The sequence below is a fragment of the Lampetra fluviatilis genome, chromosome 4 (assembly GCF_964198595.1).
Source record: "Lampetra fluviatilis chromosome 4, kcLamFluv1.1, whole genome shotgun sequence".
Classification (NCBI taxonomy): Eukaryota; Metazoa; Chordata; class Hyperoartia; order Petromyzontiformes; family Petromyzontidae; genus Lampetra; species Lampetra fluviatilis.
The window spans coordinates 78,289-139,236 of NC_136278.1; the positions used below are offsets into that span (position 1 = coordinate 78,289).

At 53.1% G+C, this 60,948-nt stretch overlaps 1 long non-coding RNA gene and 1 pseudogene across 2 annotated transcripts; both read right to left on the bottom strand.

The window, feature by feature from the left end:
• Nucleotides 1–44,798: 44,798 nt before the first annotated feature.
• LOC144931414 (uncharacterized) lies at nt 44,799–47,518 on the bottom strand. Its single transcript, XR_013636567.1, has 2 exons — nt 45,583–47,518; nt 44,799–45,539 (listed from the first exon to the last, which is right to left on the bottom strand). It is a non-coding gene; the product is annotated as an uncharacterized LOC144931414 (long non-coding RNA).
• A 771-nt stretch (nt 47,519–48,289) lies between these two features.
• Nucleotides 48,290–60,739, bottom strand: LOC144931415 (neuronal vesicle trafficking-associated protein 1-like; annotated as a pseudogene). The gene is made up of 5 exons (XR_013636568.1): nt 60,628–60,739; nt 53,311–53,500; nt 53,058–53,165; nt 52,117–52,227; nt 48,290–48,902 (listed from the first exon to the last, which is right to left on the bottom strand). The product of XR_013636568.1 is annotated as a neuronal vesicle trafficking-associated protein 1-like (transcript).
• Between the last annotated feature and the right edge of the window lie 209 nt (nt 60,740–60,948).

Consider the following 60,948-nt stretch of genomic DNA (forward strand, 5'->3'; position numbering starts at 1 on the left):
CTCTCGCTTTGCGCTGAAGTTCACTGACTTCAGTCACAGGGCAGGCGCTGCCAAGAGTTCATAGTGCACATTGCTGTGGCTCGCACTGTCACTCACGAGCTCCACCATCATCGGTTCACCAAGTGACTCGCCTGCCGTGGAGTGTGACGCTAAAGCGGGTGCAAAGCGGAAGACCCCGTGACTTATTACTGAAGTTAGAGCCTTGCTCAATGAAGGCATCCCGTTGCTATTCGATCAAATGTTTTTTGTTGACGATATTTCACCACAATGGTCGCTGCGGGTTGATTAAGGGGGAGGCATAGGACTGGTTCTGATATCGCTCGACGCTGATGTGAGCCGTGACAGGGACTCCATCTCAGACTCTCTGCTTCTTTCGGTGGAGTCACGTATAGGTAGAAACAATCATCGTAGATCACGACGTTTCGATCGCAACAGATACGGCAGGAGGACTGCAGACATACGTCAGCAGCAGCAGTCCTGCTGCTCTGTCTGTTCCACCTGATGACGGGCGCTTGTGCTGTGACCCACGTGACTTTACCGAAAGAAGCAGAGTGTGGATTCCTGCAGTCACGACAGCTTCAAATCAACACTGAGTCCATCTCAGGTGAAGGTTCATGACGCAGTGCGCTAACCACTGCGCCACCGCTCTTGGTGCCACGCTTCGGCATAACGCCCGTCTAAGCTCGGTGCCGATCACAAATGCGATATAAACGGTAGTGCAGCGGTTAGCGCGCTGCGCTATGAACCCGAGTTCGATGCCCGTTCACGGCCAACACCAGCGACGATTATCTGAACCGGCCTTCAGCCTCTCCTAGGTCGACTCAGCCTTAAAATAAATACCTGTTACGGAGCGTAAACATCAGCACTGTGAAGACAACGGCGACCGGGCGTGATGTTGGCCACCGCTCACCTCGCATGCCGTGGCAACCTTCATCGGTGGCAGCCTTCATCGGTGGCAGCCTTCATCGGTGGCAGCCTTCATCAGTGGCAGCCTTCATCAGTGGCAGCCTTCATCAGTGGCAGCCTTCATCATCAGTAACAGCCTTCATCGGTGGCAGCCTTCATCAGTGGCAGCCTTTATCAGTAACAGCCTTCATCGATGGCAGCCTTCATCATCAGTAACAGCCTTCATCAGTGGCAGCCTTCATCGGTGGCAGCCTTCATCGGTGGCAGCCTTCATCATCAGTAACAGCCTTTATCGGTGGCAGCCTTCATCGGTGGCAGCCTTCATCAGTGGCAGCCTTCATCATCAGTAACAGCCTTCATCGGTGGCAGCCTTCATCAGTGGCAGCCTTCATCAGTGGCAGCCTTCATCAGTGGCAGCCTTCATCATCAGTAACAGCCTTCATCGGTGGCAGCCTTCATCGGTGGCAGCCTTCATCGGTGGCAGCCTTCATCAGTGGCAGCCTTCATCATCAGTAACAGCCTTCATCAGTGGCAGCCTTCATCAGTGGCAGCCTTCATCAGTGGCAGCCTTCATCAGTAACAGCCTTCATCAGTGGCAGCCTTCATCAGTGGCAGCCTTCATCAGTGGCAGCCTTCATCAGTGGCAGCCTTCATCGGTGGCAGCCTTCATCATCAGTAACAGCCTTCATCGGTGGCAGCCTTCATCAGTGGCAGCCTTCATCAGTGGCAGCCTTCATCGGTGGCAGCCTTCATCATCAGTAACAACCTTCATCGGTGGCAGCCTTCATCAGTGGCAGCCTTCATCAGTGGCAGCCTTCATCATCAGTAACAGCCTTCATCGGTGGCAGCCTTCATCAGTGGCAGCCTTCATCAGTGGCAGCCTTCATCAGTGGCAGCCTTCATCATCAGTAACAGCCTTCATCGGTGGCAGCCTTCATCGGTGGCAGCCTTCATCGGTGGCAGCCTTCATCAGTGGCAGCCTTCATCATCAGTAACAGCCTTCATCAGTGGCAGCCTTCATCAGTGGCAGCCTTCATCAGTGGCAGCCTTCATCAGTAACAGCCTTCATCAGTGGCAGCCTTCATCAGTGGCAGCCTTCATCAGTGGCAGCCTTCATCAGTGGCAGCCTTCATCGGTGGCAGCCTTCATCATCAGTAACAGCCTTCATCGGTGGCAGCCTTCATCAGTGGCAGCCTTCATCAGTGGCAGCCTTCATCGGTGGCAGCCTTCATCATCAGTAACAACCTTCATCGGTGGCAGCCTTCATCAGTGGCAGCCTTCATCAGTGGCAGCCTTCATCATCAGTAACAGCCTTCATCGGTGGCAGCCTTCATCGGTGGCAGCCTTCATCAGTGGCAGCCTTCATCAGTGGCAGCCTTCATCAGTGGCAGCCTTCATCGGTGGCAGCCTTCATCATCAGTAACAGCCTTCATCGGTGGCAGCCTTCATCATCAGTAACAGCCTTCATCAGTGGCAGCCTTCATCAGTGGCAGCCTTCATCATCAGTAACAGCCTTCATCGGTGGCAGCCTTCATCATCAGTAACAGCCTTCATCGGTGGCAGCCTTCATCAGTGGCAGCCTTCATCATCAGTAACAGCCTTCATCAGTGGCAGCCTTCATCATCAGTAACAGCCTTCATCAGTGGCAGCCTTCATCGGTGGCAGCCTTCATCATCAGTAACAGCCTTCATCAGTGGCAGCCTTCATCATCAGTAACAGCCTTCATCAGTGGCAGCCTTCATCGGTGGCAGCCTTCATCATCAGTAACAGCCTTCATCAGTGGCAGCCTTCATCATCAGTAACAGCCTTCATCAGTGGCAGCCTTCATCATCAGTAACAACCTTCATCGGTGGCAGCCTTCATCAGTGGCAGCCTTCATCAGTGGCAGCCTTCATCATCAGTAACAGCCTTCATCGGTGGCAGCCTTCATCGGTGGCAGCCTTCATCAGTGGCAGCCTTCATCAGTGGCAGCCTTCATCAGTGGCAGCCTTCATCAGTGGCAGCCTTCATCAGTGGCAGCCTTCATCATCAGTAACAGCCTTCATCGGTGGCAGCCTTCATCGGTGGCAGCCTTCATCGGTGGCAGCCTTCATCATCAGTAACAGCCTTCATCAGTGGCAGCCTTCATCGGTGGCAGCCTTCATCATCAGTAACAGCCTTCATCAGTGGCAGCCTTCATCGGTGGCAGCCTTCATCATCAGTAACAGCCTTCATCAGTGGCAGCCTTCATCGGTGGCAGCCTTCATCATCAGTAACAGCCTTCATCAGTGGCAGCCTTCATCATCAGTAACAGCCTTCATCAGTGGCAGCCTTCATCGGTGGCAGCCTTCATCATCAGTAACAGCCTTCATCAGTGGCAGCCTTCATCATCAGTAACAGCCTTCATCAGTGGCAGCCTTCATCATCAGTAACAACCTTCATCGGTGGCAGCCTTCATCAGTGGCAGCCTTCATCAGTGGCAGCCTTCATCATCAGTAACAGCCTTCATCGGTGGCAGCCTTCATCGGTGGCAGCCTTCATCAGTGGCAGCCTTCATCAGTGGCAGCCTTCATCAGTGGCAGCCTTCATCAGTGGCAGCCTTCATCAGTGGCAGCCTTCATCATCAGTAACAGCCTTCATCGGTGGCAGCCTTCATCGGTGGCAGCCTTCATCGGTGGCAGCCTTCATCATCAGTAACAGCCTTCATCAGTGGCAGCCTTCATCGGTGGCAGCCTTCATCAGTAACAGCCTTCATCGGTGGCAGCCTTCATCAGTGGCAGCCTTCATCGGTGGCAGCCTTCATCATCAGTAACAGCCTTCATCGGTGGCAGCCTTCATCAGTGGCAGCCTTCATCGGTGGGAGCCTTCATCAGTGGCAGCCTTCATCAGTGGCAGCCTTCATCAGTAACAGCCTTCATCGGTGGGAGCCTTCATCAGTGGCAGCCTTCATCAGTAACAGCCTTCATCGGTGCCAGCCTTCATCGGTGGCAGCCTTCATCAGTGGCAGCCTTCATCGGTGGGAGCCTTCATCAGTGGCAGCCTTCATCAGTAACAGCCTTCATCAGTGCCAGCCTTCATCGGTGGCAGCCTTCATCAGTGGCAGCCTTCATCAGTAACAGCCTTCATCGGTGCCAGCCTTCATCGGTGGCAGCCTTCATCAGTGCCAGCCTTCATCAGTGCCGCCACTCGCTAACACTATTTGACCCGGCAGCTTGGAAGTGATGCACGGGGGGTCTTTGTTTTGGATCCTCGACGCAACTCGCACGGGAGTAATACAGGACGCATATGTGTGTGAACAGAAACATAGCATCCACCCAATCGGTTTATTGTGAATTCAGATATCATGAACAAATAACGGATAATTATCAATAGACGGTAAGATTGTTGTGGAATGGGGTACACGGCACCTGTAATGCAGATCACGATTATACAGCGACGAATACAACTTGAACTTACTCTGAAATGACCGTAATGTGTTCGTATTGTATAGAGGGAGGTGGAACGTTGTTTTGTATAGACTATGAGGAATGGAGGTTGTTGGTGGTGGTTGTGGTTGTTGTTGGTGGTGGTTATTGTTGTTGGTGATTGTGGTTGTTCTTGTTGTTCTTGTTACTGGTGGTGATTGTTGTTGTTGATGGCTGTGGTTGTTGTTGGTTGTGGTTGTTGTTGTTGGTGGTTGTTGTTGGTTGTTGGCTGTGCCTGTGCACCGCTGGCAAACACAGCAGCATCACAAAACATTCGCCTCCTCCTTATATACAGTAAAAAATACTCTCATCTGTGTGTGTGGAGGGAGCGATATGGGAATGTGTACATTAAACTACGACTGCTATTACTAAAGTATAAGCACGGTTTACGAATTATTCAAAGTAGTGTATTAATTGGTACTGTTAGTTTGTATATGGAATGTTTCACGCTGTGTGTTATTTATATATTTGATCATTCCTCAAGTCTATATATGCTTCCCTATTTCTGATAGGCGATGGCGAGGCGCCTCGTGCTCCAGTCAACGGGAGACGTCCCTCGTCTCGGCTGCCCACGGCAGACGAACACCGACTGCGATTCGAACAGTCGGGGCCAAGTGCTGTGAGCGAGCAGCTGTCACGCCCGACCGCCTTCGTCTCCCCGACGGCCGCACGCCGCACCAGGGACTCGTGAACGGTTCACCCAGTGACGGCTCAGGACCGGTTCAGATATTCGTCACCGATGTCGGTCGTGAGCTGTAATCGAACTGCACTTCCTACCACGTACACACACAGATACACATGAACACGTACACACACAGATACACATGAACACGTACACACACATACACATGAACACGTACACACACATACACATGAACACGTACACACACATACACATGAACACGTACACACAGATACACATGAACACGTACACACACATACACATGAACACGTACACACACACATACACATGAACACGTACACACACAGATACACATGAACACGTACACACAGATGCACATGAACACGTACACACACATACACATGAACACGTACACACAGATACACATGAACACGTACACACAGATACACATGAACACGTACACACAGATACACATGAGCACGTACACACAGATACACATGAGCACGTACACACACATACACATGAACACGTACACACAGATACACATGAACACGTACACACACATACACATGAACACGTACACACACACATACACATGAACACGTACACACACAGATACACATGAACACGTACACACAGATGCACATGAACACGTACACACAGATACACATGAGCACGTACACACAGATACACATGAGCACGTACACACACATACACATGAACACGTACACACAGATACACATGCACACGTACACACACATACACATGAACACGTACACACACACATACACATGAACACGTACACACACAGATACACATGAACACGTACACACAGATGCACATGAACACGTACACACAGATACACATGAACACGTACACACAGATGCACATGAACACGTACACACACATACACATGAACACGTACACACAGATACACATGAGCACGTACACACAGATACACATGAGCACGTACACACACATACACATGAACACGTACACACAGATACACATGAACACGTACACACAGATGCACATGAACACGTACACACACATACACATGAACACGTACACACACATACACATGAACACGTACACACACATACACATGAACACGTACACACACATACACATGAACACGTACACACAGATACACATGAACACGTACACACACATACACATGAACACGTACACACAGATACACATGAGCACGTACACACAGATACACATGAACACGTACACACAGATACACATGAACACGTACACACAGATGCACATGAACACGTACACACACATACACATGAACACGTACACACACATACACATGAACACGTACACACAGATACACATGAGCACGTACACACACATACACATGAACACGTACACACACATACACATGAACACGTACACACAGATACACATGAGCACGTACACACACATACACATGAACACGTACACACAGATGCACATGAACACGTACACACACATACACATGAACACGTACACACACATACACATGAACACGTACACACAGATGCACATGAACACGTACACACACATACACATGAACACGTACACACAGATACACATGAACACGTACACACACATACACATGAACACGTACACACAGATACACATGAGCACGTACACACAGATACACATGAACACGTACACACAGATACACATGAACACGTACACACACATACACATGAACACGTACACACAGATACACATGAGCACGTACACACAGATACACATGAACACGTACACACAGATACACATGAACACGTACACACAGATGCACATGAACACGTACACACACATACACATGAACACGTACACACACATACACATGAACACGTACACACAGATACACATGAACACGTACACACACATACACATGAACACGTACACACACATACACATGAACACGTACACACACATACACATGAACACGTACACACAGATACACATGAACACGTACACACACATACACATGAACACGTACACACAGATGCACATGAACACGTACACACACATACACATGAACACGTACACACAGATGCACATGAACACGTACACACACATACACATGAACACGTACACACACACATACACATGAACACGTACACACACATACACATGAACACGTACACACAGATACACATGAGCACGTACCACATGAACACGTACACACAGATACACATGAACACGTACACACACATACACATGAACACGTACACACAGATACACATGAGCACGTACACACAGATACACATGAACACGTACACACAGATACACATGAACACGTACACACAGATGCACATGAACACGTACACACACATACACATGAACACGTACACACACATACACATGAACACGTACACACAGATACACATGAACACGTACACACACATACACATGAACACGTACACACACATACACATGAACACGTACACACACATACACATGAACACGTACACACAGATACACATGAACACGTACACACACATACACATGAACACGTACACACAGATGCACATGAACACGTACACACACATACACATGAACACGTACACACACATACACATGAACACGTACACACAGATGCACATGAACACGTAGACTCGCACAGGATCGGAATCGCGTGTCTCGATGTCGCCGCCGCCGCCGCCTCTGTGATGCGGGTGCCGCAGTTCCGTGGCCCGTGGGGGGCCCCGTGCTGCTTTCTGTGGCCACGGCGCCTCCTGCTGCTGCTCCTGCTGCTCCTGTTGCTGCTGCTGTTGCTGCTGTTGCTGCTGCTGTTGCTGCTGTTGCTGCTGCTGCTGCTGTTGCTGCTGCTGTTGCTGCTCCTGTTGCTGCTGTTGCTCTTGCTGCTGCTCCTGCTGCTGCTGCTGTTGCTGCTGCTGTTGCTCCTTTTGCTCCTGTTGCTGCTGCTGCTGAATGCGAAGTCCCCGCGCGGGGAGGGATGCCGCCCCCGGCCCCTCACGCCACCGCTGCCTCTCCGCCAGGAAACATCGTCAACATCGTCATCGTCAACATCGTCAACATCATCGTCAACATCGACAACATCATCGTCAACATCGTCAACATCGTCGTCAACATCGACAACATCGTCAACATCGTCAACATCGACAACATCGTCAACATCATCGTCATCGTTAACATCGTCAACATCATCGTCAACATCGTCAACAACGACAACATCATCGTCATCGTCAACATCGTCAACATCGTCGTCAACATCGTCAACATCGACAACATCGTCAACATCGACAACATCATCGTCAACATCGTCAACATCGTCATCATCGTCATCATCGTCGTCGTCGTCATCGTCGTCATCGTCGACATTCGACAGTGACACTTTTAGTCGCACGACGCAACCACGAGCGTCATTCTGGAGATTATGAGGAACAAAATAGATAACGACTAGAACGCTTCTTTCCCATCGATGTCTCTCCAAATAAAAACACAAACGTCCCTTCTGAGCTCATCGATGTGGGCGACGCTTCTGCGCGGCGTGGAGGATCCCCGGCGCGTGTCTGTGTGTGTGTGTCACACACACACAGACACACGTGTGTCCACACACACACACAGACACGCGTGTGTCACACACAGACACAGCGCGCGAGGCACCAGTGGTGCCATCCAGTGTCCCGCCATCAACAGCGTGGGGCTTGCTGGGCACGCCGCTGAACATCCCCCACCATCTCCAGGTTCCCCTTCACGATGGCCACGGTCGTTGTGTGGTTCGGCGCGTGCAACTCGGACTCCGATCTCGCAGAGAAGATTCTCGCCTATACACTTGATCTTGTCAACTGTATATCGTGAGACCCTCCACCATCCGATGCTTATGATATGGTATCGATTAGCCCTAAAGTGTCACGTGTCCAAGCGCCATACAACGCCCGGGTGGTGCTTGTTCAGCTCGCTCAGCTCTGGGGAGAGAGACATTCCCTCACAGCTGAAATGAGTAAGCCGAACGTTAACTGTGCATAATGATGAAATTGGCTGCACCAAACTCAATATAAAGTTGATATATCGCGAGTAAATATAGCGCAAACAAGCGATTATATTGTGCATTATCATGGATGCATTTGCTGCATATGTGTGTGTGTTAGTATGTTCTAGATTTGAAGCTTTCGTGACTGCAATGATTCATATTCTCAGGTTTTTTCGGTAAAGTCACGTAGGTAAAAAACATTAAAATTAATGAAAGTAAAATAAAACAAAACAAAATAAAATTCACGACGTTTCGGAGGCAACACAAGTCTCCGTCATCAGGTGGGACCGTCACAGCCAAATTAGCTGCACCACTTGATGCAGCTAATTCGGCTGTGACGGTCCCACCTGATGACGGAGACTTGTGTTGCCTCCGAAACGTCGTGAATTTTATTTTGTTTTGTTTTATTTTACTTTCATTAATTTTAATGTTTTTTACCTACGTGACTTTACCGAAAAAACCTGAGAATATGTTAGTATGTTTTTGTCTTTGTGGAGATGTGTTGTATCAGGGAGCGCGGAAATCACGAGCTCTGATTTAACACCGGAGGTCTCACTCTGAATCAGTCGCGCAGCATCTTCTTCTCACCAGCTGCGTGCCGCTGTGTGGATGCTACCTGGCATGTCGCTCCACACGAAGCTCCAGGTCTTCTCGACCACAGTTATACATTCTCCTCTACGCTTGCGAAACGTGGAGCCCTTGAAAGGGACATCTGCGCCAGTTTTAAACACTGAGGCTATCCTGCCGACAATGCACGCTGAGTGTAACCAGACGATATTGTGAGGAGCTCACATATCCTTGAAAGATCTGGACACAGTCCCGTCAGTGATTTCCTGCGCCAAGCGAGACCGCGGTGACTGGGTCACGTAGCCCGCATGCCCAGCCACCGCATGCCCAATCCGCTTCTGTTTGGCCGCATAGAGAGGGGGCTAAACGAGCAAGAGAGGTGAGGATTAATGCAGGAGGGTCGTGAAGGACGCTCCTGGGCAGTTAGAGCCAGGAGTCCTCCAGCAACGCTCACAACAACGAGCAGAGCGCCGGGCGCATTAAACGCAGAAAATGTGCACAGTGGGGATCGCAGTTGGTTCCTCTACCAGTCATCTAATAAAGTCAACCCATAGCACCTGGATGTGTCCCGTGACCACCTGGGAGCGGCCGTAAAAAACTCCACGTGGCCTCAACGTGCACCTAGCCTGGCACAGTCGAACGGCGGTTGTTGTTGTATCCAGCGACCGGGCGTGGTGCTGGCCATAACACTGCCTCGTGCGTCGTGTTGACCTAAATAGGTGCTCGCTAACAGCCCTCGCATTTACAGTTCGCACGGCTATACCGGGCGGGCGTCTCTGTGTGTCAGTGGGGACGCAGTGGCGCAGTGATTCGCGCACTGCGCTACGAACTCGACAATCCGAGACCAACTTCTGCTCACGGCCGACCTCAGTGCCGAATATCTGAACACATCCTCGACACTGGAGATACAAAGGCGGCCGGGAGTGGCGCTGGTCACCCATGACATCGTACGCCTCACCAGTCAACGTAGACCGTAAGGCAGGCCTCCTAAAACTGTGCATATCTACAAACTATACAGACTAGCTTAGTTTGTAGACACCGCCAGGATTAGTTTGTAGAATAAATGTAGATCATCTATAGAGCCCCATTGTTGCATTGATTTACGCTCGCTAACGAAGCAACGACACCAGGAGGCGACGCTGCTTTGTCTGGAAGATGCCCTCAAGGGACAGATGCATCATAGAACTGCGGAACTCGTCGAGTTCCCACTTGAGTATCGAGAAGTCCGACTCGACCGCCGTCGTGTTGGCGAGCACCGATGCCAACCTGCCGCTGAAAGCGCGGAGGTTGTCGAAACCACTCGGCAGCACATCCCACGCGTCGTTGAATGTCGTCGTGTTGGTGTGCTTGTTGATGGCGTCGTGAATGATCGTGTCCTCCTTGTAGAGCTTGACCAGTTGGCGATGCTCCTCCTCGACCATGTCGACCTTCACAGCTGACCAGAATTTCGTAACATGCACGCGACGCACTGCCAGCACGTCCTTCACGAACACACCAGGACGCATCTTCACGAGCTGAGCGGGCATCACGGGCGCCGCATCCTGGTCGAGAGCTCGATTGGCGTCGTTACGCTCTGCTTTGACGTCGTTACGCTCTGCTTTGACGTCGTTACGCTCTGCTTTGACCTCGTTGAGACCCGCGATCAGCGTCATCGCATATATCGAGTTCTCCTTGACGTTCCTTGTCTTGTCGACCTCATTGAGACCCTCGTAGCTCTCCTGCGCAAACGATCCCTGCTCCTCAATGTGGGCAATGATCGCGGCAGACGCGATGCGCATCGACTGATCATGATACGACACGTACGCCTCATCATGATTGTTGACGCCATCAACAATCTCAACACTGAACAAAACGGTGAGCGACCCGATGAGCGACTGAATCTGCTCCTCCTGCTGCGCCATGAGCAGCGACTGGCTCTGGAGCTGGACGAGAGTGACGTTGATGGCGTCGATGGCGGGCGCGAGCGCGTAGGTAAGAACCCACCAATCGGCGGTGGGCAGCTTCGCGGGGTTGTTCTCAGTAGTGTACTCGATCAATGCTCGGCGGTACTGCTTGTAGAACTTGAGCACGTTCCCGAGATTGGCCCATCGGTTAGCCTTCCTGGGGCACTTGACCTTCATCTTGATGATCAGGTTGTTTTGGGCGCGGAGGTACACCGAAAAGTCGCACACGATCTTCACCCAGCTGCCATCGAAGACGCACTCGGCGGATTGCTTGACCACAATATCGATCTGATGAGGCGGACACCAGATTCGAATGACGTCGTTCTCGGCCTCCTTCACAATGAGCGTCACCAGCCCCCCATGACGCCCAGTCATCGTATTCTCGCCGTCCGATGAAAAGCCGATCAGCTTGGCGCGCCAGTTGGGGTACAGCGCGTCGAGGAACTTGACGAGCATGCGGAAGATGTTCTGAGCAGTGTGACGCTCGAACATAGGGATCGCGACCAGGTGCAGATTGACGAGGATGCCGTGGTAACAAAGGCGGGTGCGCAGGTCGAAGAACGACCGACCGCGGTGAGTACTGCCGTCGCCAGCCAGAGAGAAGGCCCACACCGATGGATCGTCGATTATCCTGGCGATCATCTGCAGCCCGACGGCCACCAGAACACGGACTGACTGTGCGACGATGAGGTCGTTCATGCCCTGCAGCTTCGGCGTGTTGGTGCGGATCCTGGCATGATCGATGGCAGCAGCCGTTTGACGGAACGACATGCCAACACCGACGTGGTCCATGGCGAGCTCGAAGCGCATCTCGTTCTTGATTGTTGCCGTGTACGTATACGTCCCCGTCTCGATGTTCACTTTCTTGACGAACAGCTTCATCGCGTTGACCTTCTCCTTGGCCTTCTTGGCGGCCTTCTTGGCCGCGTCCTCGTCGTCGTTGTCGTCGCCGCTGTCCTCGTCGTCATCGCGAAAGAACAAGTCCCCGATAATTGTCTCAATGATGCTGTTCTGGATCACGTAGTCGATCGACGCGGTCGACAGGTCCATGTAGTTGTGGAGCGTGTTGGTGCGCTTGGCCATGCCGTTCAAGTAGCTCTTCTTCTCATCGGGCGACAGCGTCTGGTAGAGCATCCACGATTCCTTGTGCTGCCCTTCAAGATGGTGGCGGTACTGATGCGGCAGGAACGGCTTCGTGAAGTACTTGATGTCGGTGCGGTTCTTGCGCTTGCGGCCCGAGTCGCCCGTCACCTCGACCACATCACGGCCTTGGTGAACACAGAACAAGCAACGACAGGACTGCGCGCCATTGGCCTCCGTCGTGATGAGCTCCATCCCATACTGAAGGGTGTGTGAGGATTGGAACGGCGTCGCCACTTTCTTCCCTCCCATGTTGCTGCAGCTGCAATGCTCGGTATAACGATGCGGTACGTCTTGCCGCGGATTACGCAACTGCGCACTCCGCGCACTCACTAGTTTGTAGACGTAGCCAGGCTTAGTTTGTAGATATGTGGCGCTATTTATAGCGAATCTACAGTTTTAGGAGGCCTGCCGTCAGGGGATGTTTGTCTTTAGGTATGTGCCTATGGCATGTATATACCGTCTCTATGTACGTGTGTTTGTCTGTATACAATATACTGTCGTGCGCTATGGGTGATGACTTCACCAAAATATTCATATTTACTGAATTATATGACTTTACCCAAAATATAAGCTTACAATACCTGTAATAGCAATGCACGTGTCTGTTTCGTGTAAAATAAAGCGGCAATGTTGTGATTCCTGCACTTATAAACAACGCTGCCCGCGCGCTGCACCAATTAGCGCACTACCGTGTGCACTGCATAAGTGTACAGGTGTCAATGTGTCTATACATTGGTCGACTCAGCCTTAAATGAGTACCTGGTGCGGTGTGTACCCATCGGTACTGGGAAGACAAAAGCGGCCGAGACTCGTGCTGGTCACGCGTCGTGCGCTGCTCCCACCTCGATCGGTGATCGCGAACAGAACCTGCCCCAGCAGCAGCCCACGTGTTGGCTCCATGGGCATCTAAGTTTCCTATGTGTGACTGAGTGTGCGTATATTGTGGTGTGTGTGTATATATTGTGTGTGTATATTGTGTGTGTATATAGTGTGTGTGTGTATTGTGTATGTGTGTATATTGTGTGTATATATTGTGTGTATATTGTGTGTGTATAGTGTGTGTATTGTGTATGTGTGTATATTGTGTGTGTGTATATTGTATGTGTGTATATTGTGTGTGTGTATATTGTGTGTGCATTGTGTATGTGTGTATATTCTGTGTGTATATATTGTGTGTGTATTTTGTGTGTGTGTATTGTGTGTATATTGTGTGTGTGTGTTGTGTATGTGTGTATATTATGTGTGTATTATGTGTGTGTATACTGTGTGTGTATTTATTGTGTGTGTATATTGTGTGTGTATATTGTGTGTGTATATTGTGTGTGTATATGTGTGTTTGTGTATATATTGTGTGTATATGTTGTGTGTTAGTGGGGAGCGGTAGTGTAGCGGTTAGCACGCTGCGCTATGACCCCGGCGACCCGGGTTCGATTCCCGCTCACGGCAAAATACCAGTGACGATTATCTGAACCGGTCCTGGGCCTCCCCTAGGTCGACTCAGCCTTAAATGAGTACCTGGTGCGGTGTGTAAACATCGCCACTGGGGAGACAAAGGCGATCGGGCGTGGTGCTGGCCACCCACCCCTCGTGTACCGTTCCGGCCTTCATAGGTGCTCGCTAACAGCACTTGCCCCTACAGTCTGTTAAGGCTATACGGGGGATATTTGTCTTATATTTGTGTATAGTGTGTGTGTGTCTATGTGTGTCTATGTGTGTCTATGTGTGTCTATGTGTGTCTATGTGTGTCTATGTGTGTCTATGTGTGTCTATGTGTGTCTATGTGTGTCTATGTGTGTCTATGTGTGTCTATGTGCAAGTGGCTGGATCGGTTGTGTTGTGGTTAGCGCCCCGCGCTCCAACCCCTGTGGTCGATTTCCAGCTGCGGCCAACAAGAGCGGCGAATGTGGACGGCTGCACGAGTCTAAGACGAGTACCGAGTGCGGTGTGTAAACATTGCCACTGGGGAGACAATGGCGGTCTGACGTAGTGCTGGTCACATCATCTCCTCGCGCGCCGTCCCGTACTAAATAGGTGCTCCCTAACAGCACTTGCCCCTTACAGTCTTGGAAGGCTATATGGGGTATCTTTGCCTTTGTTTGTTTTTCGATGTGTGGTGCATCGCCCAGTCACCTCGGTCAAACGGTACCAAAGAACCTTCACTTCACGCCCTCACGGTGCACCTAGCCTGGCACAAGCGCTGTCATGACATCACCGCCCCTCAGTGACGAATGGTGGCAATGGAGATATAATGAATATTCTTAGGTTGTTTCGGTAAAGTCACGTAGGTAAAACATAAAAATTATTTTGATTAATTTTGATGTTTTACCTACGTGACTACCGAAAAACCACGTAGGTAAAACATCAAAATTATTGATTAATTTTGATGTTTTACCTACGTGACTTTACCGAAAAACCACGTAGGTAAAACATCAAAATTATTTTTATTAATTTTGATGTTTTACCTACGTGACTTTACCGAAAACACCTAAGAATATGAATCCATGCAGTCACGAAAGCTTCAAATCTGGAATATAATGAATACACAAGGTTACCGACCATAATAGAGGTTTTCATGTCATCGAGTTAATATATTCATTGTATTAATTAGATCATCAAGGCTTTGGTTGAGTTTGATTTTACGTTTATTTTGATTTGGTACACGCAAGGCACCGTTTAGCCAGTTGCCTGGTAATTGTACACGGGAGATCCGTGAGCACAGCAACAACGAAGACAACACACGGATATCGCAGAGGACGTGTGCTGCGTCCTTGAGGGATATTGCACGACTAACAAACGAGCTATTTAATCAGGGTTATGCAATAATTGCATTAGGTAAACAACGTTCCATTAATACAATAAAAACATTAATTCCATTCATTTATTAACCAAGATGTAGCCCACAGTATAGGAAACAAAAACCAATGTCAGTGAGCGACGACAATGGGTGAGCCTCGGCTCAACGAGGCAGCCACGCGGGCAGCCGGGCTCGGATCTCGCGCGTGACCTGCTGCGCTGCTGCTGCTGCTGCTGCTGCTGCTGCTGCTGCTGCTGCTGCTGCTGCTGCTGCTGCTGCTACTGCTGCGGCTGCTGCTGCGGCTGCTGCTGCTGCGGCTGCTGCTGCTGCGGCTGCTGCTGCTGCGGCTGCTGCGGCTGCTGCTGCTGCTGCGGCTGCTGCTGCTGCTGCTGCTGCTGCTGCGGCTGCTGCGGCTGCTGCGGCTGCTGCTGCTGCTGCTGCTGCTGCTGCGGCTGCTGCTGCGGCTGCTGCGGCTGCTGCTGCGGCTGCTGCGGCTGCTGCTGCTGCGGCTGCTGCTGCTGCTGCTACTGCTGCTGCTGCTGCGGCTGCTGCTGCTGCTGCGGCTGCTGCTGCTGCGGCTGCTGCTGCGGCTGCTGCTGCGGCTGCTGCTACTGCTGCTGCTGCTGCGGCTGCTGCTGCTGCTGCGGCTGCTGCTGCTGCGGCTGCTGCGGCTGCTGCTGCGGCTGCTGCTGCGGCTGCTGCTACTGCTGCTGCTGCTGCGGCTGCTGCTGCTGCTGCGGCTGCTGCTGCTGCGGCTGCTGCTGCGGCTGCTGCTGCGGCTGCTGCTGCTGCGGCTGCTGCTGCGGCTGCTGCTGCTGCTGCGGCTGCTGCTGTTGCTGTTGCGGCTGCTGCTGCTGCGGCCTGCGTCCAGTGTCTCGTCAGCGCTGTGTCAAACAACACGGGCGTGTGCTGGTTTTAATCGCGGTTGCTGAGCACAGGCCCCACGAGACCAAAATGCCAAGCGGGCAGCAACAAACAGCAGTATTATGAACGTTGTAAATAGATAAGAAAAGAGAGAGCAGCACATCCCGTCGTGGTGCTCGGACACTCGCGAAATCGGCGCGGTATCGGGAATGGTGTCGGGTTCTCACCCCCGTGCCCAGACGCGAACCCTCTCCCCCGCACGTGAAGGGTCAGCACTATGAAGAAGGATAATTGCCCAAAACGTTGCCTGTTATTCAAATCAATCTCCAGTTTGGCACAATATATATCCCCGCACCTCCGATTAGCACGGTTGGCTACGTACAGTGCGAAAGAAGTTCAACATCCATATATCGTGGTAGTGATGACGTGCAGAGAGATATTGAGAGAGAGTTCGTGGAGTTTTGCCGATCCTCCTCCTCCTCTGTTGAACGCAGCTGCAGTGGTCGACTGTTCGTGGTTCACACTTTGCGTGGCATGGCCACAATCGGACTTGTTCACACGCCAATGCGGTGTGTTTACAGCTGTCGTGGCTGTGACGGTACCACCTGAAGACGGAAGCTTGTGTTGCCTCCGAAACGTCGTGATTTTTATTTTATTTTACTTTTTAATGTTTTTACCTACGTGACTTTATCGAACAAACCTAAGAATAAGGTGGAAGAGGGGTTGAGAGCGGGGCCATATCCCCCAACAGTAGCGTGGGCGAGAAATTGCAGGGCTGCACCTTTACTTGTTGTCAATCAGTGAAATGGACCTCCCGAGTTGCGCTCCTTCGCTTAAAGCGGCGCTCACCTCAGCAGAGAAAGCGAATTGCTGACTTGTGTAAGAAAGGGGGGTGAGTGGGGTGAGGGAGGTGAGGGAGGGGGGTGAGTGCGGGGCTGGGTGGAGATGCGCCCTCGTGTTTTCACGCCGTCCATCAACCAGCGGCTGTTGGCGGAGCCGAGGAGGTCCAGAGAGGCACCTCGCCTCGAGGCTGGGCGACCGTCTCGAGGCGCAGTCGGCGCCATGCGAGCAAAACTCCGCACCGGCTTCGATATTCAGTGCTTCATCGGCAGTGAGGCTGGCTTCAGCCAATGCTGGTGAACTGTCCGATGTCATCGGCAAGGACCGTCCCCGTGACAAATGTCCCCATGAGGATTGCGAGCTCCGCTTCACGCGGGCCCATGGAGGCGCGACGAGGTGCTTGGATTGGGAGGCGGCGTGGAGGGGAGGGCGCCGTCTTGGCACTCAGTGGGGCTCACTCAGACTGCGGTCGACGGGACCGCGTGCCAGGTTTGGACACGGACACGGGGACACGGAGACGGGGACACGGAGACGGGCATCCAGACAGAGGCGCGTGGCGAGAAGCCGTGAGAGTCGCGCAGAGAGGCGAACGCGAGGAGAGACACGCGCACAGAAGGGCAGAGAGACACGAGCAGAGGTGAACGCTGAGAGAAATAGACATGGACGTCGACACAGAGAGGCACAGCGAAGTGAGAGGGACACATGCACATGCACAAAGCACACGCGCGCACACAAACATTTAAATCTATAACATATGCGGTAGTATACGCATTTATACAATGAACATCACAGCCACTCGAATACAATTAAAGTAATTTAGAGAATTAGTTTTAATTGTGAGATTATTATGATCATTTAAAAAGCAGATTAAAAAACAATCATGAACTGTCGATGGCCCGTCAGAAATGTGAATCCCCGCCACGAGGTCAGGGCCCGAACCAAGAGACGAGCATCACCGTGACGCCGACAGATACAACATTTTATATCAAAGTGATGACTTCGCATTCTTTCGTTCAGACTCGCGGAGGGTGGAACATCAACGCGGCGGATGACGCCCTGCATTGTGAACATGAACCCAGCCACGGCGAACATCAGTGGCGAGCCGTACCCACGACGACGGCGACGATGATGATGAAGTTTGGGCTGCACAGCTCCGAACCTCTTCCCCCTTCGAGACGAATTTCAGACGCCGTGACGTCAGCACGAGACGCGCAGGAGGCCCACGAGATGGAGGTGTCGCGTTTCTCCAATCACTTCACCAGGCAGCTCGGGAACACGCGGCAAATTGAATCTCCCGCTAATTGTACAAGAGGGGGTCGTCTCACCTTTGCTCTTTCACCGCCCTCGCCCTCACCCCCAGCACCCCCATCCTCCCTCCATCTCTCCCCGTCGGCTCCCAGCAGGGGGTGAAGACCAAGCCAGACTGGATGTAAACGAACATCCCCTGCTGACGGCACGCTAATTGTATTGCTCGATAGTTGCTCACGAGCTGGGAGGAGGGCAGCATTGCTTCAACACTAACGCGCCATTCTGGACGGGGTTCAACGCCCGGTGTTGAGTCAGCAGCGTCCGGCTCGCTGGCGTTCTGGGGAGCTCCTGTCCGTCCGATTGGTGGCGCAAACGCGGCGAAGCGCTCATCAACAAAGCCAGCGATCTGCTCATCTCCCGTACACAGCCTCGCGGGGCCAGTGGTAGGAATTCCATATTCCTCTATCGGCGGCAACCGTTGGTGACTTCCCCACAACGTAGTACTTATTTTACCTTCACCGAGCGAGGCATGATGAGCTGAGTCGACCTCATCCACGCTCTGCTGTCGAACCCCCCGGTTCGACTCACACTGAGAAGTCATCACGGGCGCATATTGCAACTGTTACCATCATCACCATCATCACCATCGTTACCATCGTTACCATCATCACCATTGTTACCATCATCACCATCATCACCATCATTACCATTGTTACCATCATCACCATCATCACCATCATTACCATTGTTACCATTGTTACCATCATCACCATCATCACCATCATCACCATCATTACCATTGTTACCATCATCACCATCATTACCATTGTTGCCATCATCACCATCATCACCATCATCACCATCATTACCATGATCACCATTGTTACCATCATCACCATCATCACCAGTGTTACCATCATCACCATCATCACCATCATCACCATCATCACCATTGTTACCATCATCACCATCATCACCATTATCACCATTGTTACCATCATCACCATTGTTACCATCATCACCATTGTTACCATCATCACCATCATTACCATCATCACCATCATTACCATCATCACCATCACCATCATCACCATCATCACCATCATTACCATCATCACCATCATCACCATTGTTACCATCATCACCAACATTACCATTATCACCATTGTTACCATCATCACCATCATCACCATCATTACCATTATCACCATTGTTACCATCATCACCATCATCACCATCATTACCATTGTTACCATCATCACCATCATCACCATCATTACCATTGTTATCATCATCACCATCATCACCATTGTTACCATTATTACCATCATCACCATTGATACAATTATTACCATCATCACCATTGTTACCATCATCACCATTGTCACCATTGTTACCATCATCACCATTGTTACCGTTAACCCCAAAAAGCCAAGCGGCCAGCAACACACAGCACTGCGAACATTGTAACCGCTAACGCGTTTCTCCTCGTGCACGACGCCATGGCGACATACGAACTCTGCGCGTCACCACGTGGGGACACCACGTGGGGACACCGGGTGGGGACACCGGGTGGGGACACCGGGTGGGGACACCGGGTGGGGACACCGGGTGGGGACACCGGGTGGGGACACCGGGTGGGGACACCGGGTGGGTGGGAGATTGCTGCGAGTGCCGAGTCGGCTCGGGCTGCGAGGTGGTTGCCAGGAGAGGAGAGCAGTGCAGCCGTGGAGCTCGGGATCGATCTGTGCGGAGCCCTCTCTGTGTGTGACCCCACACACGCGACGCGCGCTCCGACTTGACTCGCATTCATGGCATTGGCCCGTGTCGTGGGGCCTCCCTGACCACACGAGCATTGCAACTCGGTGAAGCTTCCTGCTAATCAAGGGGCATTGTTCTTGTTCTATCTCCGTTGTTGACCCTGATCCTGCCGTGGACATCGGCGATGGAGACGACGATGGTGATGATGGTTAGGGGGGTTAGCTCAGCCCATCGCATGTCCCTTCGGGATGAATGCAAAGGACACCAGCTTGTGGGGAGGTCCTGTGGGTGGACTCGCCCCCGCCCGCACCATGTGAATGTGGAATTTCCCACCAATGGTTGAGGGCTGTGAATAGGAGACGGCTACTTCTTCTGCGCACAGCGCAGCGGGAAGTCGCTTTGACTTCGCGATGAGGACCCGACGCTTCGTCAGAAACCATCGGACGGCGGGGAGCTTCATCGACCACACGAGCCGACACCTCGACGGTGCCAACACGTCTGGCTCTGCTGATGTGACACTCATTGTCGAAACCGGCGGTCCAGAGTGTTGTTATGGTTCAACCAACGCTGCTTTTAAAATACACTCCCAGAGAATGGGATGTGTGAACTACGTGTCTATATATACCACTTATATATTGTATCTATATATATACCACTTAAATATTGTATATATATATACCACATATATATTGTCTATGAGAAGACAAACATGGGACGGGGAGTTGTTTGTTTGCTCCAGTTCGTGGGGCGAAGCGCGCGCGCTGCCACGGCGAGAGCGCCGCTCCACGTCCCCCCCTCTCAGCCCCCCCCCCATCCTCTAGTTGAACCCCCCACCCCCTCCCCCATCTCCTCCCTCCCCACCCCTTCCCCCCATCTCCCCCCTTCTCCCCCCTCCCCCATCTCCCCCCTCCCCACCCCCTCCCCCATCTCCCCTCCCCACCCCCTCCCCCCATCTCCCCCCTCCCCACCCCTTCTCCCCATCTCCCCCCTTCTCCCCCCTCCCCACCCCCTCCCCCCATCTCCCCCCTCCCCGCCACTCGAACCAATTTCCCTCGGCTCAGCCGACGCCGCCACTCATTTAGGAGCGGAGATCGAGTTTCGTCGAAGCGGACCTTGCGTGGCCCGGAGCACACTGAGATTCTCCGCGCGAGACAGCGGCCTAATCCGGCGCGCGCGTGAGCCGAGGGCTGAAGAGAAAAACACAAACAGCAATCATCGTCCTCATAAGTGTAATAGCCAGCCTAATCACCCTCATAATTATAGGGCGCCCGCCATAGGAATGTGGAATATCCAGCGCAGGAGTGCCACCAATAACACCTACTGTAGCGGTGTTGGACATGCATTCTATTTGATTACTCTCAAGACTCATTCTCAGAAGGGTCGTGCTACATTGGGTTGTTTGGCCAATTCATTTTCGAAAAACATGTGCACGCCATGTCACACGCAAAGCTTTGCACAGATTTATTCAATGATCCACGAAAAGACTTCAATCTCCCGGCTACATCACAGCCCAAACCTCGGTGACACCTGATATCATCAGACACAAACAGACAAACCACATGCACAGACAAATACAAAATCTCCCCGTGTAGCCTAAACAGACTGTTGGGGCAAGTGCTGTTATCGAGCACCTATGAAGGCTGGCACGGCACACGGGGGCGTGGGTGGCTAACACCACGCCCGGCCGCCTTTGTCTCCCTAGTGGCGATGTTTACACACCGCACCAGGTACTCATTTTAGGCTGAGTCGACCTAGGGGAGGCTCAGATAATCGTCATTGGTGTTGGCCGTAAGCGGGAATCGAACTCGGGTCGCCGGGTTCGTAGCGCGCAGTACGATAGCCGCTACACGACCGCATAGACACACACAGAGACACAGACACAGAGACACACAACACAGATACAGACACAGACACATGCATGCACACATTCAATCTTTACTTTAAGTGCCAATATCGCCCTCAATAAAGTAGGCATCGTTAATCACACACAGAAATACAGACACGCATAGACACCTTTACAACAGCCGCCGTTTGCCGCTAAGTGGCGGTGGCGTCACCGCAGTGCATGTGCCAGGCTAGGTGCACGTTGAGGCCACGTGAAGTGTAGAAGGCTCGCTGACAGGAGCTCACGGGACAGACCCTGGTGCCATGGGTTGACTGACCGAGATGATGAGAAGATGGACCACCTGTGCACCCCACTGTCCCTACTCCTTGCGTTGTATCCTCCCGGCTCTCCACTCTTTGTGAGCGTCGCTCCTCTGCCCTCCGTTGTTGTTGAAGGGCGACTGCCTCCAGCTGCCCAGTAGCAACCTTCACGAGTGTAGGGGCCAAAGGACATCCCTGTCGCACCTCAGGGTTAACAGGAAATGGCCCTGACTCCCGGAAACACAGCTTTACCCGGGCCTGTCCACCATCATGAAGGTCCTTAATGATTTTGAGAAGAGGGTCACGGACCCTGAAAACACGAAAGCTGACCCAGAACCCCGTCTTAGTGATGGTCTTACAGACTTTGAGGAGATGAATGAGCAGAGATGTTGCAGCAGACAGAGTACAGGTTCCCCTCGCTTCATGCGGTAGATGCGACAGCTGTCTGCCAAGTAGTGCACACAGCACACACACAGCACACACACAGCACACACAGCACAGCACACACAGCACAGCACACACAGCACAGCACACACAGCACAGCACACACAGCACAGCACACACAGCACAGCACACACAGCACAGCACACACAGCACAGCACACACAGCACAGCACACACAGCACAGCACACACAGCACAGCACACACAGCACAGCACACACAGCACAGCACACACAGCACAGCACACACAGCACAGCACACACAGCACAGCACACACAGCACAGCACACACAGCACAGCACACACAGCACAGCACACACAGCACAGCACACACAGCACAGCACACACAGCACAGCACACACAGCACAGCACACACAGCACAGCACACACAGCACAGCACACACAGCACAGCACACACAGCACAGCACACACAGCACAGCACACACAGCACAGCACACACAGCACAGCACACACAGCACAGCACACACAGCACAGCACACACAGCACAGCACACACAGCACAGCACACACAGCACAGCACACACAGCACAGCACACACAGCACAGCACACACAGCACAGCACACACAGCACAGCACACACAGCACAGCACACACAGCACAGCACACACAGCACAGCACACACAGCACAGCACACACAGCACAGCACACACAGCACAGCACACACAGCACAGCACACACAGCACAGCACACACAGCACAGCACACACAGCACAGCACACACAGCACAGCACACACAGCACAGCACACACAGCACAGCACACACAGCACAGCACACACAGCACAGCACACACAGCACAGCACACACAGCACAGCACACACAGCACAGCACACACAGCACAGCACACACAGCACAGCACACACAGCACAGCACACACAGCACAGCACACACAGCACAGCACACACAGCACAGCACACACAGCACAGCACACACAGCACAGCACACACAGCACAGCACACACAGCACAGCACACACAGCACAGCACACACAGCACAGCACACACAGCACAGCACACACAGCACAGCACACACAGCACAGCACACACAGCACAGCACACACAGCACAGCACACACAGCACAGCACACACACACAGCACACACACACAGCACACACACACAGCACACACACACAGCACACACACACACAGCGCACACACACAGCGCACACACACAGCGCACACACAGCACACACACACAGCACACACACACAGCACACACACACAGCACACACACACAGCGCACACACAGCGCACACACAGCGCACACACAGCACACACACACAGCACACACACACAGCACACACACACAGCACACACACAGCACACACACAGCACACACACAGAAATGCTCAGCAAACCTGCAGACCTGTTCCTCGGGGTAGGACATCGGACCATAGTTCTTACAAACTAAGTTGCCTCTGTGGTAGCAGTTACATTGGGGAAACCAAACGACACGTCTCAGACCGCATTCGTGAACATAAAGCTGATCTAAAACACGGTAGGACAAACACCTCAGCCGTGGCAGACCACTGTTACAACTCAGTGGGCTCACATGACATTGACTTCTCCAAGACGGAGGTTCTCTGCAAGCCATCTGGCTATCATGAGAGATTCGTTCATGAGGCGATCCACATATACAAACACAGAGACAATTTTAACCGAGAAGATGGATTCAGGCTTAGCAATCATTGGAAGGACGTAATAAACCATTTCGATACACATTAGGGTGAGTTGAATAATACATAGTGTTATATTAAAATGTATAAAGTATAGGGTGGTTTACAGCAATACAGTTTATAATTTAATGTTGGGTTTATCTATGGCAGTATATAGTACTGTATATGCTAAGAGAATAAAGTTTAGATGGAAGTATATTATATACTTCTTACGACGTAGAATTGTAATTTATTATTTGTTGTTAGTAACTCAGCTTATTGTAGAGTATAGTAAGTATCAGTTTATATTTTAGTTTTTTTATGTAGTTTTTTACTTTGGTTTTCTACATGGTTGTTTGGTAAATGCAGCTACATATCATTAACATTCCTTTCCTTTATTAACGCTGTTCCTTGCGCCCCCCCCGTGGTGCTGTTGATCCTGCATAATGCATGGGCATAATGGGACTTTGAAACCCCTCCGCCCACCCCCTACGCATTGTCCATTGGTATGCTAAATTCCTCTTCATATGCACATTCTTTTGTTAAGGCGCTCCTCCTCGCTACACCTATATAAGCTCCTAGCTTGATAATGTCTCATTCTTCGCCTGAGGACGGCTGCTTGCGTTGTGGCCGAAACGTCGTGAGAATTGTTTTATTATGTTTTATTTTTATTATTTTATTACTTCCCTTCTACGTGACTTTACCGAAAGAACCAAGAAGATCATAGTTCTTTCCTTTGAGGGCGGTAATAGGTGTGGTGCTGCAAGTGACTTTGCTGATGTCATTGTATAGTCACTTGTGATCGCGGCCTACTGAGGCAGCTTCTATATCCACAGCAATCCGCGACCACCATTTGCATCACTGCACGGCTCTCCGAACCTCAGTGCGCGGCTCTGTGAACCTCCGAACGAAGGCTATAATAAGCCTCCTCATTCTCGGCGTGAGACGTTGTAGACAGTGGCGGGCCTGTGGCTTTCTCTCAGCTAGACGGCCCAACCTCCTCCTCCAGCCAGGGTATCTGGGGAGGTCTGGAGTGCGTGCCCAATGCAGCCATTGCCTCACCAATTCCCCTTCGGCATCAGGAGGAGAGGCGATGCCAACCCCAGCTGCATGCAACGATGACATTCTCGTTCGTAAGCTTCATCAGCCAAGACCAGGCAATTATTAGTTTGAATTGGGTCCGAGGTGGACACCCAATCCTGCAGTGGAATGGCAGGCGCATGTTGCAGCTGATGGTCAGTGGGCAGATCATCTCGGCAGTAGATCCTGGTGTCATGGGCATGGGCTCACATTCGCTGTTCTGTCACGATTTCGTCTATATAGTCCAGCAGATGTTCTTTCTTGGACCTGGTGTGCTCCATTAAATTGTGTGAATGCACCGATGCCGGAACAGCATGTTGGCGAATACAAGCCCATGGGCTCCACAGTCTTCTATCATTGGTATTGAGCTGATCTGGCCCATACCTTCCAATCACTCTGGCCCAAGTGCATGCGTCATTACCGACTGGGACAGTTAAGTCACCCAACAAGATGACTCTATCCTGAGGGACCACATTAGCCAGCATCTGGGACAATAGGTCATAGAAGGCATCTGACTCATCCGCCTTGCCACACACACATACACACAGAAACACAACATAGAAAAACACAAACACTTTTAAGCACAGACATACACAGACACTATTACGGAGACACATATTCAGAGGCAAAACTCCATCAAAGGTCCACTGTATCGTCTTAACAGACTTGTGGAGAAAGTCTGTTAGTGAGCAACTTATGAAGGCCGACAGTCAATGGCAAGCACCGTGCCCTGTCTGCCGTTGTCTCCCGAGAGGGGTGTTACGCACATCGCTTCAGGCACTCATTTGAGGCTGAGTCGACCTAGAGGAGGCATTGTACTGATTCAGATAATCACCACTGTTATTGACCGTGAGTAGGGATCGAACTCGGATCGTCGGGTTCGCAGCGCAGTGCGTTAACCACGACCATTCCCACTGTGTCTGTTTTTACCTCCCTCTCTCCGTGTGTCTTTGTGCGTGTGGGTGTCTGTGTGCCTCTGTGCGTGTGCATCTCTCTGTCTCTCTGTGGCTGTCTGTGCGTGTCTCTACGTCTCTGTGCGTGTGTACTCGTCTCTGCGTGTCTGTGCGTCTGTGTGCCTCTGTTTCGGCGGTGTCTCTCTGTCTCTCTGTGCGTGTCTCTACGTGTGCGCACTCGGCCAATCCGCGCCGCGCCGAGGATATGAAATGTTTATTTTCGAGGCCAAGTTTGTCTGGTGCCCCGGGGCTGCGGCCGGACTCTGATTAGGGCGGAAGGCGTAATAGGTAGACAAGACGAAGTTGTTTCAAGGCGCCAGTCGCCTCCACTTCAAAGGGCCCGTAACCTCGGGGAGACTTCCCAGACCCCCCCGCCCCCCCGCCCCCTCGCACCTCCCCTCCCCTCTGCGAGAACTCGCTCCTCCCCGCCCGCCCGCCTCCCCTCGCCTCCCCCCTCGCCTCTCCCCTTCCACTCGCTCGAGTCTCCCCTCACACCCCCCGCTTCCCCCACCCTCCTCACCTCGCACGCCTCACCTATCCTACTCCTCACCCATCCCCCACCACTCACCAATCCCCTCCAGCCCACGCCGCTCACCCCCTCCCTCCCTACACTCCCTCCCCTTTCCCACTCACTCCTCCCCACCTCCCCTCACCTCGAAACCCTCCAGACCCTCCTGCCTCCGTCTGCAGCAGCAGTACCCACCCCCCTGTCCCCAGCGGCAGTGGTTCAACCGGCCACGATCTGCTGATGAGACTCGGAAAATGGAAACCGGTCCAGAGTTTGGTTGCATTGAAACGAACGCGACTGAAAGTTTGCACTCCCAAATGGAAGGTCGCGTGGCTGATGGGATGTGTAAAGACACACGCTTCAATAATGATTTGACGTGTTCGTTGTGGAGAGAGAGAGAGAGTGCGGTGCACGGCCGAGGGACCAGGGCGGCAGCTGAGAGAACGCAACCGCAGCGCGGCCGCCATCGGAGCGGTGCGCGTCCACATGGCCCCGCCACGCGGCGGCGTCAGGGAAGTGCGGCAGGCGGCGCGTGACGCGCGACTCGCGGCGCGTGCTGCGCGTCACGGAGTGTTACGCAACACGCGCACAGGCAAAGATCCCCCGTATAACCTTCACAGATTGTTGGGGCAAGTGGTGTTAGTGAGCACTTATGAGGCCTGCACGGAATACGAATAGAGTCGGTGGCCAACAGCACGGCTGCCCGCCTTTGTCTCCCCAGTGCTGATGTTTACACACCGCGCCAGACACTCGTCAAAGACGGAGTCGATCTCGGCGCGAGACCCAGGACGGGTTCAGATATTCACCACTGATGTTGGCCGTTTCCCAATCAAATGCGCTAACCACTGCGCCACCGCTCCGGCCAGTGTACTCACACACACGCACGACAAACACTTGTACACAGAGAGAAATACAGAAACATTTAAACACAATACACACAAGTCTACATTCTCACACACGCACATACACAACGTACACATCGCTATATAGATACACGCATTCAGATATTCATGGTAGGGATATACATTTATTTACAATTTAATTCATTATTGCAACTAACAATCTCACACGTGTACACGAATATACACAATACGTATGAACCTTTGTAAGCAACACCTTGCAGAGCGAATGATACACAAATGAGCACGAACCAGGATTGTTAAACGTCAACCGACAAACCGGTAACCATTATTAGAATTCGGTTCCAAAAGTTATGAACCGGTAACCATCGCCAGTGAGACTGGTCACGTGCAATGTGTGCACCGAGAAGCACGCGCGAACGTCAAAACCGCACGGCGACCTCAGTCACCGCGTGGCGCATTCGCCGTCGGATTCACTTAAAAGGTAGAGGCGCAGCCCTGCACGTGGTTGCTGGTGCCCCTGCTGGCGGAAGAGGCCTGCGCGACAGGGAGCTCGAGAGAGTGTTTGGCCCACTCTGCCCCTCTGAACAGACGTATTGGGAGACGTGGGTGTACCCACACTTTCCCCCACCGCACGCGACCTGCGATCACTGTGGCGAACGTTGCTGGGCTGAACAGACGCAGTGATGGGGGTGGGGGGGTTAAGGAAGTTGCCGCCAGAGTTTCAGCTGCCGCGTCGGGAGATGGGATCGAACCGGCGCCCTCTGGAAGTCCGCGGCGGCAGCTGCCGCCGTCCCCCACCGCTGCCGCGGTGAAGGCGTGTGAGCGCTGCTCCCTCTCTCCCTCTCTCTCTCCGCATGCAGCACAACAGTAACCGGTCTTTGCCGGTTACTCACACCGGTAATCCAAAACAAATGTATGTACTGCATGCATGGTGGACTTCTTTCGCACCGCACGTAGCCAACCGCGCTAATCGGAGGTGCGGGGGAAGGACAACAAACTGAACACAAAAAGCAGCTCTCAAGAAATGAGTTTCAATCTGGAATATCTGAACAACCCCAGTCCCTACGCATGGCATGTACACAATCTTACACGTGCACACACACAGGCAAATAACAAAATCCCCAAATAGCCTGCACATGCTCTTGGGGGAAATATTGTTAGCGAGCACCTATTGAAGCCGGAATGGCGCTGCAGGGGTTGGGTGGCCAGCACGACGCCCAACTCCCCGTTGTTTCCCCGCGCCACGTACTCATTTGTGGCTTAGTCGACCTAAGGGAGGCCCAGGACCAATTCAAATATTCGCCACCGTTATTGATCGCGAGCGGGAATCGAACTCGCGTGGCCGACTTCGTAACACGCAGCGCGATTAGCGGTGCTCCGTCGACCCCCCAGACACAAAGACAAAGATCCCCCGTATAGCCTTAACACACTGTTGGGGCAAGTGCCGTTAGCGATACATACACACACACACTACACGTGTACACACACTCGGTAAGAACATTCGTTCTTACCGAGGCGGCACACACGCACACACAGCAGGCGTGGACGGCACCGCGATGAAGACGCGTGTCCACTGCTGCTGAGCCGTCTCCGCCTGCTCGTGGACACGCGCCGCGCGTTGGCACCCCGACACGCGCACAGGCACCCCGACACGGCGCGCACGTGGCACCCCGACACGCGCACAGGCACCCCGACACGGCGCGCACGTGGCACCCCGACACGCGCACAGGCACCCCGACACGGCGCGCACGTGGCACCCCGACACGCGCACAGGCACCCCGATACGGCGCGCACGTGGCACCTCGACACGCGCACTGGCACCCCGACACGGCGCACTGGCACCCCGACACGGCGCACTGGCACCCCGACACGCGCACTGGTACCCCGACACACGCACTGGCACCCCGACACGCACTGGCACCCCGACACACGCACTGGCACCCCGACACACGCACTGGCACCCCGACACGCACTGGCACCCCGACACGGCGCGCGTGGCGGCGACGGCGACGTGGGGGTCTCACGGACTGGGGTGTCGCAGCGCTGACTCGCGAGTGGTGGCGGCGGCTTGGGGAGGCCTTCATCCAGCAGTGGATTGACCATGGATCATGATGATCCACGCACACGTAGAGACACAGCCCGACATATCATTGTGTGTGTACACAAATTGTGTACACACAAATCGTGTACACACAAATCGTGTACACACAAATAGTAAACACACAAATTGTGTACACACAAATCGTGTACACACAAATCGTGTACACACAAATAGTATACACACAAATCGTGTACACACAAATCGTGTACACACAAATAGTATACACACAAATCGTGTACACACAAATCGTTTACACACAAATCGTGTACACACAAATCGTGTACACACAAATAGTATACACACAAATCGTGTACACACAAATCGTGTACACACAAATAGTATACACACAAATGCAAACGTACACACGCGCGAATCATGATTCCCTCGCAATGTTTACGTTGTCCCCAGGCTCTCGCGATAATAACCTTTCTGCATTAAAAACGTGTTCACTCATATCCATGACAACTGCAATCGTGCTGTTTGTTACTGGCCACTTGACGAGTAGGTCCTTTGAGCCAGTGTTCAGCAACCGATACACTAACAGGACACGTTGATGGGCAGTCTCCTGCGCGTACACACGCACCATGCTCGCTCGCATGAGGTTGTAGACACAAACATCACACAAACAACACACACAATACACACAACACACACACACACAACGCACACAATACACATAACACACACAATGCACATGTACACACAATACACACAACACACACACTACACACAACACACACAATACACACAATACATACAACACACACAATACACACAGCACACACAATACACACAATACACACAATACACACAACACACACAATACACACAATACATACAACACACACAATACACACAATACATACAACACACACAATACACACAGCACACACAATACATACAACACACACAATACACACAGCACACACAATACACACAATACACACAGCACACACAATACATACAACACACACAATACACACAGCACACACAATACACACAATACACACAACACACACAATACACACAATACACACAATACACACAATACACACAGCACACACAACACACACAATACACACAATGCATACAACACACACAATACACACAATACACACAGCACACACAATACACACAATACACACAACACACACAATACATACAACACACACAATACACACAACGCACACAACACACACAATTGTACTACACGCGTACACACGTGCGCACAGACCTCCAGTTAACTTGAAACAATACATGATGGGTAACCGCATGTAGAAAGTAAACCGGTTACCGGATTGCCGCACACACAAAGATGTCTACAGCAATACAAACAAGTTTCACATTTAGCAGCTGACTAAACACGAGGGCACGTGGCCTACGCGGTGAGCGTGGCCGCCGTGCGGTTTGTGCGCCCACGCGTGCCAGTCAGGGGCCAATGGCAACTCAAGTGCCAATTGCATCGATCACCGTTCCCTGACTTTCGGATTCGTAAACGGTTACCGGTTTAGTGGCGCGTGTTTGACCGCCGATGAAAAGGGTCGTGCAGAGGGACACGGGCGGAGCGCCCTGACAGGGGAGAGTGACGCAGGGGGAGTGACGCGGGGAGAGTGACGCGGGGTGAGTGACGCGGGGGGAGTGACGCGGGGGGAGTGACGCGGGGAGAGAGACGCGGGCGGAGTGACGCAGGAGAGTGACGCGGGGAGAGTGACGCGGAGGGAGTGACGCGGGGTAGAGTCCACAACGACGCTCACGTTCATGAGTGTTGTTTACACGTTAACATTACTACACTATATAATGACTACCATATAGTGAACCGATAAAAAACGAAAATATAAACTACATCAATCTAATCAATATACTCAATATACTCTCCAATATGTAAACTCAGCTTATTGGAGAGTATATTGAGTACATTGATTATATTGATGTAGTTTATACCTAGTTTTTTCACATCGGTTTATTGTATGGTAGTAGGGCAGAAGCAGTTTTTTAGCATCAACATGCTAAATTCCTCTGTTGATATGTAAACTCCTTTGTCAAGGCGCTCTGCTCCTCCGACCCAGCTTAAAATACGCTGCCAAGCTTAGCAGCGTTCATTAAGATGCTGTCTTTCTGACAGCTCTGTTCTTCACCTGAGGACGGCTGCTTGTGTTGTGGCTGAAACGTTGTGACAATTTTATTATGTTTTATTTAAATTATTTTATTATTTCCCTTCTACGTGACTTTACCGAAAGATCCAAGCATACTGTATCTTTTATTCAGGGCTACAGCGTTGCTGACGAATGTGTCGGTGTTGGTGATGTGCAGTGGGTGCGCACCGCTACCCACGCGGTACGAGGCACGCCGAGACACACACGCACACACGGACACACGCACACACGGACACATGCACACACGGACACACTGACACACGGACACACACACGGACACACGCACACACGGACACACACACGGACACACGCACAGTTACACGCACATGCAGACAGCCGCACGGACGGGCTGTCGGGGTGAGTGCTGTTAGCGAATAGAGACTACGAATCAGAATAGTTATTTACATTTGAGGAATCTGATGAGCTGTAAAGATCTTTTTCATCGAATGTCCATGTAGATGTTCAGTATGAATGTGTTGGGGCCGCTGGCCCCCGAGGTCTCTCCCTGCTGGGCGCCGACTGCAGGGGTCCCGCAGCTTCCCCACCCCTCGCTGGTGTGCAAACAGCCGCTGCCACCGCTGCGCTCATCGCTCGCGGGGCAAGGGCTGTCGCCCGACGGCTCCCCTCCCACGGTCGTCTGTTTGTGCCGCGTATTTCCGAACGCAGGCGAGTTGCACATCTCAGCCGTGGCCGCGGAACGCTCTTCAGATCCCCGTTGATCGGCAGGAGGAGGCTTGGGTCCACTGCTGATGCACGCGGTTCACGGAGGATCTCTGCAGCACCTCGCTGTTTGACAGTGCAGGAATCCAAGGCAATGGCATCACTTGTAAAGTTCTCGTGATCGTCCGCATGGCAATGTTCCGTTGGGTGTCGATCAGTCGACGAGTGAAGGGACTAGTGGCGGAATGTCAGCAAATTGAGGGAATGCGCCCGAGAGTTCGACCACCGCGGAGACGGAACGATGAATGCCTTAATGCAGCAGTAGATAGGCCATGGCTTGTGGTAATGATGATGGGCAGGCGTCATTATAGCAGTGGATAGGCCACGGCTCATTATGACGACGACGACGCTGCCGATGAGACAGCGCGTGGCCTCGAGCCACGCGCGTGGAGGCGGCGTCATTGGGCGTGACGCACGCGCAGCTGCGGTGTGCGCGTGCACGCGACCCCCCCCCCACAAGTCACTCGTGCCGTGACCCGCACGGAGATCCCCAATAGATGTTGTTGTTTACACCGAGATGCTGGGCACAGGCCCAACCGGCCAGCAACAAACAGCACGGTCAACGTTGCAGCAGAAGCTGAGAGTGTAGTACGCGTGTCGCACAGAGTGACTGAGAGAGACGGTGGGAAGGGAGGTGACCTGCAATGTGGTGAGTGGGTGGTGAGTTCGTGACCTGCAGTCAGTGTGGTGGTTGAACACAGAGTGGAGGAGATGAAAAAGTCAGTGGCTGATAGACCTCAACCAGGGTGGAGGAATCCAATGAGCTACAAAGATATTTTTCACAGATGTCCGGTCGAATCAACGAGTGGAGCTCACGGGAAGAGTGACCCCTGCTGTAGTAGCGACAGAAGAGTGATATGGAGGCGAGAACTCCTCAGCGCAAAATACACGCGTGCCTGAACACATCGTCATCAATCATCAGCCATGATCAATCCACTGCGGGATGAAGGTTACGAGTTCAAATCCTGGTTGAGGAGTTTGTCTCGGCTCATCATTCTTTGTGGTCGATAGTATGAGTACCACTTTGTGGGACAGTGCACAACGGTTGTTATATGGGAAGATTCGCCCCGGCCAACGGAATGTGGAATTTCCTCCACTGGCTCTGCAGGGCTGTAAACACAAGATCAGCATCGATACCTCAATGCTCAGCGCGACATCGACGTTGCAGCCACACTCTCACTCGCCCGCACGGCGCGGCGCGCGAGGGCGGCCTTTGTCTCCCCGTCTCTAATGCATTTACACTGCACAGGGTACTGCTGCTTCAATGTGTGCAAACATGCACACACATACACACGAACATCTGTACACATATAGTACAGATGTGCGTGTGTATGTGTGTGCAAACATGCACACACATACACACGCACATCTGTACACATATAGTACAGATGTTCGTGTGTATGTGTGTGCAAACATGCACACACATACACACGCACATCTGTACACATATAGTACAGATGTTCGTGTGTATGTGTGTGCAAACATGCACACACATACACACGCACATCTGTACACATATAGTACAGATGTGCGTGTGTATGTGTGTGCAAACATGCACACACATACACACGCACATCTGTACACATATAGTACAGATGTTCGTGTGTATGTGTGTGCAAACATGCACACACATACACACGAACATCTGTACACATATAGTACAGATGTGCGTGTGTATGTGTGTGCAAACATGCACACACATGCACACGAACATCTGTACACATATAGTACAGATGTTCGTGTGTATGTGTGTGCATGTTTGCACACACATACACACGCACATCTGTACACATATAGTACAGATGTGCGTGTGTATGTGTGTGCATGTTTGCACACACATACACACGCACATCTGTACACATATAGTACAGATGTGCAAGGCGCTAAATGGCACAGCGTGTGCGCAGTATCGTTTATGAGCACAGGAGACACTCATTGACACACCTACACACACACAAGACGCAGACAACACGCACACACACTCCGAATAGCAAGGTTGGCTACGTATGGTGCGAAAGAAGTCCAACATACTCACACCCCTCGCTGACCCCACACACCCTCGCTCTGGCGCGTGACAGACACCTGACATTAGAGACCCGAATTATCGTCGAGGGAGGATTGAAGGATCCCGTGAGTCACCTTCGCGAGACCGCACGCGACCAGGTCTCACAATTATATACAGTATACATGTATACTGCATGGGACTATTATATACTGCATAGTTGCACTGCTGCATTAGTTTTACTGTACGTGCAGTGTGTACAGACAGATGCATTAATAGACCGACTCATGGGCACACGGACACGTACAGAACGGAGACATCTGAGTTTAGCTTCAGTCTGTCAGACCGAATCCTCAACACAGGTTCAGGAATTAACGAGTAAAGTTTACGGGAACGGCATCCGTGATAGTCGTCGTGATGGAAGAGTGATTGGGAGGCGGCTGACAAGTCGTTATTATTGGCCAGGTGTCTCTTCCGAGGCCGTTCCCTGACATGTCGTCTCTGCAGATTGGTCAATTCCGCTTCGTGTCAGCTCCTCCGCAGCTCCGCACACAGAGACGACGGGAATCATCTCACGAACACCGCCCTCCTCCTGACTCGAACATCGAGAACTTGACCTCATTCTGAATCCAAAAAACAATATTTCTCGTTTCTCATTCATCGGGGACAGCTGCCACTGGGGTTTGTCCGCTCGGCTCGGCTACAGCAGGGGGCAATGGCATGGTTGAGTTGAGACGTCGTGTACATACCAATTCGTATCCTCACCTACGGCTCTCTGTGAGTGAGTCCACGGGCACTCCCGCGATGTGCTGGCGAGCTCGTTAGACTCGCAACTCAGAGGTCGCCGGTTCGACTCCGTCTCCCGATGATGCGAGTTTGTGACGCCGCAGTCAACGTGATTTGATCGGCAGGTCGCGTTTGGTGGGGCATCGTGTGGCCACACCGATATCTTCCAACACGTCTGGCCAGAGTGACAGAGTAGGCAAAATACTCTCGCTGGAGCTCCCTCTTGTGGAGGCTCCTTCCGCCAACAGTAACGTGAGCAGCAGTTGCAGCGCTGCGCCTTGAACTTCATTATCAGTAAAACAGAATGTGTCCAAACTGCGCTATTTAGCATGAAACAGCAAAAAAACCCGAAATGTTGTTGACGTGTGGCGGTGGGAGGGGAGGCGGGGGTGGAGGGGAGGGGCTGTGTCCGCTGGCGGTGGGGGGGGTCCCCCTCCCGTATCGCGTTGCGTCTCGGCTCCGGGATCATGAATGGGAGCTGGGCCGAGGGGATGGGCGAGGTGTCCCCTCACCCCCGAATGCTCCGCTCGCTCTCCCCCCCCCCTCCCTCTCACTCCCCCCCCCCCCTCTCACTCCCCCCTCTCACTCCCCCCGCTCTCACTCCCCCCGCTCTCACTCCCCCCCTCTCATTCCCCTCGCTCTCACTCCCCTCCCTCTCACTCCCCCCCCTCTCACTCCTCCCCCTCCCTCTCGCTCCCCTCCCTCTCGCTCCCTCTCGCTCCCCTCCCCCCTCTCCCCGCAATCTCCACCACGTGGGTGGGCGAGAAGCGGCGCCAGTCGCCCCCCCCCTCGCCCCCATCCTCGCTCACAGGGGGCCAAGGTCTCGGCTCTCCCCCCTCACTCACCACCCTCACCCCCACCCTCACCCCCACCCTCACCCCCCGCCCTCACCCCCCACCCGCCCAATCATGACCCCTACCCTCACCTCCCATCCCAGCACTATCAATTCGACTCAATAACAACATGAGACAATTCACAGCCTTCTTCCCATATCTGTCCCTCCGCAAAGCAACTCAAGTGTCTTTGTACACATCCCGTCAGTGGCACGGCCTGCCGGGAGCGATTCATTTCATCAAAATCAATCATCCGGAGCAGTGTTGACGTTCAGTGCCTCAGCTTGAACCAATGCTGATGAACTGCAGGACGTGACCGTCAATGCCCTGTGGCTGCTGATGGGATGCGTCAAACGACTTCTGTTCTGCATGCGGAGGGGCAGACAGCGGATGGAGGAGGAGGAGGCGCCTTGCCCGCCTGCTCGGAGTGCGGCTCCACACGGACACTGGTGGCCGTTGTCGCTTCGACAGGAATTGCGACCGTCGACGGCGATGAACGAGGTCCACTCCACGCGGGGTGGCGCTGCACTGCACGAGGCTCTCGGTGACGCGCTAAACGACGCCAAGCGAGGGGCCGGCCGCACCGACCGTCTTTGTCTCTCCAGTGCTGATGTTCACCCCCATCATTATCGTCACTGTAGATAAACATTCAGGCTGAGTCGACCTAAAGAAGGCATAGGATACACCATGACATGTAGGCATCCATATGTAGTGACATAGAATCGTTCACTTAGCAGCACAGCGCTGGCTGCTGGCAGGGCAGGGGATCTGCAGCTACAGCAGCGCTGACTGGCAGCAGGCCACGTGATAGACCGGAGAGGGATGGAGGGGAAAGGTCACGGAAGGGGCACACCGAGAACCCGCGAGAAGGTTCCAGAAGGGGGAGCGTGGCCGGGGGCGGAGCCAGCAGGCCACGCTGGCGGTATAAGAGGGGCCCTGGAGGGGACCTCGGGGCTGTCGAGTGGAGTGGGGGGGGGGGGTCCCTGTCGTGTGGAGTGCTGCTGCTGATGCTGCCGGAGTCTTCACCGTCTCGGCGTCGCCAGTCGGGCGGCCTGCCGGCTGTGCTGACAGTGCCTCCTACTCTGCGTGTCTCTGAGCCAGTCATTACACATATATATGTTGCAAGGTCGTGCAGACGAGAAGGGCTGTTAGGGAGCACCTATTCAGGCCGATATGGCACACGTGGGTTGGTGTGAGCCGGACCACGCCCGGCCGTCTTTGTTTCCCTATTGCTGTATTTTACACACCGCACCAGGTACTCATGAGGCCAAGTCGACCTAGGTACGTCCCAGAAGTTGCTCAGATACCACGAAGACAAAGATCCCCCTTGTAACCCAGATACGCTGTCGAGGCAAGTCACGCTCACCACTCACCCCGTGACGCCTCCACGGGCCGGTGGTGCGACCGGCCCGGTCGCCTGCGGGCAGCGCGTCGCGAGCACGCCACGTGGTCCTGGCTCCCGCCTCACGATGGACGTGGTTGAGATGTCGCTTCGAGAGTTCATTGGGGTGAGTGGGGGTGCGTTCGACCCGGTTGCTGAGCACAAGCCTCAAGGCCCAAAACGACAAGCGGCCAGCAACCAACAGCACGATCCGAGTTGTAATACATAAGTGTCAACGCGTTTCTTGAACTGAGCAGGGTTACATTTGCACGAGTTCGGGAAAAGAGACGACGATGACGATGGGAGGAGGCAAATGGAGAATGGAGCAGTGCGAGTGAAGAAGCAGACAGAGAAGTGACGCGACCTGCGGTGTGGTGGGTGGTGGATGAATGAGTGCATACGTCAATTAGTGAGTGGGTGAGTGGATGCATGAGTGAGTGAGTTGTTGTTGAGTCAGTTGGTCAATGAATGGAAAAATTAGTGGGTGGATGAATGAGTGCATACGTCAATTAGTGAGTGGGTGAGTGGATGAATGAGTGAGTGTGTTGTTGTGTTCGTTGAACACGGTGTGGTGGACGTATTGAGTCATCAATACGATTGAATGCATCCAATAAGTGAAGCTCACGGGAACAGTAACGATCACAGTCGCGATAGTGGAGCGATAAAGGGGCGGCTGACCACCACCGCTATGAATCATTGCTACTGTACAGTGCAGCAGCCAGCACCACCCCTCACCTCACCTGCCACAGGTGATGTCGAGTGACAGGTTAATTTCACGGCTGTGTCAAAGCCGCGAGCCACCTCACCCCTCCCTCCACGCGCATGCTCGGGCGCATAGTTCACTAATATTTATTATTTTCAAAACATATTTTTCTTTTTCAATTAATTCCAAATTAACCGCAGATCCGAGTCATTATCCATAATTACAGCCTCAATGCCCGCGAGCCTCGCACCGCTCCCTGCAATGAAGATGTTCCTCTCGCTCGCTCCCCGTGTCGTGCACAACGCAGTTACCGGGTCGTGTTGTACACAACGCAGTTACCGGGTCGTGTTGTAGACAACGCAGTTACCGGGTCGTGTTGTACACAACGCAGATACCGGGTCGTGTTGTACACAACGCAGTCACCGGGTCGTGTTGTACACAACGCAGTCACCGGGTCGTGTTGTACACAACGCAGTCACCGGGTCGTGTTGTGCACAACGCAGTCACCGGGTCGTGTTGTGCACAACGCAGTCACCGGGTCGTGTTGTGCACAACGCAGTCACCGGGTCGTGTTGTACACAAGGCAGTCACCGGGTCGTGTTGTAGACAAGGCAGTCACCGGGTCGTGTTGTAGACAACGCAGTCACCGGGTCGTGTTGTGCACAAGGCAGTCACCGGGTCGTGTTGTAGACAACGCAGTCACCGGGTCGTGTTGTGCACAACGCAGTCACCGGGTCGTGTTGTGCACATCGGGCGGTTCACCTGCAACGGTTCAAGCAAAGCCTGGCTCTGCTGATGAGACAATGGGTGTAGTACCAAACAATGCTGCTGGCAAGACGCACAATCAGTAGACGGTGCGGCTGACGAGATGTGTCAGATAGGAGTTGCCCTACTGCCAACGCGAATGGAAGAGGCGAACCGTCTGCCCCTTGAGTTCCCGGTGACACCTCGTGGCTGTCTCTGCCAGCAAGTGGTGGGGTCCCCGTGGCCGAGACGACGCCAGAGGGCGGCATCGGCGCGTGGGGGCAGCGCGAGTGAGGAGCCAGGGGGGAGGAGGGCCTCAGACGGAGGGGGACTTCTCCCTCGTTGCTTCTCGCCGAGGTTCGCGGCAATTACATTGTCAGCTGGCGGCGTTCATTTCAGCGTCACATTCCACCTGCCGGCGATTCAGAGAAGTGTCACGGTTCAGTGTCCACCGCGAGCAGAAGGCCGAGTGTGCGGAGCAGCATCGCGTGTAGAGACGCTCGCTGTGGACGGCACTCTCACATATCGCAGGCGACGCAGATCGTAACGGGCGGTAGTTTTCTCAACACCATTTTCTCTTAGACATCACGGCACACTTCTCTAACTATATATTAGCGCGATAAAGCTACAGCAGTGACTTTGCTATCACAGACGTTTGTGATCTAGAGATATCATAATTTCATAAAATAATTGGAAGCACTTGCCACCCCACGTGGTACCGATGAGACATGTGGGACAACGGTTCAGGTTGGACGCCGCGTGGCTTTGCGGAGCGCTCCCTGCGGACTGCAGCGCCGCCTGCTGCAGGAAGACGGGAACTCGCGGCCCGCGACGAGGGCGGCCGAGAGGGTCTGGGATGGGGTCCGGTGGGGGGGTCAGGAGCGCAAGTGCCGGGGGGTGACAGTGGGGTGAGCGAGGTGGGTGGGGTGGAGGTGAGGGAGGGAGCGAGTACAGAGGAGCGGAGGGATGGAGCGAGGGCGCGTCTCTTCAAAGCCTCGCGAAACCAATGGCGCGGCGCGAGTCGCCCTGGGGGTGACGAGAGGAGAGACGCAGACTCGAGTGGGCGACACGTGGGGATCTCGGCCTCGCCTCGCTGCGTGAACCCATCGGCCACTCCCTCACTCGCCTGTGAACCCGCGGAGACGAAGATTGACATTGCATCGCGCGCGTGTGTGGGTCAGTGTGGGGGTGTTTGTGGGTCAGTGTGGGGGTGTTTGTGGGTCAGTGTGGGGGTGTTTGTGGGTCAGTGTGGGGGTGTTTGTGGGTCAGTGTGTCACGGGGAGCGGTGGCGCGGTGGTTAACGCGCTGTATAGGTGCTTGACAACAGCACTTGCCCCAATAGCTTGTTTAGGCTATACCGGGGATCTTTGTCTTTGTAAAGTGACCTGAGCTGTTCTTTCTTCTGGGCGAGGGATTTGCTCTTCTCCTGAGTCATCACAGCCCAGAGTTCACCACATCCAGGAATCGAACCGTGACTCGCGCTTTTCTGGAGTAACAGCGGATTAAGGTTCGTGCGAGACTGGTAGGGCTAGTGACAATGGTAGGGCTAATGGTACGGCTAGTGGTAGGGCTAGTGGTAGGGTTAGGGTTAGTGGTAGGGCTAGTGGTAGGGCTAGTGGTAGGGTTAGTGGTAGTGCTAGTGGTAGGGTTAGTGGTAGGGCTAGTGGTAGGGTTAGGGCTAGTGGTAGGGCTAGTGGTAGGGCTAGTGGTAGGGCTAGTGGTAGGGCTAGTGGTAGAGTTAGGGCTAGTGGTAGGGTTAGTGGTAGGGCTAGTGGTAGGGTTAGTGGTAGGGTTAGTGGTAGGGTTAGTGGTAGGGCTAGTGGTAGGGTTAGGGTTAGTGGTAGGGTTAGTGGTAGGGCTAGTGGTAGGTTTAGTGGTAGGGCTAGTGGTAGGGTTAGTGGTAGGGCTAGTGGTAGGGTTAGGGCTAGTGGTAGGGTTAGTGGTAGGGTTAGTGCTAGTGGTAGGGTTAGGGTTAGTGGTAGGGCTAGTGGTAGGGCTAGTGATAGGGCTAGTGGTAGTGGTAGGGATAGTGGTAGGGCTAGTGGTAGGGCTAGCGGTAGGGCTAGTGGTAGTGCTAGTGGTAGGGTTAGTGGTAGGGCTAGTGGTAGGGCTAGTGGTAGGGCTAGTGGTAGTGCTAGTGGTAGGGCTAGTGGTAGGGCTAGTGGTAGGGCTAGTGGTAGGGTTAGGGCTAGTGGTAGGGCTAGTGGTAGGGCTAGTGGTAGGGTTAGGGTTAGTGGTAGGGCTAGTGGTAGGGCTAGTGGTAGGGTTAGTGGTAGGGTTAGTGGTAGGGCTAGTGGTAGGGCTAGTGGTAGGGTTAGTGGTAGGGCTAGTGGTAGGGTTAGGGCTAGTGGTAGGGGTAGTGGTAGGGCTAGTGGTAGGGCTAGTGGTAGGGCTAGTGGTAGAGTTAGGGCTAGTGGTAGGGTTAGTGGTAGGGCTAGTGGTAGGGTTAGTGGTAGGGTTAGTGGTAGGGCTAGTGGTAGGGTTAGGGCTAGTGGTAGGGTTAGTGGTAGGGTTAGTGGTAGGGCTAGTGGTAGGGTTAGTGGTAGGGTTAGTGGTAGGGCTAGTGGTAGGGTTAGTTGTAGGGTTAGTGGTAGGGTTAGTGGTAGGGCTAGTGGTAGGGTTAGTGGTAGGGCTAGTGGTAGAGTTAGGGCTAGTGGTAGGGTTAGTGGTAGGGTTAGTGGTAGGGCTAGTTGGGGAGTCTATGTTGAACAAAGGTGTACACTGCGTGTATATGTTATACACGGAGGGGGGCGGGGTCACAGTTCCCGTGACCCCGAGTTGGGGTCACGCCGCCTGCCCAATTGCCTGCCTCATTTGAAGCATTTAGAGGTCACAATTCGTGGCTCCTTTCGAGTTTAATTGCTCCTGGGAGCGAGAGGGCGTCGCGAGTGGAGCCTGAATCTTGGGAATTGGAGGCAGTTGGTCGGGAGGTGGGAGGGCGGTGGGGGCTGAAGGGGGCGACATTGAGTGGAGGCCAAACTTGTCATTGCGACTTTGCAGTATGTTAGTGTGGATGTGTTAGTGTGGAGGTGTGAGTGTGGATGTGTTAGTGTGGATGTGTTAGTGTGGAGGTGTTAGTGTGTGTTAGTGTGGATGTGTTAGTGTGGATGTGTTAGTGTGGAGGTGTTAGTGTGTGTTAGTGTGGATGTGTTAGTGTGGATGTGTTAGTGTGGATGTGTTAGTGTGGATGTGTGAGTGTGGATGTGTTAGTGTGGATGTGTTAGTGTGGATGTGTTAGTGTGGAGGTGTTAGTGTGTGTTAGTGTGGATGTGTTAGTGTGGATGTGTTAGTGTGGATGTGTGAGTGTGGATGTGTGAGTGTGGATGTGTTAGTGTGGATGTGTTAGTGTGGAGGTGTTAGTGTGTGTTAGTGTGGATGTGTTAGTGTGGATGTGTGTTCGTGTGGATGTGTGTTAGTGTGGATGTGTTAGTGTGGATGTGTTAGTGTGGATGTGTTAGTGTGGATGTGTTAGTGTGGATGTGTTAGTGTGGATGTGTGAGTGTGGATGTGTTAGTGTGGATGTGTTAGTGTGGAGGTGTTAGTGTGTGTTAGTGTGGATGTGTTAGTGTGGATGTGTTAGTGTGGATGTGTTAGTGTGGATGTGTTAGTGTGGATGTGTTAGTGTGGATGTGTTAGTGTGGATGTGTGAGTGTGGATGTGTTAGTGTGGATGTGTTAGTGTGGATGTGTTAGTGTGGATGTGTTAGTGTGGATGTGTTAGTGTGGATGTGTTAGTGTGGATGTGTTAGTGTGGATGTGTTAGTGTGGATGTGTTCGTGTGGATGTGTGTTCGTGTGGATGTGTGTTAGTGTGGATGTGTTAGTGTGGATGTGTTAGTGTGGATGTGTTAGTGTGGATGTGTTAGTGTGGATGTGTTAGTGTGGATGTGTTAGTGTGGAGGTGTTAGTGTGTGTTAGTGTGGATGTGTTAGTGTGGATGTGTTAGTGTGGATGTGTTAGTGTGGATGTGTTAGTGTGGGTGTGTTAGTGTGGATGTGTTAGTGTGGATGTGATAGTGTGGATGTGTTAGTGTGGATGTGTTAGTGTGGATGTGTTAGTGTGGATGTGTTAGTGTGGATGTGTTAGTGTGGATGTGTTAGTGTGGATGTGTTAGTGTGGATGTGTTAGTGTGGATGTGTTAGTGTGGATGTGATAGTGTGGATGTGTTAGTGTGGATGTGTTAGTGTGGATGTGTTAGTGTGGATGTGTTAGTGTGGATGTGTTAGTGTGGATGTGATAGTGTGGATGTGTTAGTGTGGATGTGTTAGTGTGGATGTGATAGTGTGGATGTGTTAGTGTGGAGGTGTTAGTGTGTGTTAGTGTGGATGTGTTAGTGTGGATGTGTTAGTGTGGATGTGTTAGTGTGGAGGTGTTAGTGTGTGTTAGTGTGGATGTGTTCGTGTGGATGTGTGTTCGTGTGGATGGGGGAGCGGTAGTATGGGGTTAGCGCGCTGAGCTACACACCCGCTCACGGTTAACATCAGTGATGATTATTTGAAGCAGGCCTCCCGATGTTGACTCAACCTGAAATAAGTACCTGGTGCGATGCGTAAACATCACCACTGAGGACACAAAGGCGGCCGAAGGTGGTGTTGGCCACCTGCCTTCATAGGTACTCGCGAACAGCACTTGCCCCAAATGTATCTTGAGGCTATAGGGGGATATCTGTCTTTATCTTGTTAGTGTGGATGTGTGTGAATGTGTGTTAGTGTGGATGTGTGTCCGTCTCTTTTAAGGACGTATGGAGAGCGGTGGTACAGTGGTTAGCGTGCTATGCTACGAACCTGGCGGCTCGAGTTCGATTCCCGCCCATGGCCAACATCAGCAAGGATATCTGAACTGGCCCTCGGCCTCTACTCGATGGACCCAGCCCTAAAACGAGTATCTTGTGCGGCATGTGGGGAGACAAAGGCAGCCGGGTGTTGTTTAGACCACACCACCATCTCGCGTTGAAAGCACTTTCCCCAATTCCCTGCGTCGGCCACGCGGGGACCGTCCTCTTATAGACTTGATGGAGGAGCTGGGTTTGTTTGGCCCCGCGCCTCTGAACATTTCCTCCACTTCCATCCTCACGTGACCAATGGCGCACAGAGGGGACAGCGGCGGCATCGCTGGAGTCACACAAACGACGACTCGTGTCGGGAGAGCTCGCTCCGAGGGTCCCGTCCTGGGCCCCTGCACCTCGCCACTCGCTCGTGAGCGAATCCCACCGCTCCTTCTCCTCTCGGAATACAGGGCACAATGATGATGCAGGGTTGCTATGGATATCCTACGCTGTACTCTCGTGGTAGTGCATTACGCCGATAATAATGCCCAAGCTGGCCTAGCAGCTTTGTGAAAAATATCGAGATAAAATAATTTAAACTGCTTCTCTGCTCGAATGAATATTGGTGCTCATCTTCTGTTTACAGCCCTGCAGAGTGAGTGGTGGAAATTCCACGTTCTTGAGGCGTGCGGGGGCGAGTCTCTCCAGGGGCCATCCACTGTTGACTTCCCACACAAGCCGTGAATCGAACCGGCAGAGCCAGCAGTCGTTAGGAAACACTCAAGAGTCGAGCGCGTGTGATGAATCAACGATAATGTATTGTAAAGATAAGAGTGGATGTGCGATCTTTACTTAAGTCGCGAACTACACACAACGCGAGTACACAGCAAGCAAGCGGACAACACGCCTCATGCTCCACATATCCGTCCCTCCACAGGGATACAAAGCACAAGGACATTTCTAAACGCATCCCATCAGCCACACGGTCGTGTCGTCGCCTCCCTTCTGGATGATCACATCAACAGCATCAGTCCAACTCAAGCAAAACTCGACCGGTTTCTACATTCGGTGTCTCGTCAGCAGAGGCAGGCTTAGTCACTGCCTGTGACCTGCCCCATGTCAGCAGGGGCAGGCTTAGTCACTGCATGTGAACTGCCCCATGTCAGCAGGGGCAGGCTTAGTCACTGCATGTGAACTGCCCCATGTCAGCAGGGGCAGGCTTAGTCACTGCCTGTGAACTGCCCCATGTCAGCAGGGGCAGGCTTAGTCACTGCCTGTGACCTGCCCCATGTCAGCAGGGGCAGGCTTAGTCACTGCCTGTGACCTGCCCCATGTCAGCAGGGGCAGGCTTAGTCAATGCCTGTGACCTGCCCCATGTCAGCAGGGGCAGGCTTAGTCACTGCCTGTGACCTGCCCCATGTCAGCAGGGGCAGGCTTAGTCACTGCCTGTGAACTGCCCCATGTCAGCAGGGGCAGGCTTAGTCACTGCCTGTGACCTGCCCCATGTCAGCAGGGGCAGGCTTAGTCACTGCCTGTGACCTGCCCCATGTCAGCAGGGGCAGGCTTAGTCAATGCCTGTGACCTGCCCCATGTCAGCAGGGGCAGGCTTAGTCACTGCCTGTGACCTGCCCCATGTCAGCAGGGGCAGGCTTAGTCACTGCCTGTGAACTGCCCCATGTCAGCAGGGGCAGGCTTAGTCAATGCCTGTGACCTGCCCCATGTCAGCAGGGGCAGGCTTAGTCACTGCCTGTGAACTGCCCCATGTCAGCAGGGGCAGGCTTAGTCACTGCCTGTGACCTGCCCCATGTCAGCAGGGGCAGGCTTAGTCACTGCCTGTGACCTGCCCCATGTCAGCAGGGGCAGGCTTAGTCACTGCCTGTGACCTGCCCCATGTCAGCAGGGGCAGGCTTAGTCACTGCCTGTGACCTGCCCCATGTCAGCAGGGGCAGGCTTAGTCACTGCCTGTGACCTGCCCCATGTCAGCAGGGGCAGGCTTAGTCACTGCCTGTGACCTGCCCCATGTCAGCAGGGGCAGGCTTAGTCACTGCCTGTGACCTGCCCCATGTCAGCAGGGGCAGGCTTAGTCACTGCCTGTGACCTGCCCCATGTCAGCAGGGGCAGGCTTAGTCACTGCCTGTGACCTGCCCCATGTCAGCAGGGGCAGGCTTAGTCACTGCCTGTGACCTGCCCCATGTCAGCAGGGGCTTGCTGAAGTCAATGAATGTGAACTGCCCGATGTGCATCGGCGAGGAGCCGCCGTGTCGGCTCTTCTGAGTCCGACGCAAGCGGTGAGGGCGCACCCCCAGGTGGCGTGTGTAGCTAAAGACTCGACGTGGGGCAGCGGTGTGCAGGAGGCGCGCTGCCTGCCCCGCAATCCCGTGACCTTCACGGCGACCTTCACGACGGCGCGAGCGATGAGGGCAGCACAAAGACGCGACGAGCTACGACGACCACGGCGGGGGGGGGCGCTGCTGCCGCCCGGGGAGGGAGGGAGGGGGCAGGGAGTTTTGTATCAAAATTTGGCACGGCAAAGCCCACCGAGTCGAAACCGCCGAGGTTGGTAAACATTCACCGCTAAACCGGTAACCGCCGTCAGAAACGGTAACCAGTTATCGAGAGTCATGAGCCGATCGCCGGCTCCAGTGGGAATGCTCGGCGAGCACTGGGGCGGCCACGATGGGATGTCGCAGCGTTCGTGACGGCGGCGCGTGCGCTGGGTGGGGGTGGTGGCACCACCCCCAGACACGCACACGGCGCGGGGACATCTACCGCCGTCTCTCAGTCACAAGGTGCAGGGGCATCCTTGTGACTGGCTTGCTCCACCGTCTCAGCTGCCGCGCCGGGAGGTGGCAGCGGCCTTCATGTCTCAGCTACGGAACCCCACGGGACGTGGCTCGTGTTGCCGTTCTGGTCGTCCCTGTATGTGCCGCTCACTAACCGGTACGAACCGGTTTCTCACCATTTTTGCACGCGGTTACCGGTTACAAAAACATCGCCGATTTAACAACCCCAGTTGAGCCGCACGACACTTACACAGAGTTTGGGTGACGCTACACACACAGCACGTACACGCGTTTGCGTGCCGTAGGGGATCTCCACTAGGATCGGAGATCGCAACACGAGGAGCGGAGTTGAGCCCCAAATACGAAACAAGTTAATAACTACCTTCATTTCAGCACCCCCCCCCCCTCAAACTTCACTTGGATTAAAGTCTCGTGTTTGTATGTCTCTTTGTTTAAACAGACAGTGGCTGAGCACAGGGCCCCAATGCCCAGCCCGCCAAGCGGCCAGCAACAAGCAGCACTATCGGAGTGGTTAATATAGAATAGTGAACGCGTTTCTTGAGTTGAGCACGGTTATGATGGTGATCGGAGCCGAGGCGAGAGACACGACGACGACTGTCGAGGACTGTCGAGGGAATTCAAAAGTGGAGCAGTGCGAGGTGGCCTGCAGTTTGCCGAGTGAGTGGGTGGGTGGGTGAGTGGGTGGGTGGGTGAGTGGGTGGGTGGGTGGGTGAGTGGGTGAGTGAGTGGGTGGGTGGGTGGGTGAGTGGGTGGGTGGGTGGGTGAGTGGGTGAGTGGGTGGGTGGGTGAGTGGGTGGGTGGGTGGGTGAGTGAGTGAGTGGGTGGGTGGGTGAGTGGGTGGGTGGGTGGGTGGGTGAGTGGGTGGGTGAGTGGGTGGGTGGGTGGGTGAGTGGGTGAGTGAGTGGGTGGGTGGGTGAGTGGGTGGGTGGGTGGGTGAGTGAGTGAGTGGGTGGGTGGGTGAGTGGGTGGGTGGGCTGTCATGAAATTGTCTTTTCCGAGACCAAGGTGCTCTGCAAACCTCCTGGCTACCATCAAAGGTTTGTACACAAAGCCATACAAATATACAAACACAGACATCATTTCAACCGTGATGAGGGTTACAAACTGAGTAATCATTGGAAAGATGTGATTAACCATGCAAAAAAGATGTAACTACACTTATTTGGATCATCTTATTTGACAGACAACTATTACAGGTTATTGATAAACAGCCAGTTTGTTGTTTTACCAGTTTAGTTTTTACTTGCTTTCTTTTTTCACACTTTTGTTATGTATGCTAGGTGTTAGTTACAAACCGCACCTCTCCATAACAAAGGCTCAGTCCTTTGTTATGCAGTCTATTCTTAGTCTTAAGCCTCACCTTACCATATTAATAAAAAGTGTGCTGTTCCTGGCCCTTCCCCCCTCAACCATTATATATACGGGGTGGTATTTCTTGTGATCTCTCATTTACTTGATACAGCTGTCGTGGCTGTGACGGTTCCACCTGAAGACGGAGGCTTGTGTTGCTTCCGAAACGTCGTGAATTTTTGATTTTGTTTTATTTTACTTTTATTAATTTAAATTTTTTACCTACGTGACTTTACCAAAAAAACCTAAGAATATGGTAGTAGCGATAAAATAGTGACATGCAGATGAGTGAGTAGGTGAGTAAATGTATGAGTGGGTGACGAAGGGGTGAGGGAGTGTTTCAGTGGGCGAGTGGTAGTCTGGTCGTCCGAGTCCTCGACAATGGTGGGGGAATTGATGTGTGAAGTCCACGTGTAGTAGCTATAGCAGAGTGATGTGGAGGTGAGTGAGTAGGTGATCGAGTGAGTGTAGCCAGGCATGAGTGGGGTGCTGGTGATGATGAGGATGATGATGCGGGGGATGAATCTGGCTCCACCGTGCCACCATCACCACCGCCCGCGGGGCCCTCCTAGCCGGCGCCGTTGTGTTGCCTGCTGTGCGTGAAGAGCGACGCGATCCAAGGAGAGACGGAGCGTGGCAGCGTGGAGCGGGAATGCGCCGAGTGGGCCACGAGCGAGTAGAAGCGAGCGTCGAGGCTCCCCGCCCCCCCCCCAGAGTGGACGGCGCCCCCCGGCACGCAGCGATTGTGCTGCACACGCGGCACACACGGGGAGAGAGGTGAGACTCGACAGGAGACTTGGGTGGCATCTACAACACCTTGCAAGAGCACCCCCAGTGGCAGCTGGCCCTGTGTGCTACGAGGTGTCATCCCTACTGAGGAACTTGCAGCGTAATTCCCGCAAATTTGGGCCCATGACGCCGGCACACAATTGCCAACCTGTTTCGAATGACGCCACGGGATCGTTAACATCCACCGAGAGTGAAGCAGACGGCTTGAAGTAATGTATGGTTAATGCAGTTGTCCCATGGATAAATGTGCTCCGGCCATGGGAATGTGGAATTTATACCAGTGGCTCTGCGCGGCTGTAAACGCGAGGCGAGCACCGATGCCTCGCTGCTCGTCGCGTGAGCCTCCTGCGCCAATCAACACCGCAGCCTCTGCGGACATCAGCGCTGTGCGTGTGCCGACACAGATCGCTGAGACGCACACAGAGATCCCGTGTCGCCTACATAAGCTGTTGGGGCAAGTTCTGTTGGCGAACACCTATTACGGCTGGCACGGCACACGGGGGGTTGGGTGTACCCACACTTTACCCCACCGCACACTGCACCAGATACCCATTTCGACCGAGGCGAGGTCCAGGACCGGTTCAGATATTCGTCGCTGATGTTGGCTGTTGTCAGGAACAGATCTCGGGTCGCTGGGTTCGTAGCGCGATGGGCTAACCACTGGGTCGCCTTTCCCACACACGCACGCACGCTGGGCTATCACTCTGCCCTGAGTGCGACATGAATGCGCACATTAGCTGAAATGGCATTGGAGGGAATGAGAGGAGGGGTGCAGGATTTATGGGACGATGGTTTTACTGAGCGTGGGTCGTCTCCTAAATCTCGTAGCGCCCTGACGCGGCCACTGTGAACATTGTGAGAGAGACGCTCTCAGGACCATGACCAGCGACGACCGGGAGCGCCGCAAGACAGAATCGCCCTGCCGCTCCTGGAGATCATCACCCTGCCGCTCCGGGAGACCATCACCCTGCCACTCTAGAGATCATCACCCTGCCACTCTAGAGACCATCACCCTGCCACTCTAGAGACCATCACCCTGCCACTCTAGAGACCATCACCCTGCCACTCTAGAGACCATCACCCTGCCGCTCTAGAGACCATCACCCTGCCACTCTAGAGACCATCACCCTGCCACTCTAGAGACCATTACCCTGCCGCTCCTGGAGATCATCGCCCTGCCACTCTAGAAACCATCACCCTGCCACTCTAGAGACCATCACCCTGCCACTCTAGAGACCATCACCCTGCCGCTCTAGAGACCATCACCCTTCCACTCTAGAGACCATCACCCTGCCACTCTAGAAACCATCACCCTGCCACTCTAGAGACCATCACCCTGCCGCTCTACAGACCATCACCCTGCCACTCTAGAGACCATCACCCTGCCACTCTAGAGACCATCACCCTGCCACTCTAGAGACCATCACCCTGCCACTCTAGAGACCATCACCCTGCCGCTCTACAGACCATCACCCTGCCGCTCTAGAGACCATCACCCTGCCGCTCTAGAGACCATCATCCTGCCGCTCTAGAGACCATCATCCTGCCGCTCTAGAGACCATCACCCTGCCGCTCTAGAGACCATCATCCTGCCACTCTAGAGACCATCATCCTGCCACTCTAGAGACCATCACCCTGCCGCTCTAGAGACCATCACCCTGCCACTCTAGAGACCATCGCCCTGCCACTCTAGAGACCATCACCCTGCCACTCTAGAGACCATCACCCTGCCGCTCTAGAGACCATCACCCTGCCGCTCTAGAGACCATCACCCTGCCACTCTAGAGACCATCACCCTGCCACTCTAGAGACCATCACCCTGCCACTCTAGAGACCATCACCCTGCCACTCTAGAGACCATCACCCTGCCACTCTAGAGACCATCACCCTGCCACTCTAGAGACCATCACCCTGCCACTCTAGAGACCATCACCCTGCCGCTCTAGAGACCATCACCCTGCCACTCTGGAGACCATCACCCTGCCACTCTAGAGACCATCACCCTGCCACTCTAGAGACCATCACCCTGCCACTCTAGAGACCATCACCCTGCCGCTCTAGAGACCATCACCCTGCCACTCTAGAGACCATCACCCTGCCGCTTTAGAGACCATCACCCTGCCACTCTAGAGACCATCACCCTGCCGCTTTAGAGACCATCACCCTGCCGCTCTAGAGACCATCACCCTGCCGCTTTAGAGACCATCACCCTGCCGCTTTAGAGACCATCACCCTGCCACTCTAGAGACCATCACCCTGCCGCTTTAGAGACCATCACCCTGCCGCTCTAGAGACCATCACCCTGCCGCTTTAGAGACCATCACCCTGCCGCTTTAGAGACCATCACCCTGCCGCTTTAGAGACCATCACCCTGCCGCTTTAGAGACCATCACCCTGCCACTCTAGAGACCATCACCCTGCCACTCTAGAGACCATCACCCTGCCGCTCTAGAGACCATCACCCTGCCGCTCGAGAGACCATCACCCTGCCACTCTAGAGACCATCACCCTGCCGCTCTAGAGACCATCACCCTGCCGCTTTAGAGACCATCACCCTGCCGCTCTAGAGACCATCACCCTGCCGCTCGAGAGACCATCACCCTGCCACTCTACAGACTATCACCCTGCCACTCTAGAGACCATCACCCTGCCACTCTAGAGACCATCACCCTGCCACTCTAGAGACCATCACCCTGCCATTCTAGAGACCATCACCCTGCCACTCTAGAGACCATCACCCTGCCACTCTAGAGACCATCACCCTGCCACTCTACAGACTATCACCCTGCCACTCTAGAGACCATCACCCTGCCGCTCTAGAGACCATCACCCTGCCACTCTAGAGACCATCACCCTGCCATTCTAGAGACCATCACCCTGCCACTCTAGAGACCATCACCCTGCCACTCTAGAGACCATCACCCTGCCGCTCTAGATACCATCACCCTGCCACTCTAGAGACCATCACCCTGCCACTCTACAGACCATCACCCTGCCACTCTAGAGACCATCACCCTGCCGTTCCGGGAGACCATCACCCTGCCACTCTAGAGACCATCACCCTGCCACTCTAGAGACCATCATCCTGCCACTCTAGAGACCATCACCCTGCCACTCTAGAGTCCCGGCCGTTACGAACCTCCTCTTTTTCCTCGTCCACCTGGGTTTTATACCTTGACGATGAAGCCCTCGGGGCAGGCCTGGTCGTAGCGGTAGACCTTGTAGACGACGAGGAACACGACGCAGGAGAGAAACGCGAGCGCGAAGAAGATCAGCACCGTGGCCTGCGCACGCACAGAGACAAAGGTTCCCCGCTTGGCCATACAGACTATGGGGCAAGGGCTGTTCGCGAGCACGGCACACGAAGGAGTGGGTGGCCAACACGCCCGGTCGCCTTTGTCTGCCCGGTGCTGATGTTTACACAGGGCACCAGGTGCAGTAATCATTTGGGGCAGAGTCTACCTAAGGGAGATCCAGAACCCCCCGCACCTCCGATTACCACGGTTGGCTACGTACGGTGCGAAAGAAATTCATCACACATACAACCAGCTCAAATATTCTCAAATGATATTGTTTATAAGTGGGACGCGAAATCGGCTCGCCAGGTTGGTAGTTCAGTGCACGAACTGCTGCACGACTGCTCTCCACGCAGAGCCGCGTTCTGCGGGTCCACGCACGCGACGCCATCGCCTCCTCCTCCTCCTGCTGCTGCTGCTGCCAGTCCCCGTCAGAGCCCCCCTCGCCACCGCCTGGCGGCCTGAGGTCTCCTGACGTCTCCTGAGGTCTCCTGGGCACCCTTAGTCCTCTGTTCTCGAGGTGCCACTCCAACGCTCGTTTCGTCCCCTGCCCACGTGTCCCGCCTACCACGATCTCCTCCTGACCACGTGGGTACATCTCTCCTGACCACGTGGGTACATCTCTCCTGCCACCTCCTGTCGCCAGCCTCCTCGTACGAGGCAGGGGCCAGAGGACAACCCCCCCCCCCCCCCTCGGTTACAGCTGCTGCCCTCTCAGCTGCAGCTCCTCAGCGTTGGCTCCGCTTTATTTGTACTCATCATCTCCTCGTCCCCCCCCCCCCCACTTTGCCCCCCACTGGGAGTTTAAAGGGCGACACCTTGAATCTGTCGGAGGCCGCCTCTCCGATGTCGATGGTGAGCTCCGTGACACGGTGCAGGCGGCCATCGCGCGCCGGGTCGAACGCCGTGCGCGTCTTCACGGGGCTCTGCAGATGGGGTGGGAGTCAAAGTCACTCCCTGCTCTCATGGTCGATTACTTCACGTCCACTCCCACGTGCTCCACCTACCCTACTTCGTCTACCTCCCCCACCTCCTTCTCTAGCACCCCCATCAACACCCCCACCTCGTTACCTCCTCGCACACGGAGTGCTCGAGCTGCTCCACGTCGAGGACGGTGAGGCCCGGCGGGGGCCCCCCACCCTGGGGAGGGGCCCCCCCCCCCCTCCTGGCTCCCCTTGGGCTCCTTGGGCTCTTTGACTCGCGGTTTCCCGAGCTGCACCATGGTGCTGCTGGTGGCGACGAGGAGGAGGAGCAGTGAATCCTGTCCACATCGTCATCATGCACATCAGCGGGGTCGTCGTTATACAACAGCGGTCACACAGGGCTGGACAGTGTGCCATGGAGAAGGGCCGATGCTCGACTATTAATGTTCTTGTAAGGCCACGCGCACACACGGGGCGATGTTATTGACAAGGAGTGTGTTGAGTTATTTGTGCACCTTTGCTAATGCAGTAGCATCTAATCATGATGTGTTTCATTGTTGGATAGGGGGGTTCGAGGTGATTGAACAGTCAGCTCCTGTCTACAAATGCGTATCTCTCCGCTCCTCCATTGTCCATTTCGCAATCTTGGTGGAGTTTTAACATTCCGGAGATGTCTAAATTCCAGCAGATCTGTACGCGTTTCCGCGGATTTCTAAATCCCAGATTATCTGTATGCGCTTCCGCGGATTTCTAAATCCCAGCTGCTCTGTATACGCTCCTTCAGATTTCTAAATCCCAGCTGGTCTGTATGTGCTTCCGCGGATTTTAAAATCCCAGCTGGTTTGTAAACGCTTCTTCAGATTTCTAAATCCCAGCAGATCTTTATGCGCTTCCGCGGATTTCTAAATCCTAGCTGCTCTGTATGCGCTCCTGCAGATTTCTAAATCCCAGCCGATCTGTATGCATTCCCTCGGATTTCTAAATCCCATATGATCTGTGCTTCCGCGGATTTCTACACCCCAGCTGATCTGTATGCGACGCGCGGCGGAGGCCAAATCCACACTGAGAACAAAAGATGAATGTAGAAAATATTTGGAGGGGGAGAAATATTACAGGGAGGGAGATGTGGCAGCAAGGTGTGTTGAGGGAGGTGTGGCGATTCAAGATGCGGGATAGAGTGCACTGTATGGAGGGAAATTAGAGATGTATGCAGAGGTAGACGCGTGGAATGGAAGATGTGTAGGGATGTATGTAGGGAGATGTATGAGAGATGTGTTGGGGAGATGTGTTAGAGAGATGGGTGGGAGAGATGGGTGGGAGAGAGATGGGTGGGAGAGAGATGTGTTGGGGAGAGATGGGTGGGAGAGATGGGTGGGAGAGATGGGTGGAAGAGAGATGGGTGGGAGAGAGATGGGTGGGATAGAGAGATGGGTGTTAGAGAGATGGGTGGGAGAGAGATGGGTGGGAGAGAGATGGGTGGGAGAGAGATGGGTGTTAGAGAGATGGGTGTTGGGGAGATGGGTGGGAGAGAGATGTGTTGGGGAGATGGGTGTTAGAGAGATGGGTGGGAGAGATGGGTGGGAGAGAGATGGGTGGGAGAGAGATGTGTTGGGGAGAGATGGGTGGGAGAGATGGTGGGAGAGATGGGTGGAAGAGAGATGGGTGGGAGAGAGATGTGTTGGGGAGAGATGGGTGGGAGAGATGTGTGGGAGAGAGATGGGTGGGATAGAGAGATGGGTGTTAGAGAGATGGGTGGGAGAGAGATGGGTGGGAGAGAGATGTGTTGGGGAAAGATGGGTGGGAGAGAGATCTGTTGGAGAGATGGGTGTTAGAGAGATGGGTGGGAGAGAGATGGGTGGGAGAGAGATGGGTGTTGGGGAGATGGGTGTTAGAGAGATGGGTGGGAGAGAGATTGGTGGGAGAGAGATGTGTGGGAGAGAGATGTGTTGGGGAGATGGGTGGGAGAGAGATGGGTGGGAGAGAGATTGGTGGGAGAGAGATGTGTGGGAGAGAGATGTGTTGGGGAGATGGGTGGGAGAGAGATGTGTTGGGGAGATGGGTGGGAGAAATGGGTGGGAGAGATGGGTGGGAGAGAGATGTGTTGGGGAGATGGGTGGGAGAGATGGGTGGGAGAGAGATGGGTGGGAGAGATGGGTGGGAGAGAGATCTGTTGGGGAGATGGGTGGGAGAGAGATGGGTGGGAGAGAGATGGGTGGGAGAGAGATGTGTTGGAGAGAGATGGGTGTTAGAGAGATGGGTGTTCGAAAGAGATGTGTTGGAGAGAGATGGGTGGGAGAGAGATGGGTGTTAGAGAGATGGGTGTTCGAGAGAGATGTGTTGGAGAGAGATGTGTTGGAGAGATGGGTGTTAGAGAGATGGGTGTTCGAGAGAGATGTGTTGGAGAGAGATGGGTGGGAGAGAGATGGGTGGGAGAGAGATCTGTTGGGGAGATGGGTGTTAGAGAGATGGGTGTTCGAGAGAGATGTGTTGGAGAGAGATGGGTGGGAGAGAGATGGGTGTTAGAGAGATGTGTTAGAGAGATGTGTTGGAGAGAGATGTGTTGGAGAGAGATGTGTTAGAGAGAGATGGGTGTTAGAGAGATGGGTGTTGGAGCAAGCTGTGGGAGAGGGAGGGCTGAGCACAATGCGCAGCGACGCGCGCTGCATCCACAATCAGTGAATACACAGACACACACAATGTACACACACACTGTACACACAATGTACACACACACACACAATGTACACACACAATACACACACACACAATGTACACACACACACAATGTACACACACACAATGTACACACACACAATGTACACACACACACAATGTACACACACACACACAATGTACACACACACAATGTACACACACACAATGTACACACAAACACAATGTACACACACACACACAATGTACACACACACACAATGTACACACACACACAATGTACACACACACAATGTACACACACACAATATACACACACACACAATGTACACACACACACAATGTACACACAATGTACACACACACAATGTACACACAATGTACACACACACAATGTACACACAATGTACACACACAATGTACACACACAATGTACACACACACACAATGTACACACACACAATGTACACACATAATGTACACACACACATAATGTACACACACACAATGTACACACACACAATGTACACACACACACACAATGTACACACAATGTACACACACACACACAATGTACACACAATGTACACACACACAATGTACACACACACACACAATGTACACACAATGTACACACACACACACAATGTACACACAATGTACACACACACACAATGTACACACACACACACAATGTACACACACACACACAATGTACACACAATGTACACACACACAATGTACACACACACACAATCTACACACAATGTACACACACACACAATGTACACACACACAATGTACACACACACACACACACAATGTACACACAGACACAATATACACACACACACAATGTACACACACACACAATATACACACACACAATGTACACACACACACACACAATATACACACACACACACAATGTACACACACACAATATACACACACACAATGCACACACACACACAATATACACACACAATGTACACACAATGTACACACACACACAATGTACACACACACACACAATGTACACACACACACACAATGTACACACAATGTACACACACACAATGTACACACACACAATCTACACACAATGTACACACACACACAATGTACACACACACAATGTACACACACACACACAATGTACACACAGACACAATATACACACACACACAATGTACACACACACACAATATACACACACACAATGTACACACACACACACACAATATACACACACACACACAATGTACACACACACAATATACACACACACACACAATGCACACACACACACAATATACACACACAATGTACACACACACACAATATACACACACACACACAATGTACACACACACACAATGTACACACACACACAATGTACACACAAACACGGTGTACACACACACGGTATACACACACACACACAATGTACACACACACGGTGTACACACACACGGTGTACACACAGACACACACAATGTACACACACACACACACAATATACACAAACACGGTGTACACACACACTGTGTACAGACACACACACACGGTGCACACACACGGTGTACACACAGACACACACAATGTACACACACACACAATGTACACACACACACACAATGTACACACACACACACAATGTACACACAATGTACACACACACAATGTACACACACACACAATCTACACACAATGTACACACACACACAATGTACACACACACAATGTACACACACACACACACAATGTACACACAGACACAATATACACACACACACACAATGTACACACACACACAATATACACACACAATGTACACACACACACACACAATATACACACACACACACAATGTACACACACACAATATACACACACACACACAATGCACACACACACACAATATACACACACAATGTACACACACACACACAATATACACACACACACACAATGTACACACACACACAATGTACACACACACACACAATGTACACACAAACACGGTGTACACACACACGGTATACACACACACACACAATGTACACACACACGGTGTACACACACACGGTGTACACACACACGGTGTACACACAGACACACACAATGTACACACACACACACAATATACACAAACACGGTGTACACACACACTGTGTACAGACACACACACACGGTGCACACACACACGGTGTACACACAGACACACACAATGTACACACACACACAATATACACACAAACACGGTGTAGACACACACGGTGTACACACACACAAACAATGTACACACACACACAATGTACACACACACAATGTACACACATACACGGTGTACACTCACACACAATGTACACACAGACACAATGTACACATAGACACACGGTGTACACACACACACGATGTACACACACAGTGTACATATACACAGTGTACACATACACACACGGTGCACACACAGTATACATACACACACATGGATGTCACGGAACAGACCCAGATGCCCAGGGTTCACTGACCAAGACGACTGACAGATTCACCACCTGTGCTCCCCACTGCGCCAACTTTCTGCGTTTTAGACGCCCGGCGCTCCGCTCATTGTTGTGAGCATTGCTCCTCTGCCCTCTGCTGTTGTTGAAGGGCAACTGCCTCCCACTTTCCAGAAGCGTCCTTCACGAACCTCATTCACAGAGGCCGATCTTGACACCGCTGGAACCGGTCATCGGCAAGTCCACTCAGCTCCACGTCCCCTGTACCGCATCAGCTCATATCTTTTCTCGCCCATGCCGCGCCCGTTTAACCCCCTCGATCCGGCCAAACAGAAGCTGCTTGGGCATGCAGTGGCTGGGCATGGGGCTAAATGGTCCAGCCAATCAGCCTCGCTTGCCAGAAGAGCTCACTGATGGAACTGTCCAGATCTTTCAAGGATCTGGAAGCTCCTCACACAATCCAGTCTGGTTAAACCCAGGATGGATTGTAGGCAGGCTAGCATGAATGTTTCAAACCGGCGCAGATGTTCCTTTACAGGGCTCCACGTTTTACAAGCATAGAGAAGGAAGGGCATAACCGTGGCTGAGAAGATCCAGTACGCCGTTTAGAGCGACAGACAAGGTAGCTTCAACACAGCGGCACGCAGCTGGTGAAAGATAACGCCGCTCGACTGGTTCCGAGCGAGACCTCAGACGCCAAACTGGAGCTCGTGATAAGCACGCACGCGGTGCACGCACGCGGTGCACGCACGCGGTGCACGCACACACGCACGCGGTGCACGCACGCGGTGCACGCACACACGCACGCGGTGTACGCACACATGCACGCGGTGCACGCACGCACGCGGTGCACGCACACACGCACGCGGTGCACGCACACACGCACGCGGTGCACGCACGCGGTGTACGCACACACGCACGCGGTGTACGCACACACGCACAGGGTACCGACTTGGATTTCTCAAATCGTATTTTTTCACATTAGCGACCACCGAATGGGGGAACAGCTGTTACAGGTTCGCTAGAAATGTCTCGCTTGAGCGTCACACAAAGCGTGTCCTCCTCCTCCTCGACTGAGACTTACGAAGTAAGAAGACATCGTTGTTGTCGTTATCCAGCAAACCTTCACCGGCATCTTCTAAACGGTGAATGCGACACACAACTGCGGTGGTAGCGGTTCGCAGCGCACCGCGGACTCGCAGCGCAGATGAGCACGGAGGCTTTCGCGACCAACGTGCGACAGATCGCAGCGCAGAGATGGCCGCTTCGGCTCCATCTCCAGGCGCGGCAGCTGAGACGATGGCGCAAGGACCTCACCCCCCCCCCCCCCCCCGTGTGGTGGGGGGGGGCACGCCCACGAGTCCCACTCACAATCCACTGGCGACGATTACCGGTTCCTCACTTCGGATCTGGTAACCCATTCTCACAACGGTTACCGGTTTACTGGTAATACATACAAACAACAAGACAACGATCCCCCGTATAGTCTCAACAGACTGTTGGGACAAGTGTTGTGAGCGAGCATCTATGGAGATCGGAACGGCGCACGAGGCGGTCGGTGGGCAGCACAACGCACGGCCACCTTTGTCTCCCTAGTGGCGATGTTTATATACCGCACCAGATATAAATTTGAGAGCTGAGTCGACCTAGGGGACGCCCAGGACCGGTTCTGATAATCGTTACTGCTGTTGGCCGGGCGTTGCGGCCTTTGTCTTTGCTTTAATATATTATGTTGTGTCTTGCTATACAGAAAATAACAGGTCCAATCATAATAACAACGAGGAGTGCACCCTGGTCTATTTTACGTGGATGGCCAGTCACCCGAAACGTCGAAGTATTAAAATAAATAATAATTTGTCATGGATCTGTCATCATGTGTGAGGTGTACACTCTACGTTCGAGTGTATGCATATCTTTGCGCATGATATAGGTGCGTGCGTGTCTGCATACATGCGCACATGTGATCTCGATGTGTACGTGCATGTATTAACATGCGTGCGTCTGTATTGGTGTCGCACGTCATAGGCGGGTGTGCACGTTTATACGTTCGCTCGGTGCATGCATATAGTATGCGTACTATGGGCGTATGTTGTGTGTGTGAACGAGCATGCATGCCACACACGCGTGCATGTATACTACATGCACGCGTGTGTTGATGTATGCATCTCCTAAGCCGGTGTGCGGCTCTGTGTCCATACGTGTGTACGCTAGGTGTACGCATGTTGTTCGTATGTTCTAGGCGTGTTTGTGCGTTTGCTATACATGTCGCGCTGTGCGCGTCTCACCGCGACGAGGAGACGGGGAGAGCCGCGGGGAAAGAGATCCAGAAGCAGAGTCGCAGCGCCCAGAGAGAGGGTGAGGGGGAGGGAGAGAGCGGGCGAGATCAAGAGAGGGGGGGGGGACAGAGAGGATGAGAGAGGTGGGAAGAGAGAGGGAGGGTTTAGACTTCATAGACAGAAGCGCGTGGGCAGCGGGAGAGAGAGTGGAGAGAAGGTGGGAGGAGAAGAGGGAGAGAGAGATGGAGAGGGGTGAGGGGAGAGGGGTGAAGAGAGAGGACAACGTGGGGGGGGGGAGAGAGAGGTGAGGGAAAGAGTCGAGACGGGGAG